Source organism: Epinephelus lanceolatus, chromosome 5 (genome assembly GCF_041903045.1).
Source record: "Epinephelus lanceolatus isolate andai-2023 chromosome 5, ASM4190304v1, whole genome shotgun sequence".
In the NCBI taxonomy this organism is placed as follows: Eukaryota; Metazoa; Chordata; class Actinopteri; order Perciformes; family Serranidae; genus Epinephelus; species Epinephelus lanceolatus.
In genome coordinates this window covers 25390939-25451886 of record NC_135738.1, presented here as the reverse complement: position 1 = coordinate 25451886, position 60948 = coordinate 25390939, and the positions used below count along the sequence as shown (strand labels likewise).

Here is a 60948-nt window from a genome sequence, read left to right as displayed (position 1 = left end):
GCAAAAAAGGTTCTATGTTCCCCGAAACATAGAACCCTGGAAACATAGGGATGACCCCTCGCCCAGCACGTTAGTTCGTTCGTTGTATTGATATCCTGTCATGTCACATCAAATCATATATCATATCACGTCACGTCACGTCACGTCACGTCACGTCACGTCACGTCACATCATGTCATATCATGTCATGTCATCAGCCTGAACTTGGCATACCGGATGAAATTAGCTGGGCTGGGTCTGGTTGCCTGACTCGGCTGAGACTCGGCGTGAATGATGCCCCAGAATTGGACCAAATCAGCTGTCCCGATTCCAACAGCAGACACTGCCATCACTGGGCTATTACCAGAAATGACCTGGCCCAGCATTGGTCCAATCGCGGCATGCCGTATGAAATTAGCCGGGCCACATCAAGTTGCTTTACTCAGCCAAGACTCGGTATGAATGATGCCCCAGAATCAGGCTGAATCAGCTGGCCAGATTCCAGCTGCTGACACTGCCATCACTTGGCCATTATCAAAAATGAGCTGGCCCAGCATCGGCCCAAACTCGGCATGCTGGATGAAATTAGCCGGGCCACATCCTTTTGCCTGACTTGGCTAGAATTCGGTATGAATGACATCCCAGAATCGGGCTGAATCAGCCGGCCCAATTCCGGCTGACACTGCCATCACTGGGCTGTTATTAGAAACGACCTGGCCCAGCACTGGCTCAAACTCAGCATGCCGGATGAAGTTAAGTGGGTTGACTCGGCTAGGACTCTAACTGAATGACGTCCCAGAACTGTGCCAAATCAGCTGTCTGAAGTGGACTGCACAAATGTGTGTGTGCTTGTTCTGTGGTTAGTTCTCTAGTGTAATATATAGCTTACTGTGATTGTATAGTTCTGGTTTCTTATTTGTAATATGTAAACATATTGTTTGTGCCTGATGAATGCTGTAGAGAGGACTGGAGAGTAACTAAATACTGGTCAGACCGGTCAGACTGGTCTTACTTTAGCAGTGTGTCTGCTGAGCGCTTCACTTCCGGATGAGGGCAGCAGATCGCCTGAGCAGCCACAGCGAGCCAACCGAGGACACACAGCCATCAGATGAAGAAGGAGGAGGAGAGGAAGCCTGAAGAGGTATTTGGAAAGAGGGGACAAGTCGATAGTTTTTTTATAACGGGGTCACACTGCTGGCAGAGGACTCGTGCTGTGCTAGCTAACTTTGCACTACAGGGAGGGATGCGCTTTGGTAGAGCCGTGCCTGTACACTAACCAGAGCATCACTGGCACATAACCAAAAGCAGGTCAGTAACGGTTAACTCAACAAGCAGACAGATAACACGGATAAGTTTAAGGCTTAACGGTTATTGCTAACGTTACTAACTGGTTTGACACTGGGGTAAAGTTAAGACAGTTGGCTAACTTAGCTAAAGCTGTGTTTGAGCTCTGCGGAATTAGCGTTGTGTTCGTACGTCATTAACGTTAGAGGACGGTTGACGGTTATTTATCCTGCTAATGCTATGACGAGGGGGGGGTGTAAGTTAGAGGACGCGAAGGGTTAATGCTCCGGTGTAGATTTAGCTTCAAATACAAAGACACATGCAGTGCTTGTGCTTGTTACGTTAATATGTTTAAGTTGTGTAGTTATTTGTAATGTAAGAAGCTTTCTCATTGTCACGTTCTGTCTGTTTCCTCTTTTCTTCTCTAGGCACTGGGCACATCTCCTCCAATGGGAAGCCTGGCCGCAGCCTCAGTTTTGGGCAGGGCAGTCATGAGCAGAGGCGTCACAGCCCACCGCCTCAGCAAGAATGTCACTTTCTACGTTAATGAAGTAGCACCTCCAGTATCAGGATGTCAGAGCAAAGTCTCTGAGGAGCACAAACCCCTCATGCTGATGCTGCCCTGGTTGGGATCGCGCCCTCAGGCTCTGGTGAAGTATTGCGAAATCTACTTCCGCACCGGCTTCGATGTGCTCGTGGTAGAGAGTGAGGTGAGTTAATGACAAGAGGAAGGAATATCAATGAGTAGGAGACAGATTTGACTGCTAAATTACTAGTTAAGATGATAGTGGACGTAATCAATGCTTTGTATCACAGCTACACAGTTAGAGCTGAAAAATTAAACTAACTTCATGATGACTCAGATGCACTATTATGATTTATGATGAAATGTTAACTGCGTATCTGTGGATGCTCACCTACTAAGGAACTTTTTTGGGATACAGGGAACTGCTGTTTTATGTTCATGATCACTTAAAGCAACACTTACCTTTCTGGAAATTTTACGCTTTTTGTTTAGGTTAAAATGCTATTGATAAGCTGATGGCACACTAAAATGTAAGTGAATTCCACCAGAGATACAAACTCATAATTATACCATTCTTATATAGTTCTAAGAAAACTCCAACCAATCATTGCATTCGAGCGTCCTGTCTGTCTTCCCCACATGGAGGCCTCCGACTGACATAACCGCCAGCGTAACATCCCCCTGAGTCTGTGAGACAACAAATAGGCTAGTAACAGGGACGCTTGTGGATATAAACTAGTAACAGGGACACTTGTGGATATAAACTAGTGACAGGGATGCTTGTGGATATAAACTTTTCTCCGTAACAATGGCAGACAAATGCGTACCACCGCAAGCTAACACTAAGAGAATTCGATGCTGCAAGAGCTAAAAGTCGGGTCAACATCGGCTCTGCTTTCGAGCGATGGCGAAGACTGATGCAGCTTCATCCTGAGCTAAAAAGGGACGAGGTGGTCACAGAGTTTCTGCTGGACAGGTATTTTTTAGTTTGCCTCTAATGTAACATAGACTATAACGTTATACAGTACAGGCCAAAAGTTTGGACACACCTTCTCATTCAATGCGTTTTCTTTATTTTCATGACTATTTACATTGTAGATTCTCACTGAAGGCATCAAAACTATGAATGAACACATGTGGAGTTATGTACTTAACAAAAAAAGGTGAAATAACTGAAAACATGTTTTATATTCTAGTTTCTTCAAAATAGCCACCCTTTGCTCTGATTACTGCTTTGCACACTCTTGGCATTCTCTCAATGAGCTTCAAGAGGTAGTCACCTGAAATGGTTTTCCAACAGTCTTGAAGGAGTTTCCAGAGGTGTTTAGCACTTGTTGGCCTCTTTGCCTTCACTCTGCGGTCCAGCTCACCCCAAACCATCTCAATTGGGTTCAGGTCCGGTGACTGTGGAGGCCAGGTCATCTGCCGCAGCACTCCATCACTCTTCTTGGTCAAATAGCCCTTACACAGCCTGGAGGTGTGTTTGGGGTCATTGTCCTGTTGAAAAATAAATGATCGTCCAACTAAACGCAAACCGGATGGGATGGCATGTCGCTGCAGGATGCTGTGGTAGCCATGCTGGTTCAGTGTGCCTTCAATTTTGAATAAATCCCCAACAGTGTCACCAGCAAAACACCCCCACACCATCACACCTCCTCCTCCATGCTTCACAGTGGGAACCAGGCATGTGGAATCCATCCGTTCACCTTTTCTGCGTCTCACAAAGACACGGCGGTTGGAACCAAAGATCTCAAATTTGGACTCATCAGACCAAAGCACAGATTTCCACTGGTCTAATGTCCATTCCTTGTGTTTCTTGGCCCAAACAAATCTCTTCTGCTTGTTGCCTCTCCTTAGCAGTGGTTTCCTAGCAGCTATTTGACCATGAAGGCCTGATTGGCGCAGTCTCCTCTTAACAGTTGTTCTAGAGATGGGTCTGCTGCTAGAACTCTGTGTGGCATTCATCTGGTCTCTGATCTGAGCTGCTGTTAACTTGCGATTTCTGAGGCTGGTGACTCGGATGAACTTATCCTCAGAAGCAGAGGTGACTCTTGGTCTTCCTTTCCTGGGTCGGTCCTCATGTGTGCCAGTTTCGTTGTAGCGCTTGATGGTTTTTGCGACTCCACTTGGGGACACATTTAAAGTTTTTGCAATTTTCCGGACTGGCTGACCTTCATTTCTTAAAGTAATGATGGCCACTCGTTTTTCTTTAGTTAGCTGATTGGTTCTTGCCATAATATGAATTTTAACAGTTGTCCAATAGGGCTGTTGGCTGTGTATTAACCTGACTTCTGCACAACACAACTGATGGTCCCAACCCCATTGATAAAGCAAGAAATTCCACTAATTAACCCTGATAAGGCACACCTGTGAAGTGGAAACCATTTCAGGTGACTACCTCTTGAAGCTCATGGAGAGAATGCCAAGAGTGTGCAAAGCAGTAATCAGAGCAAAGGGTGGCTATTTTGAAGAAACTAGAATATAAAACATGTTTTCAGTTATTTCACCTTTTTTTGTTAAGTACATAACTCCACATGTGTTCATTCATAGTTTTGATGCCTTCAGTGAGAATCTACAATGTAAATAGTCATGAAAATAAAGAAAACGCATTGAATGAGAAGGTGTGTCCAAACTTTTGGCCTGCACTGTATATGACAACACAGCATCCAGTTGCCATCCTACTGTAACGTAGCCTCCGAAACATTAACTTTATCTTCCTTGCGTTTCCACTTACTAATAACGTTAACGCTACTATCTAACGTTAGCACTGTAACCTTATTCTAAAACTCATCAGTCATCACTGACTCCGGTTGAGTTTTAAAACTCCGGGGTTGCGTTTAACTGTCTTGGTTGTAACGTTACACTTGCTCTCCTCTTCCGTGTATGTAACGTTACTTTGCCAACGACTACGTCTGTCATAGACCTAATGAGAACGTAATGGAGGAGGGGGGAGTAGACCTTTGGAGGGAGGTGGATTTGCAGGAGGAGGGGGATGGGACTTTGGAGGGAGGCGGAAGTTGTGGATGTTCACATTTTTTGTGAAGTGCTGTGTGAAATGCAAGAAAGGTAAGAGTAGCTTTAAGTCACGTAAATGTGCCAGATTTAGCACAGAAAAAAGCGGACTGATGGCATGTCCACAGAAGGGCACATTCTGGGCACAAGCATATAACAAAAGACAAAAGCACATAGCAAAGCACAAAAGCAAAAGAGCATTGAAAGTACATATCATTTGCATATTATTTGGTTAATAAAAATATACAGTAGAATACAAAGGCCTATCATCCAAGCATCTAGAGGTTTGTCTCTTGCCTGTCCAATGAGTAAGTTAAAAAAAAAGGTACCATTAAAAGCCCATTTGTGTATAACCAGAAGTGGACAGTAATGGACATTTACTTAAGTTTTGTACTTAAGTAGAGTTCAATCAATCAATCAATCAATCAATTTTATTTATAAAGCCCAATATCACAAATCACAATTTGCCTCACAGGGCTTTACAGCATACGACATCCCTCTGTCCTTCGGACCCTCACAGCAGATAAGGAAAAACTCCCCAAAAAAAAACCCTTTAACGGGGAAAAAAAGTTGTTGAGTGTCTGTACTTAACTTGAGTATTACTCTTTTTTTGTAAGTGTATTACTTTCACTGCACTATATTAAAAGACAATTATTGTGCTTTTGACTCTACGAAATATCAATGAAGGATCTTGTTACTTTGCTTTGAAGTCAGCAGATGATTTTTTTCCTTTTCTAAAAGCCTATAAACTGTGGGTGTGTTCTGCATCGCATGCTTTTTCTTTTCGCTGTCAGTAGGTTCTGCACCTGCCCTTAAAAAGTACACACACAATTGTGACATACTACCTCTTCATAACATTATGCCCTAAACTTTGACCCTCTTACTTTTACATCTGTTACCTTGAAGATAACACAAACGAGATCGACCCGGAGAGCTCTGCGGTTGTTGCTTTGCAATGTATGGAGTTTAACTAGGGTCAAACAGCTGTCGTCTATTTGCAGCTCAGTCGATGTGACGTATCGTCCATTGTGTATAGGATTGTGGGTCATAATAGCCAGAACAGCATGCCAGTTTGCATACTGCAAAATTGGACGGGATGTAGTAGAACGTCCTGGTATTTTTGGCATGCTGCATAATGACTTACTATGTATTGGGACACACTAAATCTCTTTCTGGCATACTGTATAGTGTGGTAGTATGGGGATTGGAATGCACAGTGTGTTCATGCAGCACTGCGCGTGGTGTTCCTATACCTCTACCTTGCACATGTGCTACTCAGATTGGGCAGCTCATCAGAGCGGAGAGAGGAGAGGTCATCAGCAGGTGGTTGTCTTAGGTTATGATGTGTTACTATGAGATGAAGAATGAGTCATATCGTTTTAAATGTTTGCTCTGTTTACCATGCACAAACTTCATAATGGCCTACAAGAATTCGCCATCCAACCTGAGAAAGCATGTCGAGGTCTTTAAACATTTGCTACACAAACAAAACAAAACAAACAAAGAAAGCTGTCTGGGCTTGTAGTAGCTCTAGTTTTTTTGCTGTTTGGTCAAATGACTGTTTAAGGATTTTCCTGCGAAAGTGTATGCTGTAGTATTATCTTATTTGAAAATGACAGACAAAAAAAAAAAAAAAAACTTTTAAAAACTAAGGTTTTTTGTTTAGCGCAAGTACTACAGTACTTTAACTCAACTAACAATTTGACTCAGCCAACTTTCACTCGTGTTGAAGTAATATCTGACCTATATTTGATGATATTTGATCTATACTTTGACTCAAGTTACTGCAGGAAACAAACTAAAAGTCGCTGAGAGGCTGAGGCTGGGCCTGGTTAGCTTGTCTGACACGCCAACAAAAGATTTGCTGAGATTCAAAAATGCGTTCAATAAATGTAATAATGAAAAGGAGTCATCTTATTATGACCTGCACAAACTTGTACTCAAAATGATCACAGAGAATCTTGTGTTGGCGTGTCAGACAAGTTAACCAGGCCCAACCTCCTCCTCTCAGCAACTTTTAGTTTGTTTCCTGCGGTAGTTACATTTTTGGCAACAACAAATACAGCGTCCACCTCACCCTCTCTTTGAGGTGAACAAACGATGCGTACATAGAGTTTGAGTGTCACTACCCAAATTCACATGTCTCGACTCTCCCAAAAACCGCAATAAAAAAAAAAGATAATATCCCAAAAAACATGCAGCAATACAAAAATATAAACCATCCCAAAACTTACAAAATCTTGTCCTTTCTAAATTAATTCATGGCTCCTACAAATAGAGTTGTGTACTTTGTCTACCACAAGATGTGTGGTGTGTGTTAACAGGATAAATAGTTAATTATAAGCCTAAGAGATGGATCGATTAAGCAAGAGCATAATATAAGGAAGGTCAAAAGTCCTCATGCATCTCAATTATCAGATCTTATCTTTCTGTAATGACTATTGACACTCATGTCAACAAATCCCCCATATCCACCCAGTATGAGCAGGCACAACAACCCCCATGCTCACGTTTACAACAACAGATAAGACACATGCCGTCAGTGGTGCACAGGTTCATTTCAAGGATTCTGTGTTGTGGAGGTCGTAAGGCAGTCTGGACTTATTTTGGGCGTACGGCTATGCGGTGCATCCAGGACTGCATGCATGCATTCCAGTCATGTACACAAGTATCCGCTGTGGTGACTTCTCTTGCCTGCTGACAGGTTTCTTCAACAAACCCTGACTTTCTCTCGCCGCCTTCTGCTGAGCCTGAAGGACCGTTCAGACATGCTGTTTAATTTCATCATGCGTACAGTCAATATTAGAGCACGTATGCAAGCCTGCATCGGGATAACAACATCAAAACCCCAGTTGAATAATAACTTGGTAAACAAGGACTATCTAAAGTCACCTCTTTTACGATCAGTTCATCAATGCAAGGACTGAGACAGCGATGTCTGTGACCTCTGTGATCTCTGACCTTTAAATACTCAGTTAAAGGATGGGCCCTTAAGCCACACTGATGTTTCACCAGACTCTGTTTTCCTTTCTGTTTGTTTTACGCAAGGTGCAAGAGTTCCTGTGGCCTCGCTGGGGTCTGGATCATGGAAAGAGGTTGCTGGAGTTGCTCCACACTGAGCGCTTTGTGTCCCGTCCTCTTCTCGTCCATGCCTTCTCTATCGGTGGCTACACATTTGCTCAGCTGCTGGTGCATGTGTCCCAGGACACGCAGAAATATCAGGCACTCACGCAGAGGATCAAAGGCCAAGTCTTTGATAGCCTGGTGGTGGGCTCTGTGGAGCAGATGTCCACAGGTCAGTCAGTATTGATGTGATTTAACACATTTATCAGTTTCATTTATAGTACCCATGGTGCACAATCACACTAACTTGATCCAAAATTGTGTGTTTATACAGGAATGTATGAATAGGAGTGAATGCAAATGAATTAAGTGTGTTTTTTTCTCCCTCCTCTCCACCCAGGTCTTGCTAAGACTTTATCTCCACGTTGGGAAACAGTGATAAAACACGTGAGCCTGCTATACTTTAGCATGTTCAAACGCCAGACGGTGGACTACTTTAACACGAGCATTGATGTGTTTTGGAACAGTCCCGTCACAGCTCCTGGGCTGTTTTTCTTCTGCGAGAATGATCCGTTGAGCAACCCACGAGTCATGGAGGAGCTGATTGATTACTGGCTGAAGCGCGGGGTGGACGTCACAGCAAAGAAGTGGGAAGATTCAACACATGCAGGTCACCTGAAGAGGCACCCGGAGGAGTATCTGACCATCCTAAACACATTCCTGCAGTCACTCCATTTCGCCCCGCTGAAGGCAAAGATGTAAGGTGATTTTGAAAAAAAAAAAAAAAAAAAATGCCTTTTACTTTGCGCGTTTGATGTTTTTCATTTAAAATATTTGCCTACAATGTGTAACTACAGTAGTGATAGTTGACTTAGGGAGAATACATTATTTAAATTTATACTCTTACTGCAGTACTTTATGTCGCATGAACTGTTGTGGCTTGAACCTTTACTTTACTGTGCTCTCATCTCAGGAAATATACTTATTGAATTGCTGAGCTTTAAAGTTGTACAGTTACATTTCTCACATTGGCACTTTGACAGCGAACACAGGGAGATGAGACTTATATATTTACTGGGAGCTTCCTGAAACAGAGAATAATAAAAGCCAGGAGCACAGAACGCCATGTAGGTCGTAACAGTAGTTAGAAATAAGACCTATGGTGCCTTCTCTTTAATACACATCATTTACATCATGAAGGAAAAACTGAAGTTGTTTCCAGAAGCCATTGGACATTGTACTGTTTTCTACTTTCTGTAAGCCAAAACATATTTTCTCTATATCTCTGTACAACCTTTTATATTTACACAAGCAACTCCAGGACTTGATATTTGATGACCACTGTTCAGAAGTATGTGTTCGTTTACAGTGCTGAACTCAACTGAACTGAGGCAGTGATGTCATAATGAGCCTCAGAGGAAAACCTGTAATAACTACGGTGCTTTCACTAACTACCAAAGCAGAGTTGTTTTAATGTTTTACAAATGAATGAATTGTTTGTTGACGGTTGTCGAACATGAAACAGTGCCTCTGATATTGTCAAACTTTGTGTCTCATAACTTGAACTTTTTTACATTTCTGGTTTACGTATTAAAACTATTTTTGTCAACATTTTCTGTTGTCTCTTTTATTTTAATTATTGTAGTACAGTTGTCCTTTCTCTTTGTACTTGTGCCTCACCTGCCTCATTTGTTTTTGTGGTTGGAGATGAGATAAGAAAAATTTGTTTATGCATAGGGAGATTACTGCCCAGCAGTGGCAATACAAAGTAGGTAGTGTTTAGACACATTGAGTGCAAATATACCACAGACTAAAATAACCTAACAGTATGTGCAAAATATATATATATTAAAAGAACAGTTAGGTGCAATACAAATATATACAATGCCAAAATCTAGTTAAATCTTCATTTAACTGGGTGGTAAATAGACCGGGGATGGTTGGATATTAGTTGTAAATAAATTTGGTAATGTGTTGAAATAGTATATGAGTGAAAGAAGAAATGTAAGAAAGACGTAGATACATATAAGTTTTACTTCTACCTGCTCCTTTTCAGACACTGTTATTTTTGTCTTGTTTGATTTTTTAGTATGTTTTTTTTTTTTAATTTTTAATCTTGGTTCAAAATAAAGTCATTCATTCGTTAAAGTATAATTATGGGGGACTTGTACTTTAGTTGAGTATTTACATTTTCTGCTACTTTATACTTCTATTCCACTACATCGCAAACATTTATTTCGTAATTTTAGTTACTAGTTTGCATAGTAAACTTATTAATGCAAAAAATAAATCAGCAAATAAATTATGATGTATTATTACAGCAGTATGTAAAATATTTAAAATGAACTCCACCTGTAACAGCTGCAACATTTAAGTGATGAACACATTCGTACATCAATGATTACAATCCAACAATAAATATTAGCCTGAAATGGGCCATTCTGCATAATGACTACTTTTACTTTTGGTTACTTCAGTATATTTTGATGTACTTTTACTTGAGTATGTTTAAAATATAGGACTTTAACTTGTAACAGAGTATGAATATCTGAGCTCTTTATCGATCACTTACACATAGCTACACAGATAAATTCATAAATACATGAATAAACCTCCTGGACTGTAGGCGGCAGCACGGAACGGCTTTCTGAAATGTAACGCGAGACTTGTGGACCCGAGACTTCAGCACAGTTTCCAAGATGGCTGCCCGCATTTGTAAACATGCGACTTAATCTGAAAGCTAGTGGTGTTCAAAGTTTATAGTTCCCTATCAAGTATTTCTGTCGCTTGTTCGCGTGATATCGAATTATTTGATATTGACACTTAATGCAGAATTGATAATAAAGTAGACATCAGTGTGTTAGTGACTATCGAGCCAGAAAAGCTAACATTAGCGAGCTAACTGGTAACGTTAGCCAGGCAGCGGAGAGCCATGCAAGCGCAGACCATATTCGTTGGTCATCTACCAGCTTCAGCTTCAAATGAACGGCTGACGGAAATATTCTCTGAAATTGGTCCGGTGAAGCAATGCTTCGTGGTCAGAGAGAGAGGTGATGTTGTCACTGTCATTTATTAGGTTTTTTCTGGCGAAATTTAACAAGAAAATGTACCCTAAGTGAAGATATGCTAAATCTTACACACTCATATTTCGGCTTGTAGGTGTAAAGATACCTCACTAAATGTTGGCAGTACAGTTAAAGTAAATATAACCAATAATAACCTGTTTTTATGTACAAACCAGGCACAGACAAATGTCGGGGATTCGGCTATGTCACATACTCCATGCTGGAGGATGCACAGCGAGCTTTGAAAGAAGTCAAAGAATACGATGGACAGAAGCTGGCTTTATCAGTGGCGAAGAGGAAGATAAAAGACAAAAGGAAAACAGGTGTGTGCAAAGGCATGTCCAAAAACAAGCAACTCCAAGAGCTGTCAGGCCATGTCTACTTGATAACCCTGCTCATGTCTTTGATTTAGGACCTAAAAAGCCAGCAGCGGCACCTGAGGAACCAGCTGTAGCAGCCAAAGAACCAGCTGCTGCACCTGAGGAAAATCAGCAGAAATCCAAAGGCCTCAGGAAAAAGTTTCTGAAAGCTAGACTCATCATAAGGAACCTTAGTTTTCAGGTACAGTATGCTACATGGCTGCGAAATGCAGCAACTGACAAGCACACTCTGATCCATCCTCTGAACTCTGTTAGAGTGGTAGAAGAAGTCATTGCTTGACCTGTAACATTTGACATGTCTTGTGTTGCAGTGCTCAGAGGAGGATCTCAAACAAGTCTTTTCCAACTATGGAACAGTTCTTGAGTCCAAAATTCCCCTCAAACCTGGTAAATATGGGTTCTAATTTATACTATATGTACAAATAAGTCAAACAACACCTTTAATTGTCGTGTAATCCTTGAATAGGTTGATTGGTTTTCTTATGTTTGTGCTTGTACAGATGGGAAGATGCGAGGATTTGCCTTTGTCCTTTTTAAAAATGTGTCTGAGGCAGCGAGAGCGCTCAATGCCATGAACATGAAGGCGATAAAAGGTTAGTGAGTCACACACTTAACATTGCTGTTGTGTGAGAAACACTGCTCATTGTTGACATCTCAATTTATTTAGTTTGTATCATGTGTGTTTTTTAAACGTTAATGTTTCATTCACAGGTCGACAGGTAGCAATTGACTGGGCTGTGCCTAAGGACAAGTTTATTGCCACACAGATGTCCGCAGGTGCAGGTAATTGTCCATATTTTTTTTATCTGCAAGGGTAAACAACTGCATGTCATTTTATTATCCACTACACATTAAGCAAGACGAAACATGTTGTGTCTCCTTATAATAAGTAGAAAATACGTCTACATCAGAATAAAGATAATAACCAACACTGTTTTGTTCACCAAACAGGAAATAAGAATACAGAGAAAACACCTACAAAACAGGCAGACTCAGAGAGTGACACTGAAGAAGAGGAGGAAGAAAAGCCACAAGCAGCATCTGGGAAGAAAAAGTGTGAACCTCGTTCATGTACATCTCTGTTAATATGCCACCTGGTGTTAAACACTGGTTAACTTTATTTGTGAAATTTGTTTTTGTTTGTCCACAGAGTCACTTACAAACCAGCTGTGCAGCAGGTGGAAGAATCCCAGTCAGATGATGAGGATGACAGCGAGGATCAGGATGACGAGGATGATGATGATGAGGAAGAAGATGAGGAAGAGGATGATGATGTTTCCCAGGAAGAAGACGACGACGAAGATGAAGATGATAAGAGTAGCCTTGATTCAAATGATGATCAAAATGACAGTCAAGATGAAGAGGATGATGAGGACGACGAAGAAGATAAAACAGGTATCAATTTTTATCTTGAATTTTTTATATTTGAGCATGTAATTACGGATGTCATGATCCAAACTCAAAGATCAGTGTATTAAGGCATTTTTGTAGTTGGGATCGGCTGTATTGAGCCATATAAAGCCCGATCTGATCCTCGTTTTAACTCAACTCAACTTTATTTATATAGCACCTTTCATACAAACATGCAGCCCAAGTGCTTCACATGGCAAAATTGGAATGACACAGACACAAAACAATAAAATCTAAAAAAAAAGCAAACCAACCAAAACTTGCTTTTTGCATTTGCAACTTCGTCAGCAGCTTAATGACAGTTGCGTTTTACGTCAGAGCTATCACAGACGTGCTCTTACTGGTGAAGCTGTCATGCACAGCAATGCAATGAGTGCAGCTGTTGTCAGCTCTACAAACTCTCCACTGTCTGTCTGTATGTGTGTCTGTCTCTTCACTCAGTGTGTAAGAGCAGAGGCTGAGCCCTCCCCGCAGCGACACACCATAAACTGAAACTGTTTATACATGTTATATACCTAATTTATATGCACTAGCTTCATTTCGGCTCAGTGTATCTTGCATTCTGCTTGCTTGTCGTGGTGCTTAGAATTTTACTGCAGACACTCATGACACCACTGCAAAGGCAACAAAAGCCCAGCCAGCAAACAGCAGATGAGAGTAGTTTATCAATGTAATCCGTGAAAAAGATATACAGGCCCTCAACAGAATACAGGTTATTGAGGTAACTCAGGTGAAGACTGCATGGAAGCAGCAAACACTGGAGAACACTCTAAAATCTTAATAACAATTCATCGACTCTAAAATGCAACAAACAAATGTAAACGTAAAATGGGCAAACAAACGTTATCGGGACGTCCTTACATGTGTTGTAAGTAAAAATGTTCATAAAAATGTTTTGACACTGCTTGTCTGCTGCGTTTATCTCTAGCTAAGAAGAAGAAGACCTCAAAGAAACTTCTCCCTTCAGATGTGAACGAGGGCAAGACTGTTTTCATCAGGTTTGAGATTCTTCTCACTACTTGATCTTAAACGTGCCTTCACTTTTCTTACTCTGCTCCATTTGTTTTATTTTCATACTTGCTTATCACATCATCACCAGCTTTGTTCATCTTACTCCTGGCTGATTTAGGAACCTGTCCTTTGACACGGAGGAAGAGGGTCTGGAGGAAGTTCTCCTGAAGTACGGAGAGCTGAACTACATAAAGATTGTTGTCCACCATGACACAGGGCATTCAAAAGGTCAGTCAGCAGTACTTGAATGAAACACTCATCTGTCTGTTGTTTAACAATACTGGTTGATTTAGTCATTTTGGATTTACTGTTTTACCAGGTGTTGCATTTGCGCAGTTTAAGAGCAAAGAGGCTGCAGACAAATGCATGGCTGAAGCACAAGACGAGGCAGAGGTAACAAATTCTGTTTGATTTACTGTAAACATTCCCTTCATCCACATTTTTAAGACGTGGCATTGTATTTTTTACTGTTTTACACCATGAGTTGATATTGCTGCCTTGGTTATAACATTGGGTCATGTGATGCAGAATGGTGGCATCCGTGTAGATGGCAGAAAGCTGTTGATTGTGCCAGCGGTGACCAGAGAGGATGCTGCCAAGCTGAAAGTGGACAAAAAGAAAGTAGAAACGGGCACCAGGAACCTGTACCTGGCCAGAGAGGGGTGTAAGTAAACCCATTTCATGCTTTCCTTTTTTCCTTCTTAGCCGCCTGTCTGTTCTGTCATTCACCTCTTGTAGTTACCACTTCACTTTACACACAGTTATGTGATTCACCATCAGTATTAACTGTATCGCTCATGCAGATTTGATTATATGTCACTCTCCACTCAAAGATGTGTTTCGCTTATGTTTATGTGTCCTAAAATGAATACCCTTGACTATACAGACTTGTAATTGTGCAAAATTGTCAATAGAAAGGTTTTCACATTCCTCTAAGGGAGAGGGCAATGTGTGTACTTCCTTGACAGCAAAAGCGATACTTACCTCAAGCAAATTTCTCAATGAAGGACTAAGAGTAGATTTGCTTTCAACTCCTTTTTTAAACTATAATGTGGGAAAACCCGTGTTAAACTAAATGTTAGCTTTAGTATAAGTAATAATGTGTCAGGAGAGGGACTTTAACATTATAACATTACAATATTACACATGCAAACTGTTACCAAGATTAACAGTGACCTAGGAATGCCATGTCTGTCTTGTGAGGTCCCTATTAAAGTATTGAAATAGATTTAATAGTCACTCTTGCTCTGAATCTGTTTTTGTAATGCATGATATTCACCTCTGACCTCCACACACACAGTGATCCGTGCTGGAACCAAGGCAGCAGAGGGTGTGCCTGAAGCAGACATGGTCAAAAGAGCCAGGGTGAGTTCATTTTCATCAACCATTTTAAATGTTTCTGATTGGAGAATGATTTTAATGCTTATACTTATCATGTCTGCAGTGACGCATATATTTGGTGTGTCTGTTTTCCTCAGTTTGAAGAAATAAAGAGGACCAAGCTTCGGAGCTTAAACGTGTTTGTGTCAAAGACTCGTCTGTGTGTCCACAACCTGCCCAAGTCAGTGGACAATAAAAAACTCAGAGCACTCTGTCTCCAAGCGGTAAAAGGAAGCAAGGGAGCCCGCGTCACAGAGGTGAGAAACAATATGCCACACTGGTGGACACTTCATGAAATATAGCAGTAGTATTATGGTAGTTATCATTTTTTGGCAGCTTTGTCAAAACATCCCTGAAAACAGTGTTGTGTGAGTAACATTTATGAAGGTTAGACTGACACAAAATTGAAAACAGTGTGTCTCTGTGCCCAGTAGGGGGTGCTGTTGTCATTTTTAATCCTGCTGTGTGTGTGTGTGTGTGTGTGTGTGTACCTTCTGTTTCTCCTTCTAGTGTCGGGTGATGTATGACAAGAAGCCAGAGAAGGGTCAGGTGATGGGACAGTCATTAGGTTATGGCTTTGTCCAGTTCCAGGACCATGAACATGCTCTCAGCGCACTGCGTTACCTTAACAACAACCCAGACATCTTTGGCCCCCACAAGGTGCGTTGTTGCAGCGAGGACGTTGTGCTGAAGTCATTATCAGTGTGTTTTAAAAGAGTTTTGTTTTTGCTTTGTTGCCACTGTATTTATTTACTTTCAGACTTCACATTGTGGTGATTGTGTCTTATTTTATGTCATCCTGCAGAGACCTATTGTCGAGTTCTCCCTGGAGGATTCAAGGAAACTCAAGATAAAAGAATTGAGACGACAAAAAAACAAGGTGCGTTTGTACTCATTTGTGTGATAGGTATATCTTAAAATTAAATAATGCTCTTTATCTAAATGGGAGAGTAACCCTGTGTGGTCATCTTTGCAGGAGTTTTTCCAGAATCGGCTTTTTAAAGGAGGAGCGAAACCTCAGTCCCAGACAGCCGGAGCTGGAAGAGAACCCAGGAAAGGTGGAAATAAAGCACAGTCCTCATCAGAGCAGACAGGAGAGAGAGGTATGAAAACTATTTCTCTGTTGATGTTCATTTTGCCCTTTCCCAGTTGAATGAATATATTCGGGTGTTTTACATGAGAGGCTCATGCAGATGGGCTCAAGTAGGTTGCTGTTCTCCTGTCAAAGCACAGATACAGAACAGCACACGAGTGCTGTGGAGAAACCAGTGCTCCAGACTCACTTTTTATTGGGGCTGCTTCCTAATAGTCGACCAAACGTTAGTCGACCAGAAAGGTTATTAGTCGGCAAGATTTCATTGGTTGCTTAGTCACACAAAAAAATGGAAAACAAACGAACATGAAACTCTATTAGGAACTGCACTTCATCAAAATGATGCAAAACCTGTATGACTGGACCATGTGGGAATTTAATTTGAAAGGACAGACACAGGAAGAGGCCGACAGATATCTTTCCCTACTTCCATAAATATTCAGTCTGATAATTACGGAAATAGCTTTACATCTATCCCATGGATGACAGGCGGATTTTGTTTGCATCTGTGGCCAAAATGGTGGCGCTGTGGAGCCCTGGGAGAAACCATATTACATTTGACTGTCTGTGACACTGAATTAAGTTTTGCCCTTTTACTCCACCTGTTAACATTTACATCCTTTTTGATTTTCTCTCCGTCCACTTTCTGTTTTTATCAGCTCTAAGTCAGAGCCAGAAGCAAGGCGGACGCCATATGGGCTTCCAGACCACACCTGAGGTCGAGCACGTAGATTTGGAGAACGGGAAGAAACGAAAGAAGATTCTACCCTTTCCTTCTCATCGGGGACCTAAGAACAGGTACAGTTTTTATCGCCTTTACTACTCAACTGTTAACAATGCGCTATGTGTGTCACACAAGCAGATCTTAGGATATGTGTACAAAAATTCAGAACAATCAGAAAAGGAGGTGCAAATAACTCATGAAGTCATTGACAGTTTGTAATACTGATGACATAACTGTCAATGACTTAACAGTGAGCATCAGGTTTAAGTTATAACTTCTGAACTGTTCTTCCGTTGCAGAATGCGTGACAAAGGGAAGCAACAGGCTCCGCCACCCAAGAAAGCAAGGCCAGGATCCAACAGGAAGGACCGTCAAAGACGACAGATGGAAAAGCCCACACAGCCCAGAAACCAGGTTCATACATATTCTGTTGTGTTTGTGTCTGTTGGTCATGATCACAAAACAAAGTTAGCTGCTGAGGTACTGGTTTAAAAAGCGACTAAAAACAGTGGCTAACACAGAGAAGGTGGGAAAAAAGCACCAGAAAATAAAACCGTTACTTTGCAGGAGGACTGAGAATTTATCTCTGGCATTGTGTTTTTACTTTCTTATCTTAATCCTTGTGTGATCAGCCCTTTTTAAAGAGCAGTTTTTACAAAAACATAAATGAATGATATAAAAAAAAATTATTAAAAATATTGCACATAAACTTCTTTGATTTCATGTCATTACATCACGTCTAAAAAATTTAAAAAAATCAATCTGTCTACACGTTTACAGAAAAAACAAAAATTCCTCTACATTTTATCCTCTCGTCCACTAAACAGAGTTTTAGGTCACTAAAATGGATATTTTTCAGCATGCCCTCTAAGTTGCACTTTTTTGTCTCTCAGGTTACTGTTTGTCTGTGTGGACATGTAAAACGGAGCATTTTGGAAACAATGATTTAAATCTCCTCAATTTGTGCATGCACATTGCAGCATTGTGTAATGAGCAATCTCTAGAAACAACAGCAGTGACGAACTACCGGTTTGCTAAAGTTTTGTCAGTATTGCTTGGTCTAATGACCACACTTAAACTCTGTATTGCTTCACCACTTCATGGATGAACAAGGTATCTGCTGCATCCGGTGCTTTTGCTCTACCTTTGGGTGTCTGCCTGAAATGACAGTTTTGGATCAGACCTGGTTCAGACCTTGAACCAGCAGATGGTGGGACTGTTGTTGATTTAGAGTAGAAGGTAAACTTTCACACGTCCAGAGCATCACTGTGTTCAAGTGAGCTCCTTGATCTTTTTATCGAACGGGGTTCAGCGGTGATACGATCTCCAGTAGGTTTTTTGAAAACGTTAGCCTGTACATACAGCTAACTTTGTGGGCGAGGGGAGATCGCAGTTGTTTTTTGTTCTTGTGTGTACCAACATTTTTTGTAAAACAAAGGCTGTGTGGACAAAATTATGTTCTAAAACGGGGTGGGGGTGGATATCAGTTTTCAAACATCTCTCTATACATATAGACAGGACCTCAAGTGTTACCATCACAATAACACATCTGCCAGCAGTTCTGTTAAGCCCTTTTCAATGGTGATATTTATCTCCATTATGACTGTCTTTTATTTTCGTTGTTTTCCAGAAGATTAATACAGCAAAGACGCATTTCAAAAGAAGGGACGGGGACCGTTTTGACAGCCTGGTGGAGCAGTACAAGAAGAAACTGATGGGGAACAGTGATAGGAACAACACCGGCAAAAGAAACAAGTGGTTTGATAGTTAATGCTGTGTGTGTGTGTGTGTCTGTGTGTGTTGTTGTGTGTGAGTGTGAGAGAGAAAATGTTTGTGAAGTGTATAAGGCTACCACAACAGAAATCCTCTTCATTTGATATCCAGAGGTTTTAAAATAAGTCTCATAAATTAATTTTGTGTCAAACTGTACAGTGTATGACGACCATGTATGAAACTTCACTGTCACTTAACTTCATCCATCTTGCTTCTGCATTTTTGTAATTCATATTGTTTATTTCTCAGTACTAAAACAAGATGAAAAATGTAAGGATAGTTTTTCCCCATGTTCTTGGTTTTTATAAAAATATATGCTTAAAAAACAACTTCCTTGTTAATCTTTACATTTTTATATGAAATCCATATTTTTGTATACACACAGGTCACTTTGTTATACCAGTCTCCATTCCGTTGTTTTTGATACTAGTTTTAAACAGGAGTTAATCATAAGCTGATAGCTCTGGATAAACACTTGCCACTCATGAACCTTGTATACACTTGATAGCAAGAGATGAACACCCACGGATGACATTGTATATTAACCTGGTCTACGTGTCATTATCACATATCATTATCTTTCACTTATTACACAACACTGACAAACTCATATATCATGATAAATATTTATTCATAGTTTCAATTCAATAGTTAAAAAAATACTGTACAAAAATATACAAAATATCATCCACAGCTATAAATAACCACGCCGGAAGAGTTGATGCTATTTCACAAAAATGGAAGTTGCCCCTTGCCCTTCCTGTCCTTGTAGTTGTCATACAAACACACCTGTTTTTCTTGGCAAGTTTCAACCTGTTTTTCAGGAATTTCCAGGAGTGACATCACTGCGCACTGTGACGTTTCCTTTGGCTGCAGCCGGCAGCTGATTCAGCTGCTCGACTGAATTTAACTACGGCTCCATAGTTTCACTGAGAAGCCTGTGTTGCTACAACAGTGGTGTCATAAGACAAAGCTTTGAGCAGCTGATTGATCTCTGTGTATAGACAAGTCTGCATAGACTCCTACACAAACTACACTTATGCTGCAGACATTTGATGAGAAGACAATGTAACAAAATACATATTTTTTAAACAGAATATAAATATATACATGTATAGATAGATAGATATATATAAATAAGTTCAAGAATACATTTCCTTCAGCACACATTGCAAAAGTTTGCCAGCAACTTACAAATACTGGTGCTAATGTCCCATTTTTCAGCAAGTCTCAAGATGGTCCAGATTTTTCAGCAGCAGATTGAGGAACTCCTTCACTCTCATGAGAGCCTCGATGCTAACGGTGTGAATGAACTCCTTCCGACTCTGCAGCTCCTGCAGGGGCCCCGGCACCGAGGGCTTGGGCCGCTGCTCGGTGCAGTGCCCCTGCCTCCACTGACCGATGTAACCCGTCAGAGACGAGATGTCAAACTTGACCTGGGAGACTCCGTTGAAGGTGTCGGAGATTAGGCTGTTATAACCATCCAAGACCGTGACTATGGACGAGGGTCCATCCAGGATGTCAGCAGGCGGACTGAGTGTCAGACCAGGAGGGACCTGCAGCAAGAGAGCATGGATCAGTCAAGAACACAGCAACTTTTGAAAACACTTAAAGAGTCAGTGTCACCACAAACGGAAACATACCTGGAAGTCCTTGTTCAGCCTGACGACCAGCTGCTCAGCCATCCACTTCACTTTTGATTTCATCTTCACCACCTCCACTGGCAGAGGAGCAGCCGTGCCCACACTGAAAACGTGTAGCAGGGAAAACAACAGGGCCAGAGTGTAGTCCATTTTTGTAGTATGTCTCTGGATATACCAAGTTCCAAGTATTTCTGTAATTCCTAAAAGAAAAAGATCATACAGGTTATTATTTCTTCTAATATTTGCAGTTATCCGTCTATCTCTTGCTGTTCCATCAGTGTGTCATCTCATTCAGACGGCAGGCATGAGTTCCTCTCTGCATGGCATCATTTTTATACATAAGCACTTCCTCCTTTTACTCAATATGTTTGATTATGGCAGCAAATATTTGTGATAGAGACACCTGTGAATTTTCTGTGTAACAGGTACAAAGATCACTGACTTTGGCTAATGCTATGACTCTCAGCCCTCGGTTTTCCAAACCTGCGCTACATGCTCTGAAGAACAGACGGAAGAGTAAGCTCGTAAAACCCTCACTTACAAAAACACACAATCTATTAGCACCAAGAATTCCTCTGAAAGAAAAAAAACACCTAAAACTGTCACACTTTTACGAATAAATCCAGCATTCAAAGATACTTCAAAAAGCTGTTAAACAGATGCACTGGTAAAGAGACTGAGTGTGACTGTTAGCACAAGGAGTATGAACACAGACAGAAGAGTTGAATGAATGAAAGGAGATGGTGAATGAAATGCAGAGGAGAGTTGACCTTACCTTGGCTGGATGTCTGTGTGTATGCTACTGTTGGGCTCCATCAGGACATCTTATAGTGGAGGGCTGTTGACTCATCTCTTACTCACCTCTCACCGACCCCCCCGTCCACCCCCCTCTCTTTTACCTCTCCCCATCTCATACCCTGCCTCCCCTGGTGGTGCTGCAGGGGACGGGAGGCAACTTTGAATCTGAAGTACACTGTTGGGGACATATTTGAGTCACCGGGCAAAACATTTACACAACTTTAATCACAAGTAGGATTTGCACAACAAAATACCCCCATGTGTAAACTTTATTTATTTAGTTATTTGACATATCACATTATTATTTACAAATAATAATAATGAAGTTTCTAATTTTGTGACTGCAAAGTAAACTTCTAGCTTGACTGATCAATATGCCATATATGTTATATCCTGTTCTGACACTCACTTATCTTCACCACTGTCTCTCTCTCTAAACATTGCATAATGCTGCCAGTAACATCAGTATTTATTTAGGATGTTCCATCCCACAGTGTGTCTCAGCTGCACCCATGTACAGTAGCACAAAGCAAAACCGAAATGACAAAACACATCAGCAGTGATATGAAAAAGTATGGCAGCTCTTCTCCTGACTGATCTCATGTTTTTTCTTGGAATACATAAAAGTGAAGTTTCATTCGTATCTCCATATCTTTATTACTGGACAGTCTTTCATTCGTCATTTTTTAAATCGTTTTACAGTATTTATCTTCATTTCAGTTTATTCAATTATTTATTTCTTGTACGCACAGATCATTATGATCATATCACTGGGTATCAGATACCAGAGAAATTAAAAAAAGATACAAGGTGAAATAATCAATACACTCTTGGTGACACACGTACAGTATCCGAGTCATCTACTTCCAAATAATTCAGTAATTTCCATTGTATTACATTTTAGCTTTCACAACCCCCAGGGGTAAATTTCCACGAAGCTTGCTCCATCTTAATCATCCTGCATGATCTTTTTTGGTCCACTTTGACTACGGTGGCTGACAAGGGCAAACGCACCACAACAGCCCAAATTAGTTCCATATAGAGAAACCTCCTACAGTTTCAAAAACAAAAACAAAAGTCCAAAACAAAAACATTAACAGGAAACATGCTGCAAATGAAGAAACAATGCAAAGTCAGAAGCACAAATCCCAAAAACAAATGCAGCAGAAAAACATTACATATCCAGTCAATACAAGGCAATTTCCCCAGGCCTCTAGGGGGAGCGCTAAGTGGAACAGCATCATGCTAACGCTAGCTACTTAAATGTGTTTCTGTTTTATAATATTGCAAAAGACTAAAGCCTTAGTTAGTAGACATGAGCTGATGTGGGATCGTGACCAGTGTACTATATCAGGCTTTCCATGTAGGCGCATGGAAGGGCAGGGAGGTTTGCTCTCTCTACCTTAGGCTCTCCACGTAGGCGTGTGGAAGAGACTTTCTGCATAGGCCTGAGGAAAGGCAGAGAGGCCCCAGAAGAAGAGCCATACTGTCAAATGTAATACTGACCTTCTGTGCTGCAGAAGGCCAAAACAAACACAGGAAATACGCTGCAAATACAGAAATGATGCAAATTTAAAAAAAAAACAACACTCAAGCAACCCCCCAAAAATGTAAGAAAAACAACAACAAACAAACAAAACAAACCCAAAACGCTGCGTATGCAGTCCACACAACCACCATTTACATTTCGTCTTATGCTTGATTTGTGCTTGGCGCATCTGCGAGGGTCTTGAGTGTCTGCACGGCCAAAGTGCCATCATTTTTGCCTGTCTGTGCACATCTGACATTCTCTCCGTGGAAGCGGATGGGCAGAGAATCATGCTGTTAACGTAGTTTGGCAGAACATCGGTTCGCTGTGCAGAGAAACCTGCAGGAAATATAAAAGACACAGACATTTCCTCGTTGTGATTCTGCGTCAGCTGATGTCTGTCCGACTGACTGTCCATGCAGAAAACATAGCTGAGACTTTTGTCTTTTATAATATTATAAAAGAGAAACACATTTCCATAGAAAGCATTAGCATGATGTTGTTCCACTTAGCGCTCCCATGAGAGACCTGGGGAATTTGTGTTGAATGGATGTGCAGCCGTTTTCTGTTGCATTTGCTTTTGGGGTCTGTGTATTTTTGACTTTGCATTGTTCCTATATTTGCAGTGTGTTTGCCGTTAATGTGTTTGTTGCGTCCATTTGCAGCTTGTATTTGTTTTGGATTTTGTATTTGTTTTTGAATTGGCATCATTTATAAAGGTGCAGCACGTTTCTTCTAATGGAAATGTTTTGGGCCGTTGTAGTGGTTTTGCCCTTCCAGCCATCGTAGTTTGATAGATTAGAAGTGTGATGTTCTTAACATTGTCCAGACAACTTTAAATTTTCTCCAAACAAATTGATCAAAGCGAAATGGTTGTACATAATCGCACAGTACCTTGTAGGTGATACATATTACTAAACGATTGTGATAAATACTTGGTAATACATTTGTATTATATGACCTAATGTGGGTGGCAATACTCCAAGGATGGTTTCTCCTTTTCACGACACACACAAAGTAATAGCCACACATGCATAGTATGCAGGATTCTGACAATGAATGTCACTGCTCTATTGTCCAGTTTCAGCGGTAATTTCTGCAGCACAGGAACACCGTTGCACCCTCTGTTTCATTTACAAAGAACTGCATGAAATGAGTGTTTTTTCTGTTGAGCAACAACAAGTACCATCACGCGTTACTCAGATGTATGGACAGAAGTTCTGCTGAACTGAGTTAGTCTTCCAGTAAACAACAATTTCACCATTATGTCTTATAATGATAAATGTCAGATGTGTTCAGTGCAGGCCTCCTGTCTTTGTAGGTGCCTCAGCCACATTTCAAGCACACATTTATCTACCATTTCTTAATGCTACATTTGCTCATATTTAGCGTTCTTCTTGGCAAAAGTATTCTGAAATGTGTGTATTTTTCAGACAGAGTGGAGATTTTGGCAGCAGATGGCTATTGTTGCTCCATGCAGGAGAGAAGTGGCTGTGCTGAATAAGTTTCTGTTTCTCTGAAACAAAAAGAGGTCAGAGAGGCCAACACTGTGTGTGCGCATCTGCAGGGAGCATAACCATAATGGTATTTTTCACTTTTCTCTCAAGGTAACTTACAGTAAGTCCTGCAAACTGTTAAATGTCTCATGCAGGGCACACACACACACACACACACACACACACACGCACACACAAACAGAAGTCCTCTAAAACTATTAACACATGGTCATTGCCACACTGTGAGCAGAATAAACACAACTGTGATAGGAACTGAAAATTTTTGGGAAGAAGACGCACTCTAAAGGACATAATTCTGGGAAGGAAAACAAATGGGTGACAGTATCCCACTTGTATTTTCAACAGGAACAGTGTATCAGTCATGAAGAAAAACACAAAGGAATTAGGAGAATGATATAATTGGATGGATAGTTTCCAAATTATGTTTAAAGTTTCTTCAGAGCTGTCCCCTGGGGGCTCAGGGAGCTCTCTTGCCGGCAACAGAGCAGGTTTCATTGCACGCACAAAAAACCCCAAAACATTTTCATCTGACATCTGGCATGAATTAAAACAGCCTGTCGCTAAGACTATTTTTAGATCAGGATTTTGCCTGCCGACATGTGATGTGTGTGTTTCCAGGAAACATTTTACCATGATAGATGGTCAGTCTTGACTCGATTATGACGAGCACTCAATCGTGTTATTCATTCAACCCACAGTAGGATACACATCATTATATCTTGGTTGCTAAACTGTGAACAAATACGGCCGTCATCTGTATATTTTAGATCTGTGGGGTCACCAATTAGACCTCAAAGGTTAATCAAAATGTTATGCCTATTTTCGATTCAGCAAGAATAGCGTATCATAAAAAGGGTGATTCAAAGCTGTTTCCGCTTTGCCAGACAGTTGTTACTTACTGAGTTTATTTAGCCCACTGTTGCTCTAATTAGATCCAAACAGCGAGGATACACATTTGTACTTTTGTGGCTACGGTAGAACCCACAACCGCCGCTAACAGCTTTGTGTTACGTTTGGATGTCTGTGGTCCCTGAGATCATGGAGGATCAATCAGACTGCATCCCTGTCAATTCCATCCTGTCCAATATGGAATAATCCACTGCTAACTGCTGGTGGTAAAACACTGGCAGAGAGAAGTTATTAGAAGAAATGAAGAAATTAGAAGAAGAAATTATACACAGGGCTTATATCACACCATATAAGTTAAAAAAAAAAAAAATAGATCCAAATGCCTCCGAACTGTGTTGGCATGGCTGTGGTAGGCTTGGTACTCTCATACACTTATTGTGGTCCTCCTCAGTGGTTAAACATTTTTGGACTGAGATAATAAATGTTTTAAAGATGATATTGAATGTTCATATTCCGCAATGCCCTGCTCTGTGTATATTGGGAAATAGATTGGAAAATACACACAGTCCAAATACACAACGTATTGTTGCATTAGCTTTTCTTTCTGTAAAGAGGACAATACTTATGAACTGGAAAATCCGTAAACCAGACTGCTATAACATATACAGAACTGGCCAAAGGACTTCCTGGATTTACTTTCGATGGAGAGTGCAGCCTCAACCCCTTAAAGACTATGACAGTGGACTACGTGCCCCATGGACTCTTATTAGACAATACATGAGCAACAGAATAATAATCAGATTTAAAAGAATGGAATGTATGAAATGACGAGTAGGACCTGAATGGATGTATGGGGCAGGGTTATTATGTTTAAATCGCTTTAGTGGTTACTGGAAACTGCCCCAGCATCTTCACCCTCAAATGTTCATCTGTACCAAATCCCACCCCCCCCTTCCTGGATTTACTTTCGATGGAGAGTGCAGCCTCAACACTCAAAGACTATGACAGTGGACTACGTGCCCCATGGACTCTTATTAGACAATACATGAGCAACAGAATAATAATCAGATTTAAAAGAATGGAATGTATGAAATGACGAGTAGGACCTGAATGGATGTATGGGGCAGGGTTATTATGTTTAAATCGCTTTAGTGGTTACTGGAAACTGCCCCAGCATCTTCACCCTCAAATGTTCATCTGTACCATATCCCCCCCCCCCCCCCCCCCCCGACTATTGTCTGTATTGTTAACAGAAGGAGGACGCTGCAAGGCTTCATTAATAATTCATGAGGACTTTGTGTCACATGACTTATGGGAGCATATGAGTCACATCCTCAGAGAAGTCTCTTCTATCAAACTATACACACTTGCACACACAGCAATGCTGCATGGACTGCATCCATTAACCCTTTAAGGTTAGGAGAAGGGCTTTAAGTGCTTTAACAGGGAATGACGTGGAGTAATATACAGGTCTAAAGGTGACCAAGGTGTTACTGGCCTGCTGCCTTATTGGCAACGGCTGAGTCGTGGCAGCGGGCCTTACACAGTATCAGATTACTTGTCCAGATGCAGCATGGAAACCAGGAATTCCACTCAGCGGGACCTGCTTGGATGAGTCACAGGAATGACGGGAATTCAGATTGAGTGATCCTACATGTGCTGCCATTCGGGACGATGTGTTGTTTTCACCCCCAGACGCTCGAGTGACGTTAATGCCATAAAACCAGTCTGAAAAGACCTGAATCAGCTTTTCATTAAGGGGGTGCTTCAGAGTGAGTCGGAGCTCTGTAAAAGTCCAGTCACAGCACGTGGTATCTTTAACAAAATAACATGTTAAGCAATACTGTTTTTTTATTCCAAAGGCAACACACACTAACAAAGGTGACCTCTTACAAAGGATCAAGCAAGTAAATGTGTTTAACACCTGAGTGCATTAATGAAGGCTATATCTAGTGACATGTTATGCAACATCCGAGATGTTTTAGGGTTCATCTGGTTCATGCCCTTTCCTACCATTTCTGTGGATGTTGAATAATACATGCTTACAGTAAATGTGTGTCCAGCCAGCCCAGATCCCAGCAGTGTCAAAGTTTTAGCCAAGTTATTAACAAAGACTTACTGTTAATAAGTACTCCCTATTTTTGGATTTTAATTCTAGAGAAAGAATTGATATATCATCACACAACTAATACACCAAACACATTTGAGAAGAGACCAATATGTATTCTCAAATTTCCAGTGCACAGAAGTACAAAGCAATATTAACAGATTGTTGTTCTGTACCTTTTGTATGCTCTACAATCAGTTCAGTTCACATCTGGAGAGGCACTTGTGCCAAAATGTACAAACAGGCCTGAGGCAAACAAGCATGACTCAGAATGTAAGTAAAGATGTGACATCAAAACCATTATGTAGGCACGTCTGCATATTCACTTGGACTGAACAATGTGTCAAACTGTGAATATATAAATACAAAGAACTCGACCTGACCATGCTGCTGGACGAGTGTATAACAATACAATTCTAAGTTATATTAGCTCTTTATTTCAGAATACAGTGACACACACTTTCATTTTGATGGTGCCTCAGTAGCACTATACTGTGCAGGTGCTCCTCAAAGCAGTTATCCAGAAACACTGGAGAGTTTATCTTTGTTTATTTCTGTTTTGTCATGTTTAACAGTAGGCTAACGATAAAACATTAGCATGTTGAAACGGAGAGTTTGTGTGCAGTGCAGGGGAGTGTAAACATTGTTCCAGCTCTTGTGAGGGTGGGAGGGGACTGCAGGGACACTGAAAAATGAATAACACAGGGGGCTTATTGGAATTATTCTTCTGTTTTTCTTCTGTAATGCTTTGCATGTGTGATGTCTGTTAAACCTGCACTCCTCAAAAAACAAGTGCTCCATCCATCCATCCATCCAACCAACCATCCATCCATCCATCCATCCATCCATCCATCCATCCATCCATCCATCCAACCATCCATCCATCCATCCATCCAACCAGCCATCTATCATTCATTCAACCATCCATCCATCCATCCATTCAGCCATCCAGCCATCTGTCTGTCTTTCTGTCCATCCATCCATCCATCCATCCATCCAACCAGCAAGCTAGCACTTTTAATTTGCCCTCCTGTATTTGTGTAAAATATAATCAGTATTTTTGTATTTTAAATGTATTTTCTGACCATTGTATAAATGTATACCAAGACTCATACATAGAAAATGTGTATTGAAAATTGTGAATGTGTGACCCACTGAAAGAAAATTGTGTTGTGATTTGTTGAAGCAAAATTAGACATGCAGTAGGCTACTTGTAGCATTGAGCTAGTATTTATCTCTCCTCTGGCTTCCACCAATTTGGTTTGGTTGTATTTGGACCATCTTTATTTTTCCACAGACAAACTTTTCTATAGAGACAAAAAACATGGCTGCCCATTCCATGACCTGATATATAGGAGTATAATTTGCCAGATATTCTGTGATTTGCTCATGAGTACGTGCAGGTAGAAGGAGACTGCATCATACAGTCTGTGATAGACACTGACTCTTCAGTATCAGAGTCAGAGCACAGTGAATCATATGACTCATTTTATGTTACACCTGTTTTTGAAAAATGAAACAGGGTGGAGGTATGATGTGATTGTAATGAGACAGGTAGGTCATGTGATGATAGGCTAAAATCAGCAGACCATATATTCCATTTGTAGTTATATTTGAAGTAATATGAATAAGTATAAATAAAATGACTTGTGTAGGATCGATGCCAGAGGTTTCCAAATTTTTTGAATGGGGGCCAGATTAGATAATATGAATATACCTGGGGGCCAGATTAGATAATGTGAATATACCTCGGGGCCAGCTGCTTCTCACGTCATATGGGTCACGAAAAAAAATCACGTACAAATAAGACTGATTCATCCTTAAACGAGAAAGTACTCAACTTTCCGCCCTCGCTGTCAACTTTACGCATCTATGCTGTCGTCATGTCTGCTACCTATCAGGAAATATCTGCTGTTAGGTCACCATGCTGTTTGCTTGAATAGCGTCTGTTCATGAAAACACATTAGTTCCGCCTGCATTGTTTCTACTTGGTGAATATCCACAAACTGTGTCTTAATCCCGTCATCATGAGGTAAACGGAAAAAATGCAAAATGATAATCACTGATTAACTGATATCGTGTGGTGGGCCTCATATGGTATACTTTGAAAGCCAAGCCGTGGGTCTTTTAAATTCAGTCTGCAGGCCGCAATTGGGCCCCAGGCCAGACTTTGGACATCCCTGGTCTATGCTATACTGTAAGAAAACACTGTAAATATACTGTAAATACTGGCAGCCATGTTGCCAACCAGTTACTGATTTGTGTTACAGTTACTCAGTTACAGTTACTTACTGTAATTTCTATCTATCTATCTATCTATCTATCTATCTATCAGACACACACACAAAAATCCAGTAAAATACTGTAATGTCAATAATAAGTAACCCAGCTGTTTTTTAATATAATGCATATGAGTAAATTAAGTTATTTAATTTGACATATATTAATAAATCATTTGCAACATCTTAATCACAGAGAAAGCTTAACGTTTATTCAAAATATAACTGACAATAACAACTGTTCAGCCAAGTCCAAAAAAAGATCATCTTTTTTCACCTCATCTATCACTTTTTACATCTGCCTCAGAAAGTAAGGCCAAGTTTCATTCAAATCTCTGAGTAAATTTGACTGGCTGATTCTTTGGAATCCTTCAAAGAGAGCTTTAAGGGAATCAACAACTTTATCTTCAACTTAAGATAGCACAAGGCTGGCTATTTTGGGAACATTTCTTCATCTGCGTATTCAGGGAAAACATCTGTGTGTCCTACACGTGTCACTTGGAGCAGCAGCCTCATAGAGGATCACAACCTTACTGTAACTTGTTCCCCAAACCAGTGGTTTCCAAATAGTGCAGCCACTGGGTCCAGATTTCTCCTTCGTCATCAGTTCAAGGTCCACACAGTTTAATATATTTAGCATCAAACTTGTGTTTGGCCATTGTCATCAAGCTAGTTTGGTGCCTCTGTTAAGCAGCTGTTATTCACTCACTCTACAGCAGGAAACGGCACTTCAAAATAAAAGCTCTTTGCTGGAAATTCACTGTACTTTAAGTGGTTTTTTTTTACACACTTTTGGATCGTGACCCACCAGTTAGGAACCACTGCCCCAAACAATATTTCTAATTAAACTTAACTCAGTCTTTTCTTCCTGGCATAAATGAGACATGAATGTGGACAATATAGTGAATGTCTTCCTACAATGTTTAAATGTGCAAGTTACAACTGCGGCCAAAAATCCCATGGTGGAGATTCAATATGAAATGTCACTGTGAGAGCAAAATATGATGTCATGAAAGCGACAAGTTTTACAATGGCCTTGCAAGAGTCAAATAGATTCTGTCAGATATGGAAAAGAAACAACCTCATTTTTGTTCCAGTTCCACTATCAGGGTAACAAGGATGTGGATGCAGCCTCGAGTGGTGGTGACAGTAATATAGCTGCCAGCCTTACACATGCATATCCATGTCAGACATTTATCACAAGACCAAATTCTATGCCCTGCCCTGTGAGCTACAGTTAAGTGTCATTGAGATGGCCACACCACAGCTCCATGTTATTCTTTGAATTGGAGACTGAAGAGGCACGAGGTCAATGACATAAAAACAAATCTTAATTTTGTTTTACAGTGTAGGTCAATAGGTCAGTTTTGACCCAGCTCAAAGATCCCCTCATAACAACTGTCTATACCAAAATTTAAGCCACAGATCTATTTAATATACATACATAACCTATCTGACTTTTATAAATGGATGATTAACCCTGATTAATGTTTCAAAGAACAGGAAGAGGGTACTTTTTAGGTTTTACACCACTCGTTTATGGAGACAAAACATCTACTATGATGCAATATCATGTCTTATTTTAGCTACGACATGAAAATATTATTATTGAATTATTTTTATTGTTTTTTTTTTTTTAGAACAACCAAGAAACAAGAAACATGGAGCGTATACACTCTAAACCAACAACATCCAAATCCACCCCACCCCTCCTCAAGGACAAACAAATGAACACTACTAAATACACTTAACACACATGAATATACAAAAAAAACCAGATTCAAGATAGACTGGTGATGATAATCAGTTACTTCAAGAGAGAAGAATATTACATTTCCACACTATAATAGGCACACATAGGCATTATATCACACTCCTTGAAGTATACTCAACTGTATTTATATAGCACCTTTCATACAAACATGCAGACCAAAGTGCTTCACATGGCAAAATTGGAATGACACAAGACAATAAAATATTAAAAAAGCAAACCAACCGAAACAGAACAAACTAGACTAATAGAATAAAAATGAACAAGAGCGATAAAGGAGGGTAAAAACCAATGGTTAAAACTTAAAAATCAAGACTGTGATGTTACTCTACATTAAAAAAGATAGGTATTTAATTTATGTTTAAAAATACAAAGAGAGCTCATTATTCTAATATCCAGAGGTAGAAAATTCCACAGTTTAGCGACAAAACAGAAAGTGCTATCGCCAGTACTTTTACCATAAAATGATAGAAAACCTCTCATGTATGGAGGGGCAAGATCATTTAAAGCTTATAGCTATAAACAAGTCAAATCAATTCTAAAAGACACAGGGAGCCAGTGTAGTGACCTCAGCAGCGGGGTAATGTGATCCATATACACATCATCATAATAGTCCAGAAATGGTTGCCATACTTCATGGAATTCATTGACTGACCATTGAGTGGTATATCTGAGCTCTTCCAAATTCAAGGGAGCCATGACATCACTGACCCAGCATCCAGAAAGAGGGGGCAGGTTAGACTTCCAGTTGGACAGATTGAGACATCTTGCTAGCAATGGTGAAAAGGCCAAAGCACGGGTCTGGGCTCGGGAGACACCCAGATCTCTTCAGGCCACACCAAATATTGTTAACTACGGCTCTATGGTTTTATTACACATGTACGAAAATGTCTCAAAAATCTTGTCCCAACATTGTCCCATCCTTGGGCATGCCCAAAATTACACCGTTGACAGGTTGGATCAAATTCAGAACACAGCTGGACATGTCTGTTCCCCGACAGGTGAAGTCTGTGAAGTATTTTGAATTAAATAACATTATGTCCGACACACATAGAGGCTAAGTGGATCCCATTCAACTGAAATCACCGAATCATCCTCCCATTTCAGATAGTCCGGGGGGGGGGGGGGGTACCGACAGTAGAATATCATCAGTTTGGGATATCGTTTTATACTCAGAGGGGCCCTCATGAATACAATCCTCTAGCCAGCCAGAAGGAGTTTGGGAAGGGAATGTTGCAAAATACTTCTTAATTTGAAGGTACCAAAAGAGGTGAGATTGTGGAATATCGGATTTTCTGGCTGTCTGAGTAAAAGATATAAATATACTATCCTAAACAGATCTGTCACCTTGCTGAGGCTCCGCCTGGACCACTGCTGGAATGATGTGTCTAGCAGTGAGGGCTACATGAAAGCCATATTGATTTAGATATACTTTATTAAAAAGGAAAATGGCAAGAACACTCTGGAAATGTGTGTTTTATTATAACCATAATCATTATAACCATCAAACACTGTCCTCACTCCTCGTAACTACTATCTAGTCTTTGCCTTTAAAGACTAGTTTGTGTTTCTTTATAGTGTCTTTACCCGTCTTTTGATCTCTGTTGGTTGGTTGGTTGGTTGGCGGGAATTAATGGGTTTTATTTATTTTGAGGTTATTTTACGAAATACTGTGGGTGCTTGTCCTTGCAGGTGCAGATCTCATGACAGTGCCAAGTCACCCTATGACCTCTGTTCCTGTGCACCGTGATCATGCTCATGCTGTTTCTAGAGTTTGAGAATCCGTCAATATGCGGTTATTTCACAAGTTAAACTGCTCCTACTTCACTTCAAGTTTCCGCATCACAATTGTTTAAGTTGGGTATTGGATCAAGACTGGATTTCAAAGTAGTTGTGATGTCACAACGCTCGTACAAGCCTTAAACGGACTTTTGAGGTAAGGACAGAACTCTCTCCCCTTTAGCAGATGAATGTGAAAAAGGTCTTCTAGTGTGCAGCTTGGCATGTACATCACCCTGCACAGTGAAGGTCAAACATCCAAGTGAGGTGATAAGAAAAAGTATAGGTAAGAATCCATCCAACAATTTGACCTAAAACCCACCACCATCAGCATCTGGATAAAGAGACCAGTGATTTCTCAAAATGAGGACAGTAGAAAGTGACTCTGGAAGTGGATCAAACAAAACAAGAGCAAGGGTTAAACAGTAAAACTAAGTTATTACCAGACAAAAGAAAGCTGGATGTCTTTCTGAAATCTTTCTGGGATCATTTCGGAGTCACTGGATGAAGAATGGTTTAATAATGTGTTTGTGTGTGTTTAACTGGAAGCAAAGTCGCATCACTGCTCAGCAGAAATGGTGAATCAATTGGCTCACACCTTAGTGTGCTTTTACCCTGTTTACTAGGGAACTTCTGGGCACAGGAAATGCCGATTGGTTCAGAAATGAGTGATAAATAGGAAATGACAAATTTGTGCAGAAATGCTTTATTGAGGCGAGACGAGTTCACAGGAGCTCATAATTCATTTCCTTCCCTAATGCAATAATGCGTAGGCTGCTGAAGTATCAGCGGGGACAACAGCCTCTCATTCACTTTATGGACAAACTTATACTTCCAGATTCTTAAAAAATGTATTACACACTTTTACAGCCAAACATATGTATAAAACTGAACAAATATTACAACTGTGTTACCTTAAAGCAATGTAATCACTAATACATACATTGAACTACTAACTTATAGATGCTACATAAAGGACACAATCATCAAGATCATGGTCATAGTCCTGACTGCTCTGTGCCCATGGATTTGTCATGTGTGGATTCAAGTTTCCTCATAGTGGAGAAACCTGAGCAATGCTGCCACCTTCTGGAGGAAAGTTGTGGTGCCTCAGATGCATTTATAATTGGAGAAAAGGGGTGTGAATTCTGATCCTCAGGGCCCAGCTGTTCAGTGACAAGCTGATCAGATACTGAACATCAGATTGGAGCATATCTCGAAACTACAGTTCTGGTTTTGATCCTGATCAAATCAGCAGTGTGCCATGCCAAAAACTTTTACGTAAGATTGAGATCATTTTGATCCAAGAAATTGGAATCATCCTGATCCAGCAGAAAGGTGGATTAATGATGAATTTCAGGAATAAAATGCGATAAAACTTTAAAATTGGTCAACTTTTCATACATTAATTTGTTTTTTGTTCTTGATTTGTTCAACCGTAACTAGATAAATTTGACATTAGGCTCCTTATTAAGCCTTTCAGTAAATCAAAGATTTGTCGCCTTAAAATAATCCTAGCTGCCAATATAAAACACAAATAACTTATAAATTTTAACTTTATCACTTTATATTACATTATATTACGATGACACAGTCAACAGTGGTTTCTAACAAATGGCTCCTCCGTGTTGTTTTCTGTCTCTCCAAATAAAAACACTTAAGTGACCCCACACTAGCAGTTCTGCCTGTTCTTCTTTACATAGGTAGTAGCCTACATTGGAATATGGCGTCCCATTTAGGGCACTGGTTGTCTGGATTTGGTAATCTTAAAGAGTGTGTGCAAGAGTGTATTTTGTATCTGGATCAGGGGGATTCAATCTAATGTTGCTTTAAAAAAGCGGCACAAAATTAAGATGGATTAGTTGATCCTGGATAGCAAAATGTAGGATTTCCAAATCTAAATGATTCGGATCCAAATTACATCTTCTGAACAGCTGTCCCTCAGCAAACTGAAACCTGCTGGTTTGCAGTGAAACCAACTAAACCAGGGGATGATTTACACATCAGGTAAAAGCTAAACCTCTACAACTTAAACCGCACACACATTTTGTGTTGAATGAGAAAGTCAAACACACCTTTTCTCAAAACTGTATACTCACATTTAGTAGATGCACAAATTGAGAAAACAGGGCTTCACAATACATAAACTGAGCTCTGGGCGTTAAGAGGGAATTCTGGGTAAATCTTCCTTGATGTAAACGTCCCCTGCAGATGCTTTTTGGGGTAAGGGCTTCCTGGATAGTCATTTGACAGCAAGCCCAGACCGCAAAAAGACCTGAAAAGAACGAGATCAGCTCAGCTGATATCACGGTCACGATCATACACAGTTGGCCCGGCATCTGAAACACACAGTTACACGTCCATGAAACTGGATGTAAATTAGAAATAAAAAGAGTCATATATATATATATAAAACAATCCTCATTTGGATTTTATGTTTTTTCTATGTCTTCTGCTGGACTAAAACACCTCAAACAGATTTAACTCCCAAATGTTTAAGCTTAGCAATGACATTCAGCACTGTTGTTCCATTATCCACTGCCTCAGCCAGGTGAGATGGTATAAAACTAAAACTGGACAAACTAAAGGAGACAAAAAACCTATTTACACGTGGGAACACGATCAAGAGTGCAGACATTTTCAGTGTGACCTCTTCCAATAGGCCCCAAACTCATAAACCTCAGTGTCTGTACCATTTGATTTAAGTATAGGACATAAAGGACACAATAGGATGCGTTTAAAAAAGTAATATGAAATCCTCAAGTCCATTTGAATGTATGAATGATCTTTGACTGTCCTTTTTAAAGTAAAAGGTTATTGTTAACAGGTCAGCACCAGCTTGCACATCCTGACATCACCTAAATGTTTGTACAGTTAATAATTGTTGCGTTGCTTCTTGCTTTCCTTGCTTTATCGGATTAGAGAAATTCTACATCTGAAATACACAATGTCAGCTTTATTTTGAGTTGAAAGAGAGAATGCATCGATCATGTATGATTACAGTCTGATGCTGACCTGCATAAATCAGTCACTGATCACTCTGTGTGGACCGATCAGTAGTGATGATCATGAATTTGCACAAAAACACAGCAAAAACTGAATGGGGAAGAGGGAACAAAAGAATGAGCAGGAAGAGACCTCATACGCCAAATCCGATACATAAATGTGTCATCAAGACTCATCAATAGCACAAACCAGGAATCTCTACACACGAGGAATTATAGTTGCAAGATTTGTGAAACACTGGTTCCTACGCAGCTTCCTCTTTGTGGTTTACCCTCATCACGCCTCACACCTTAGAGAGCCAGTCACTTACAGTGGGGTGTAATGTCAATTAACACAATATGAAGTACAAAAGCATTTGAGGTTGACATATTTTGCTACTCCATGAATGAAGGGAATTTAAAGAAACTGGAGCACCTGTGAATAACACTGTAATGTCCCAGAGCATGCTGGAGCTGGAGTTTCTAGACAAGAATGACGTGCTGTTTGTGAATTAGAAAAGGTGAGGGTATGAGTACATTTTATGTGAAATGGTGTCTCAAATTATAATTCAGAACAAAGCCGGAGTAGGAAATGTGGATTCCAGGTGGTCAGATGTTAAATGTGGATCCACAGTACACCTATTACCCAAATAGTGGACAGCTGACATCATTTCACACAGGTGCCAAATAGTAAAAACTTGATGGCAGCAGGAAAAGGTGAAATATGTCATGTGTGGGGCCTATCACTGATCATGAGGTGAAATATCTGTATTATCACTCTAGTAAAATCTGATCCTTTAACAATGAGTGATCTGGGTTTGTTTAATGAAGTGCTATTGCCAAACAAAGATGCTGCAGCCAGTGCGGACACAAGATAGTAGACCACACTGGATCATCTTCATGTGAGCTGTCCATGGTTCTGAGAGCCTCACACCAGCCCTGCCGGTAAACGCCCTAAAATCCCCCCCACCTCCTCTCACGACACTGTGCATGTGTGCAAGTGTGTATGTGTGTCTGTTTGTGCGTCTGTCTGTCTGAATGTGTCCGACAATGTGTGTGTTGAAGCAGGATCTTCTTGCTGCATGCAACATGCATCCCTCTTGGGCTTTTTCTTGTAGCAAGGGGTTGCACTGTCAATTCATCCTGCCTTCACCCACGTCACCTGGCCAGCAGCCTACTTACTACCCACTGACAAAAAAAATAACCCTCCTCTAATGATGGATGTGCTCGCAATCAGTGGGAGATAAACACACACACACACACACACACACACACACACACACATATGACACACTACCAACACCTGACAAACACTTTGAACTTTCACTGTAAAGAGGATGATCCACAGGCGAATTCAAAGTTTTGGAAAAGACGAAATCTCCACGCATCACCAACGTTTTGGCTGTGCGCGTCGGCAGGTCGCCGAGCTGCGAGCAACCATGACGCGCACAATCTTGAGCCACAATAACTGATAGCCGTGTTACTACAATACAAATCCTCATCAGCAGTTTAAAGACAGCAAAAAAAAAAAAAAAGAAAAGGCTGGCACACGAACAACATCACGTAAAATGCAAGAACAAATGGCCAGTAGCTGTATTAATTTATGAGATGTGAGATGAGGGAGAAGGTGCTCGTTACCTCTGTGCGTCTAGATGCGAGCGCTTGGAATAGGTCGGGATTGTGTAAAGCCCTTGGGAGAAGGAAAGAATCAGAAAAAATGCAAATAAAACAAGAGTATAATCACATGTAGCTTATGGCAAAGAGATAGACAGCACATAGCGTTACGCAGGGAATACAACACAATACGTACACACAAAGATCATACGAAGAACACACAGCCGGGGCTGTGCACATCAAATCAAATCAACACAACAACAACAACAACAACAACAAAAATGTTCTCGAAAATGTTATTCCACAAGGCTAGTCACTGGCAGGTATCATCCCACAGATGCGCTGTGGATGAGGAGGAAAAAAAAGCATCCTTATATACACACCTCCCTTACTATCGCTGATGCTCGAAGGGTTGGGGCGACGTGATGCCACTGTGATCATTTTCACTTCTGCATTTTGATTCACCTCTATTTTCGATGCATTTGTGGAGGAAATACACTTCCATTTTGTACTCGTTTCCATCCTTTCTGTAGGAAATACTGCAAAAGCCCCAAATGGAAGCCACTCAATTCCTCCAGTCTGCGATTGACCCGCATTGACGTCATTGCGTCATTAGGTCTCCCCTGGAAACACGGGGCTCCCAAAAATAGCAACACATTAATTCAGCCTGCGCTGGGGTTGGCTTGGCGGGGGTGACTATTTGTATCAATCCATAACCCCTCATCTGATTCTAAGCAATAATACAGTCCTCTCTCTCTCTCCCTCTCTCTCAAGGACGAGCTGATCACGACTCATGGCTATTTTTGGAACGGGAGAGAGAGAGCCGGAGAGAGGGAGAGAGGGAGAAAGAGAGGAGAGGTGGGTGTGATGAGAGACGCCCGCACCTCTGCTCTCCTCTCTGCTGGCTGGCTGAGAAACAGAAACAGCACCACGGGGATAAAAATAGCAAAAGAGCGGTCATCCAGCCCAGCCAGCAGCAGTGGGGGTGTGGGAGGAGAGGCAAGACCCTAAACCTAGTTAACGGCCATCCACTGTGCCAGAGGTGGCCTGTGTAGCCATTCATTCATTGTACAAAAACACACAGCTGCTCATTCACTCACTCACTCATTCATTCATTGCAATCAAGACACAACCCTTCACACCACAGAAGCTGGTTTCCACTGCAAGGCCATGTCAGCCTCCAGCATGGCCACACTGAGTTGCCAGCTGGCCACTGAAGCTGCATCATCTTGTTTAGCCCCAGATTATTCACTCCCAAAACTGAAGTGACACTTCAGCTGCTTTAATCTATTTATTAATTTGCCTCTGGTGTCATAATATGTCTCTGCAGTGAGACAGGTGCTTGTTTTCAGGCTAATGTGCAACTGCAATTTCCATTAAATACAATTCATAAATTAATTCTACTATCAACTTTTCTCGCAGCCATTAATGCTCAAAATGGCACCCAGGCGGATATCACTGTTTTAGTTTTGATGTTGCAGCCTCTAACAATGGCCATGTCTAATCTAACAGCTATTATTATACTCTATGTTGATAGTGAGCTTTGTGCCTGCAAGTGTTAATCTTAAACTGCTGATGCCATCTACTGGTTATTTAAGAGACCTGCATATAATAGAAAGTCTGTTGCATCATCCTCTGGAGCAGCAGGTAGAAGAAAGGTCTTTGTCACTCCCTAACCTGGTGGTGCAGTTTGGTATTATGTTGGAGCAGTTGGAAAATGATGGGGTGGAGACATGATGTGCTTTTCTTTCTCTCTGCTGTCACACTGAAAATTAGGAATTGATTAATGGACACTGTGACCTTTTTCCTTTTTTTTTTTTTTTTTAAATTTACATGTATTATCCTCCACTGTAGATAGATGAATGCTGGATTTCTTCTGACAAGCAAAGATCTGCACACAATGAGAGCAGGGGGGTGAGAGCTGAGCCCAGGCTGACATCCAGGAAGCTGCAATGGGCCCCACAAACAGCAGGTGGCAGGAGGGAACACTATCTGGAGGCAAACCTGTTGCAGCACATCCATAAAGTATAGTGCAGCTTATGTAAGCCTTTTTTTCTGATGAGCTGCCAAAGCATGAGCCTCTGCAAGTTGTAAATAACTCGTGTTCGTGAATATGCATGCTCACTGAAGCACTGATACTTTAGACATTCGCATATCTTAACCACGAGCCACCAGAGGACGTCCAACACAAAAAGAAAGCTAATTGTGTGGAAACAGGGAGGGAGGATTTTCCTTACTCATTTACTCTGCATATCTGTATGCACATTTGAGAGCCCGCATCTTTTATCCCAACACACTAATTACAACTTCCATCATTAATACCAGATCTATTTTTTTCCTACCCCAAATTATCCAGCTCATCTCATACTAATGTGTCTCTATCTTCTTATCTCGGCTCTCGGGACTCATCATGAGATCCACAGTAGGAGAAACAGTAGACATTTTGTGTATTGCTCTGCTCATTGAAACCAAAATTGCTCGTCTTAGTGATCAATTTCAGAGGCTTTCAGCGTGTTTTTAATTGCACCATTTTGTGCCCATATGGTTCAAATATAACACAGTAGGGTACCTTGGGAGACATCAGTGAAATCGCCTTGGGAGAAAATAACAGCAGCAATATCTATCCCCAGCCACAGAAATTAAGAGCAAACGCTGGCATCCATTACAGCTCCTGACGGTAAGCAGTTTAGCTCAGCCTGCTGTAAATCACTGCCACTGGAGACGTGAGCTCTGCACTGGCTTTATGTGTGGTTTTATCTCCACATATTCCTGATTTATCAGCTGTTCCATTTTGGCGAGGAATAAAAGTACTACAGCTTCACCTGGTGTAGCGCCTCTGCACTAAAGAATTTATTGATTTATTCGCCAGAGCAAGCTATTCTTTGCATACAGTAGGAGGTTTCTGATGTTTGTCCTGCATCAGAAGGGTGTGTGTGTCTCTTTAACAGCTTTATAAAGGCACTGCAGGGAGACATAGACTAGTTCATTTTCAATTAGCCAGAGACTCGCATTAACTGAAGATATTAAAGAGGAGAGTAATGCTGTTGTACAAGCCAATAGTCTGTGAAGGCTGGAATCTGCTGAGCCTGCACTGTGTACACGCAACACACTGACGCTAACACACACAAACCCACAAACACACTTGCCTAATTTGAAGCTCAAAAACACCAGTCCCCGATGTATGTTCTTATAGGGACACACTTGTCATGCAGTCAGAGCCATTTATGGGTGAAACGGCTTCACAGTTGCATTTGGTGTTACGTGTTTTGCTCACTGGGTTGCTCCCTGCAGATTTCCAGGCAGCACGCTTCAGATTCCATGGGGAGCACCATCAAACCCCCACAGCATACATAGAGGAGCACCCAGCAGATTCATATATGATATTCTGAATACATTAAATTGTACAGACAGTCCTGTAGAGCCCGACAATGAATAACAAGTTGGACTGGTGGACGGAGAACAGCAGCACAGCACGGCAGCTGCAGGGGACAGTGAGAAGATGGCAATTTAAATGAGGCACCTTGCTGAATTGTTATGCACGTGGTGCGCATTTGGTCAGAGATCAGCTGATACCTTGAACATAACTCACACGTCCAGCCTGAGCTTCACTAAGTGGATTAAAACATTTCGAGGCACACTTTCCTACATATGCCCCACATGCGCTGTGTATAATTCATGCATCTTTAATGCATAATTCATGCATCTTAAATTATCTATACGATCCTTAGTAATCCCTCATAGTATCTTATTTCATGTATCATACTTGTGCATGTGTAACTACTGTAGCTCTGTCGTCCGGATGGGAATGCCACTGGGCCTTATAAAGAATTGAATGTCCCTGTGGTCAAGTAGATAGGAAATGGAGACACCCACTGAGACACTGTTAATGCAGTTTTACTCCTTGTTCCTCAAAGCTAACCCCATAAACAAAGAATGAGCCTCTGCAGCATTGAAACTAGCAGTCAAGAGACAGACAGTTTGTGCAGATTTACATGTGCATGTGTGTGCTTTGCCATACTGGCTGCTTGGCTCTTTGGTAGGCAATGTCAGTCCATCACTTTGGTCCAGACTGAAATATCTCTACAACTATTTGATGGATTGATTTTGTTCAAATATCCATTTTGCTCAATGATGAATCCTAATCACTTTGGAAATTCCCTTACATTTCCTGTAGTGCCACCAGCAGGTCAAAGGTTTTATGATTTTCCTGAAACATCTGAATGTGTGCTAGATGGATTGGCACCAAAAGTGGTACACTAATGGCACCAAAGTCATGACACTCATAATCTTTTACCAGATTCTGAAGGTGATGGAACAAGATTTTGATATCAGAAATGTTCTGGTTTCTGTTTGTAGTTTGTTTGTAGTCTGAGTAGTATTGAGCAACCATGCAGGTAAACAGTCTGTGCGGAGAGGCCAAATGGAAGACGAAATCTTGGCTCAGACATTTGTTGGCTACACCAGATCAGCCCTTGAGGCTTTAATGTTGTTAGACTGAAAGCCGATGGATTCCGATATTGTGATACTCATGGTCCCTTGAAGATAAAGCCTAAAGGGCCTGTACACATGTCCTGTTTTTTTGGGTGCTCAAATCCATTGCTGTCAATGTAGACATGTGGAAGACGCACTCAAAAGTGAGAGCGAAGCCGTCATGGTACACCAGTGTTCCCAAGTGCCTATTTTTCACATGTCAATGATGAGGAACCACCAATCACAGCTAGCAGATATCTTTCCTTTCTTCTGTAAATATCATTCTACATGGAGTTGTATATGGAGAGGCTGATCATTTTAGTACAGGGCTATTCAGAGCTTTACATGTGTCCCACGGACAATATTCTAGACCTAATACACACTAACAATGCTTGGAAGAAGGTCTGCTCCGAAGTTGGGATTTCTGGTAATAGGATGTGATTCAGTGCTTGTTATGGCTGCAAACCAATGTCTAGCGTGCAAATTTGTGTTTCCTAGGATATCAAAGCCATGACGTGCATTACTCTACCTCTGACTGGCTAGTAGCCTACTCATTGTCTTTGTTGGTTAGGTTGGTTAGGTTTAGGCAAGAGGAGTGAGATTAGATTAGTTAGGGTAAAAATGTCAGGGTAAGCCAATCAGAGGCAGAGTAAGGTAGAGTAGGGTGGGTAATCCGAAGAACTGCAAATTCAAGTCTGGTGCAACATGCCTTCACGGCTTTGTCACGGCATATGTCACAGCACTGATGATTTTGGTGATCTCCTGACTGTGCCACCATGGGATTTTGTGTGAAATGTCTTGACTACTATTAGATGGATTGCCATGAAACCTAGTACATGCATTCACATCCCTATCAAGATGAAAAATAACTTAAGTGATCACCTGACTTTTCATCAAACGCCATCATCAGGTAAATGAGTAATTAGTCTAATACGTTGGCCAGTACTTTGTGTTTAGTGCTAATTAGCAAATGTTAGCATGCTAAAATGCTAACCTGAGGTGGTGAACATGGCATCTTTTTTATATGCTTTTTTTAATATATATACAAGTGCCAATGTTATGTTTATTTTTTTTGCTTTGTTTTCATTTTGTTTTGTTTGTTTATTTAGTTCTACATAGTCATTTCACTTGTTTTTATATGTTTTATTTGTTGTGTTATTTGTAATTTGCTTATGGGTTTTTTATGTACAGCCCATTGAGGCATTTTTTTGTGATTTTGGACTATAATAAATTTTGACTTGACTTGACTTGAAGGTGTAGCTGACATTAGCATTTAGCTCAAAGCACCACTGTGCCTCACAGAGATGCTAGCATGGCTGTAAATTTGTAATCTTAGTTTTGTAATCTTATAATTTGTGTGTGTAACTTAATTTTTCACTTTTGTGTTTGTCAGAATTTGTAAAATCTGGTGATTTTACATCTTCAAAGTCAAAGACTGCATGTAAAAATGGATGACATGAAAGCTCCAAAAAAGTGAAGCCAAAACATCTTGAGTGCCCCCGGTGGCTGGCTGCGGTATAGGTCATAAACCCTACCGACTCCATGTTAGCGGATGGGACATGATCCAAACTAAAAACTCAAAGTGCACATCAAATAAAATTTTCCCAAAGATGGTTTCTGTCATTTTAGTTACATGATACTACTTGATAATGGTGGAGATTGTGATTGTGCAGACGCTGGCTTCAAATGACATCACCAGTGCAAGATGGCAGCAGCTGTATCCAGGGTATTTTGGCTTCATTTTTTTACAGTGGGGGTAAGTGGGGACGCACCATCCATCTTCATATACAGTCTATGTGTGTGACACACTGTTGCAACATACTGCACCTATGAAGCAGCTATGAGCGGGTCAGCCCAGGAGAATCCATATCAGCGGCAAGTTCCATTAATTACCTTGAGAGAGGAGTCTAAATGAGTTGATTGTTCTGGAAGTGAATTAGCAGAAAAGCTATTGACTGGTGCAGAATGTGGACATCTAACAGGATCACTCCAGTAATTACTAGACACGAGCTACAGGATGGTAAAACTGAGAGAAAGCTACAGTCAGAGTTTGTCTCCAGAGTTCCACCTGACTTATCTGCATTGCTTACCTGCTGAGTAGGACGAGAAAACAGGCCCCACTGTGGGAGCGTAATTCACTTCTCAGCAATATTAAAGCAATATCATATATCATCACTTGTATAAGCATTCAGCGTCCCGCTGTTCAGCAAATATTGATAAAGTTGCATCATTCAGAGGAAAAAGAATGAAGCTCTTTGTCAAGCAGCGGATGGAATGATTTTATACTCTGCCTTGCAGTGTGATGGATGATGAAATGCTGGCCTAAAAACCAAGAGTGAACAAACAAAACAAAACAGCAAACTCGGCTGGAATACCCAAAGGACAGTCACTGGAGAAGGAAAAAGGAGATTGATATTCTATCAACAGAGTTTGTTTGTTTTTCTGTGAATCTATTGAGAATATGCCCACACATATTAATAGAGGAAAAACTCTATATGAGCTATTTTTTTCTTGAAGACATCTGTCAGCAGTATTGCTCCCCAGAAACCATTCCTGTGTGTTTTATTTATGTGAGGATCAAATATTTGTACGCATTTGTTCTTGCTTTGGTGTATGTAATAGTACTATCAATATGTTAGAGTGAGCACATCATACATACCACTCCAGTCTGTGAGGAATATGTCCCATATCAAGTTGCAAGGTTGGCAGAGCTGCAAGTCTGGGAAGTATTTCTGCCCAGCTGTAAATTCATGTTTAGATGTATAGTTTTGACGAATACCTCAGTGTTTCTATACCCAGAAACACTCACGTCTTCTATGTAATTCAAAGGAATACATCAGTGTGTGTCAGTTATAGCTCTTTACAAATTATGTTGATTTAACATTTTTGCATACATATATTTTTTTCGGAGTAAATACAGTCTATGTTTTCTGTTTCAAGCAGCCATTGGTTTCAGTTCATTTCCATATGGTATAAAAATCCATTTAAAACAGTGTCATTAAACTTGCTTTAGCTCTGTAGTCTGTCACAAACAACACTGAGTCTGCAATCATTTTTAATAGAAACAGTTTCTGTGCAGATTAATGTGAAAAGTCTGCACTACATCACTTCACAACTGTAATGCAACTTTGAAAGAAAGAAAAAGTGCAGGCTTGATTGTCAGCGTGATGGATTACACAACTCGGGAAAGTTTCAAGAGTCAGCTAACTGATTTTGATACCTTATGGTAATGAATGGAAAGAGTAGAGGAAGCGTATCAAAATTCTAAAACACAATAGTATAATTTGCAAAGTGGTTCTGATAGTAGATATTTAAACTCACAAAGCAGGACAGAGCAGGTGAGGTTACAATGACAATGACGAAGGCAGACAAATCCATAAAGAAGAACAGGCAGGCCAGTGAGAGAAGAGGCTGGAACAATATGGCTGCAGTAGACACTCTGGCTGAGAACTGGGGTTTGACACAGAAAATGTTGTGGCGTGGGTTGGGGTGCTATACAACACAGCTGCCACACAAAGAACTTTTTAAGCCCATGTGTTGTTCTTTAGAGGTTCTGTACTATGGGGGAAAGAATAAAAACACTATATTAAAGGTCCAGTGTGCAGGATTTAGTGGCTGGTGGATTTAGTGAGGTTGCAGAACTGAAACTTCTCATGTGTGCCAAGTGTGTGGGAAAACACACATGGCTGAATCTAGAGCCAGGGATTTGATCATCTGTTCTGGGCTACTGTAGAAACAATGTGACGGACTTCGTGGAGAAGGACCCACTCTGTATGAAAATGTATACGGCTCATTCTAATGTCTCATTTCCACTTACGTATGTGTACGGAGACGAGGCAACGGGAAGTCCATTCATTCGTATGGGAATCTCCATGATATCCGATTTGCCTGCGAAACTTCTCCCCTCCGTAATATTTCAGTCTAGAATTTGCCTTGAGTATGTTAAAAAAAAAGTTAATTGTTATGGATTTTGGAGAGACAGTAAGACAGTGTGCTAGCTTAGCTAACAGGCTGCTAACTGGCTAACAAGCTATTTCCTTCAATTCAGTTGCCTGTGTTGAATGTCAAGTAAGTTTGTCTGATTAAAAATAACTTGTTTATCTAGTTTTAACACATTGTGAATCTGAGTAATGTTGTTCTGCTAAATATGGTTATACATTATCTACAGTCTATTTATCATTATGACTCGTTCAGCCGTTCATTCGTCTTTTTAATTAAAGATTTCACAAAACATGCCACATACCTGGCAGGTCCCGTTTTGGTCCCAGTAATGTTCCAAGCACATACTCTAGACTACTGGATGGCGAAAAATGGACAAAATTAGCCTCTTCTGACAACTACAGGTAGTTTCTATCAGGTTTCTATCCATCCATAAAGAAATGCACTTCCCTATGCTGGACACCAGAGAAATCATCTGCATATTTTCAGATCCATGGACACCAGTCACATATATAAGTGGAAATGATTCTTATTTTCAAGTGATTATAAATGGATGAAAACATAGTTATGAATATTATACCATTTTAGCCAGTAAAGGCCCCTCAATCCTACACACTGGACCTTGAAAATAGCCCACAAACAGTGTATTTCAATAGGCTGACACATCAAAGCCATGCTCTGAACCTTTTTCCCCATGTGCATGGAAATATTCCAGGATTGACAAGGTAAAACATTGTGCTCCTCGGTAAGCATTTAGTACAGGATTCTGAATCTTTTAAGCCAGCATTTTGTAAGAAATGATTTATAATCATTCATACTTCAGATAAAAGTGTCATTTAGAAGTGTACTGACTCATCCGTGATATTATCTGTCATCATTCAATGGCACCCAGGCTCAAAATTTTAAAAACAATATAGAGCTATATGCCACCTCTAATGGTTCTATATAGCACTGTTCTGCCCTGGGTGTACCCTGCCTTTCACCAAACGTCAGCTGGGGTAGGCTCCAGCTCCCCTGCAACCCCAACGGGATAAGCTATAATGGAAAATAACTGAATAAATAAGTTGAAAGACTGAACTTTGTTGAATAGTGAAAGATCCCTGAGGCACAAATTGGTTTAGTCTGCCTCTGCAAAAATGCATCTAGAGCCAAGTGAGTGACTGCTTCTCCTGCTGGAGCACCAACATACACATCTTACCCCAAGACACCCCTGACTGTTTAGCATCCATTAGTTCCTACCATGACGAGGTAAACATTCTGCTGTGAAAAATAGGCCTATTGAATGGAATTATTTAACTTAATTTTGAGAAATAGTGCTTTTTCCATCAGTTTAATATGCTGAATGGCTCTAAACACTTCCTGAGTCATTGAGCTGGAGAAGAGACCAGCTAGAAGCCCAGGACTGCAGTGTATTCCAACCCTCTCGTGGTTGCAATGAGCAAGAAAACATAACAGCATAGCACCTTGTTGAATAGATCCCAAACTGGTTCAGGATTCCAAATTGATTTGAGCTGCTGAATGTATTTATTAACGTAGAAAGCTCAACCTCTGCTGCTAGGTCACCACTAGCTGCATGGGCAATAGAATTTTAAGCCTGGTGATTGGACGTTTCTTACCGCAGTACTCCTTGGGACGCAAAGTTGTCTTCCCTCCTTAAGATTTTATCTGCGGGCATTTTTACCCATGACGCTTTATCAATAAAACCAGACTTTTTTAACACAGTTGTTCATGGACTGCAAGAGAGTTTCACGTCCATCCAAGAGTTGAAAATCCACCTTATATAACCCTGCTCCACTTGCTGCTTTATTCCGTTGTATATACCTTTCTTAGTCTTTTCTTCCTTTTTACTTAGCTTTTAGCTTTTCTTTCTCTTCATCCACACAAACACACGCGCGTGCGCACACACACACACACACACACACACACACACACACACACACACAAAACAATACAGCAGTCACCTGGCTGGGACTGCCTGGAGAGAAAATGTCAGTGTGATCCACTCGTTCTCCACCTTCTCAGCAGGGAGTCTGAGGGCTATGTATGTGTGTGTGTGTCGTGTGTGTGTGTGTGTGCACGGATGGGTACCTCTCTGAGTGTTCATGCATGGCGCGCGTAAGTGAAGAAGCAGCTGGAGTCTTACCACTGTTATCAGCCCTCCTGAGGGACGGGGGAAGGACACTGGAGAACTGCTTGTGTAAGATTCATTCTACATGTTGTTAGAGATGTGATGGAGGACACGAGCCCGCCTGCAGTTGCAGCCTTTCTCCTGCGTGAGGCAGCAGAGATACAGCCCTCCGTTCCTCCATGATAGCACGGTGATGACTGGCACTGCCGCAGCACTGACACACATAATGAAAGCATGCACACACACACATATGTGCACACACTGAGACGCTCAGTGGGGCCAACATGCCGGACACAGATTTAGACTGGACACAGTACATCACTGGCTAGTCAAGTCCCTTCATTCCAAAGTGACACAGATGGCGATGGTGTATAAAGTATGTGGACAGGGAGGAGGAGTAGGTGGTGACGGACTAGGAATTGTTATAAATCTTTGTCTTGTGTGGAACAAAGAGATTCCATCCCACACCAACCGACGAAAGCTGTTTGTGACACCTTTGTAAAGACAGCGGGGACAGATGTGTGTGCGGTTGATTGATGGTAATATTTTGCTTGAAGAATTGGAAATAGGGTTAGGAATGCATTGAAGCAAGACCGAGTGGGCATGAAACACTCTCCTTCCTGAAACTACGCTTAAAGGATAAATATGATTCTGTCCTTGAGGAGGAAAGGGAAAGAGCCGCAGAATATGATAGTGTCCTCGTGTAATGGGGAGAATGGAAGCCGTTGTGTGAAATCATTCACACGCCGAGCAATCCTTCAAGCCCTTATCACAGGATGATTGACTTTCGAGACATTTCCTCTTTATTTTAGAGCCGTTCTCTTCGGCCAAGCAGCCCCCGGGATGAGTGACAGGCCACACGTTACTACCTCTTGCCCCAACAGGTGGTGCATAATGATGTGTTTTGGCCACGCACACACACACACGCGTACACACAAATTGAGGGCATGTAATCAAGAACACCTGCAGCCTTGACAGTTGACACTAAAATTATAAATATTAAATGGTAATTTGGATATGCTAAATATGCGGCATGCTAATTAACCAAAGCGGAAGCGGCAAATGTTTTAACAGTGAAACTCATTGGGCTGCTGGCTCAGTATTCTCATAAATAGATTCATGAGGCAACATTAAGTGGTCCACTCAAGGTCCGCTGAAAATTCACTCAATGGCCAAGGTGGTGTGTGGAAAATAATGAGATGTGTATACATACTTTTTATATTTACCTCTGCCCTCTGCGTCCCCGTCCCCCACTGTCCGAGATGCTGACTAATGCTTTATGTGTTTGTGAAGGGGCTTGGGGAGGTCAGAGGCTGAAATAGAACGGAACCGAGTGGTGTGTTTTTGCGCATGTGTGTGTGTGTGCATGGCTTGAATGCCCATGTGTGTGCAGTGTGTAAATCTCACAGCACAGCTCAATAATGAGTGGCTGATTAATGACTCCAGTGCGCAGAGGGCATCTTGTTGTCCCGTGGCTTACTGCAGGGGCTCGACCCGGGCCGACACACGATGCACGCACATCTATACTCACCATGTTGTCTCCTTACTAGCTGTTTCATCACCTCTATTAGCTTTCAGTAGGTTGACTCAGAACATATAGACCATTTCAGTGGTAGGCTGTTCCCTTTGATAAGGAACAAAAATGAAAGTCTACAGCAAAGCAAAGCATGGATAGCAGCATTCAAAAGAAAGAAATGGACACCGTCAGAAAACTCAGAGGTCTGTACTACTTGTTTCATTACACAAGTAAGCTAAGTAAGAGGAGCATTTGTTTGTGTGTGCTGTATGTCTGCCTTATCATCTACACTAATCCATGTAAAAACAAGATGGCAGCCATCTCTGCCGAATCAGTCTACAGCTGATCCTGACAAAAATGTGGACAAGGTACAAAACCTGACACATTGTTGTGCTTTAAACTTGTTTATTTATGCTTAAAATGTTTGTAGTTTAATACTGCACACACATTTGACCAGTTCTAGCAAAAGTAACAAGTCCGAAATACTCATTTGAGGACATTGGGACTTTTGTTTAAGGACAGTTTAAAGTGTGAAGGGGGACGAGAAGGGTCACAACATGCAGCAAAGGGCCACGAGCTGGAATCAAGCCTGTAGCAGCTGCAGCAAGGACACTGCCTTTGTACATGAGACACCCGCTCTACCCACTGACCCCCTGGGCACCCTGACATTGGGACTTTTTTTTACTGTTGTATTGCAGTATTTCACACAGGTGAGAGCAAGGATCATTCACACAGAGCTACAAAACAAACAAATCACAAGGCCTTTAGATTTGTTGCATCATTTGAAATTTTGCTTTTGCACAACAACTTTCTGGCACTGAAATTTCGCAACCATTTCAAACTATTTTAGACTTGAACAGTGACTCACAGGGTTACGAAACACTGACCAAATATTGCATCATTTGCAATTCTATTTTTGCACAATAATGATCAGACATAGAAACTGTTTTAGATTTTATTACACACTTGTGACTATTAAAAATAAACCCATTGTCCCATTTTTCAAAACTACTCACTGTTCATATACTTTTTTCAAGTATATTTATTATTTATAAGCACTTTCTTGAGTGCCGGAGGAGATAAAGATGAGGAGAATAAATAAATAAATAATTAAAATAAAATAATATGAGATATATAAAATAAAAATAAATAAATAAATAACATTTTAAAATAAAGACAAGGGGGTAAAAGGAGTTATTGAGCAAATGAGAATGGGTCCCAAGTCTCGTGGAATCCTCTCACAGATCCTCTAACTGCGTACTTAGATTTTTTCTGGGTGGAGAAAAGACATTAAATCCTGTAACCAAGAAGTTGTGCCAGGATGGTTAGGGCTCTTCCACTGTAACAATGTGCACCCTTTGGTTATGAGGGTAGCAAATGCAACAAAGTCAGCTTGATATTTAGTTAACTTGCCTTCAAAAGAAATGCTTAGTTTTTTTATACGAATCAGGTCCTACTAGTGTCAAAAAGAAATTAAAAATGCACCCTAAACAAAAGCTCGGGTCCCAGGAGGTTACAGAAGCGGTAGAATTTTATTCTTGACATCAAGTTTGTGGAACGGAATGGAACAACCTACGGCTGAGCAGCAAGGTCCTAAAACTAATTTAGCTGTTTTCCACAGTGTGTATTTCAGTTCAGGAGGACTAAAGTGTAATATTTCATATGCTGTTTTAGTGCAGCAGGACCAGAGGTCTAAGCGGAACAACAATGTCAATTCCTTGCAACCAAAAGATGTCTTGAACGGTCTGTAGTCCCTTTTTTTACCCTCAAAGTGACATTTTGACATTTGTCATTTTTGTCACAGTGGGGAAAGCGCAGGTGTTACTAATAACATTACTGATGCCTCCCTTTCCCAGTGTCACAGAAAGTCATGAGCCAGCATGCATAATGCCAAGACCCTGAAACTACAGCGGCTAAATGGAATTCAGCTATTATAAATTTCATTATTTACACCTGTGCTTCTCCTCTCCTGCTGTCACATGTGAGATGGCTTCGGTGAAAACGTGCTATTGTCGCAGAGAGAACTGACCACAGACCATTATAGTTTGTTTATGAAGCTGCCTTTCTTTTGTTCTGTGTCCTTCAAATGAAGCAACCCACTGCAATACTGACAAGATTCTTGAAGTAAACATAAACAGGATTACATTGGATTTCAATAGGCTGCTGCATCGCTACATATTTACTCCCAGAGAAACCTTTGCTAACCACTGTGACAGCCCATAAACACAAAAAGGAAAAAACATCCAGTTGGCTTGCATGATGCAAAAGTCACATAACTGTGTGATTACATTGTGGAAGTGGAAGTTTGCCAGATGGTTTGTATTTGTTTGTTTCTGTATGTGTGTGTGTGTGTGTGTGTGTGTGTGTGTGTTTCACATATGTGTATATAGCACTTTTAAACTGTAATGTGTGACACCACACAGCTCAGCAATCAGCTCTTGGAAATCTAAACGGTGAGCCACTGGCAGCCTGCCTCATGTTCTGACTTGTGGGATGTTAAGTGGCTTACCAGCTTCCCCTTAAAATCCCAGTCCCTGTCATCAGCAGTCTAACTTGCGCTTAGAGCCTTGGGATTCAAGATGGCAACCCATTATTGTAGACAGCAAGAGACTTAACTGTGAGGGATTACTAAGAAGAACACTCCGAAGGGATAGCATCTTCATCAAATATAATTAACATGATTCCTACTTTTGCCAAGTTGAAGATAAGAGCCGTGATTAAAGGAAGCTGTGTCAAATGTGCAATGGATGCTTTAGCCCTGGAAACACATAGATTAATTCACCGTGGCATTTTAATTTCCACAGCTCCAATCCCCATTTTACACACACGTGGAGTGACACTCAGTGTCATGATTCATGTATGGAGAATTAACCTCTCACTTACAGTTTGTGAGAAATGTATGCACTAGCTCTACTTAGCAGAAATACAAACAGTATCAGTGTCATTTCCTCTCAAAAGAGACCTTTAGAGAAACTGCCAGTGTGTTGCAGTCAGTGCACCTTTACAGAACCAGGGGTAGGTTTACTCTGAGTGGTAAATATGTTAAGTGGTAATACATGGCACGGTGGTGCAGTGATTAGCATTGTCACCTCACAGCAAGAGGGTTTCTGGTTCGAACCCCAGGGTCGGGGAGCCCTTATGTGCAGAGTTTGCACGTTCTCCCCATGTCAGCATGGGTTTTCTCTGGGTACTCCGGCTTCCTCCCACATTCCAAAGACATGCAGGTTAAAGGGCCAGTGTGTAATATTTGGCATGGTTTATTGTCAATCTGAATCTGAATCTGAATATTCTACCCATTAATATGTTTATACAAGTGTATGATCGCTATAAAATAAAATTTGTTTGGTTTTCGTAGCCTTATAATTATGCTTTTATATATATATATATAGCAAGGGCCTTCCTCTAGAGAGGTCGCCATCTTGCGCTGCCATGTATGTAAGGCGGCCTGAGCGGACAATCCAGCCAGCCAGAGAACGCGTTTCGCGTGTATAAATAAACCAACGAAGACAGCGGAAGGAAGGAAGAAGGAGGAGGAAACAGCAGAGAGTGTTCGTAGTTTGTCGATAGAGAGTAGTGAAAAGTTTTTTTAGTTATAAAGTTTGCGAATGGACCACACTTACCACGCAACAGGAGAGAATGAACCCGAACCGTCATCTGCGAGGAAAAGAAGACGCAACTTCACTCCTTGTGATGCTCTCTCTGCGGCGCTTTTCCTCCTGATGATATATCTCCCCAACGATGGTAGCAGTAGCACCGAATCCCATTCTGTGCAGCAAAATGGGAGCAGAGGATTCAGCCTCTCTTCTCGCCCGCTCAGTGTACTCCGGCTCTCATCTGTATGCTCCGGCTCAAACAGGTATGGCTCTTGATCTGTGTCCGCTACAAGAAACTCTTCAAAATCGCGTTCAGAGTCGTCCATTGCAGCTACTATAGTCTGGAGGTATTGCTAGGCTAAATAAACAGCTGAGCTCTGTTACCGGCTACGCTGTCAGTCAGTGTGCGGGCTGGAGATTGGTGGAGCAGAGACGGGAGGGGGTCCCCACTTAGTATGGTAAACGAGTATGTGTGTAAAGTTATGAAGTGTGTCTGTTACGCTAGAAGAGTCAGAGTTTGGGACGGAGTGGAGTGTTACTGGAGTTTTTGGAGTGCTCAAATAAACGGGCCTTTTTCCCGAACGCTCCTCTGGTCTCCTGCTTGTGAGTGATTCATTACAATATTGTAACATGGCTTAGATTTCTAAATAAACATTCACCTCGTTGCTAGATAGACCTACTCCTGAAAAAGTCGTGTGTAAGGCTTTTTGTCCCTACGAGGCCACCGTCATTTACCCGATGGGAGGGGTGAGCGAGTGAGCCCTGCAATCTAGAATTTGACCACTGATGTCACTGTTTTCAACCCATTTTACACACTGGCCCTTTAATTGGTGACGTACATATGTTACATGAGATTGGTCATAAACGTAAGCTGCTTATTTTAAACCAAACCATGATGTTGTTTTTTTTTCAAACCTAACCACATTTTTGTTGCCTAACTTAAACAAAGTGTCTTACCTATGTTCTAAGTTTATGTTGAAAACAAACTGGATGCATTCAAAAAGCAGAAACTGAACTTTTCCTGTGAAAATGGAAGTTTAGAAGACACAATGCATGGCCACACAGTGTTTTAGTGGTTAGCATTGTCACCTCATAGCAAGAGAGTTTCTGGTTCAAACCCGAGGTGGGGGTGCCCCTCATGTTTTCCCTGTGTCGGCGTGAGTTTTCTCCGGGTACTCCAGTTTCCTCCGACAGCCAAAAGCCATGCAGGTTAGGTTAACTGGTGACTCTAAATTGGCCGCAGGTGTGAATGTGAGTGTGAATGGTTGTCTGTCTCTATGTGTCAGCCCTGTGATAATCTGGTGACCTGTCCAGGGCGTACCTTGCCTCTCGCCCAATGTCAGCTGGGATAGGCTCCAGTGCCCCCACGACCCCTAACAGGATTAGCGGTTACGGAAAATGAATGAATAAATTAATGAAAGAACAATGCATGTACCAGCACAGACTGTATATAAACAATAAATGGACAACATGACATCTCCCACAAAGTGAAGCGAGAACATTTCAATCATCCCCTGGTGGCTGGCTGCAGTATAATTCATAAACCCCGCCCCTTCAGTGTTGGCCGATGGGACCAGGACCAAACTAAGACATCAAATACATTTTTCCCAAAGATGGTTTCTGATATCTTAGGTAGCTTTTTTAACTCTGCTACATATTCATATTCGTTTTGTTTTAACTTGTTATTTGATGCTATAAAAAGAGGTGCTTGACCTCAGGACTGACAGCTGCGTGTGCCAGTTTGTGTGCTCACCATCAATGGTGCTGCTGATGATTAGTTGGACAGGTGTACAGGCGGGATCTCATCGCCTGTGCAAGATGGCAGCGGTTGTTTCTGGGATATTTTGGCTTCATTTATTTAAAGTGGGAGTAAGTGGAAACCTGTTGTCCATCTTATAAACAGTCTATGGTTACAAGCGTAAATTCACACGCCGTCTCCAAATGTTCAAAACTGATGCTGGAGGAATACCAGACTGTCATAGTTTGACGTGTAGGTCCACTGACCAAGCACTGATATCTGACAAGTTAGGAGTGAGAATGTGTAGGTGGAACAGCTGCTGTGTTTTTCCAGTGTGACAACTGGATTTGATGTCTGAGTGAAGCAGGTTACTGTCAGTCATCTATTATACAGCTGCTTCACCGGACTAAAATAGCCTGAATAAAGCCAAACTTGTTATCAGTGCGTACCTGTAACATGCGCCTTATGAACTTCAAAGCTGTGAGATATAACAATTCTATAGCTGAAGCTATCACTCCAAATGTCTGTGACTGCTGAGAGTCTTCATCATCTGCTACTGCAGTAAAAAACTTTCCCGATCCAGTGAATGTGACTCTCTCAATTGTCTGTCCAAGGGAAATGCCTGTTGAGTGTTGCCAGAGCACAATGATTGAAGCAAGTGGTCTGGCTTTGCGAGGCCAATAAAATGTATCTCATGTCATAAAAAAGTATCGCTAAGGATGACTTCTTTATGGGCGGGTGATTGATGTCAAGGTTAAAAAAACTCAACATACTGTCTGTCTCAGCCCTTGCCCCATTTCAACTGTTACAGCCACTGATATTAAGATTTTATTTTCCAGGCAGGTCACAAAAGTTTAAAAAAATCATATTTACAAGGACAGTCTGGCAAGAGGTTAGCAACTTAGGGAGAAAGGTGAATGGATAAGTTATTTACAGACTGGCTCAAAAATCGTAATTCAAGGATAGGTCGCTGAAATATTTATGTATACATTAAAATACGAATGTCTCTGGAGCAATGAATCCATCTGCTTATGGCTGCTGTTGACAGATGCAAAATTAGATTTTCTGGGTGGCAGGCTGAGGTAAGTGGTGCTTGTGCTTGTACAACAAGAGGTAGGAGAGGTCAAAGAGAACAGGCTGCGTGTTCACTTTACACTTTAAACATGGCTGCAATCCATCATCCACTCAGGTACAGATGAGTGAATGTGAATTGTGTGTGATGTGCCTTTGTTTTTATGGGATAATGATGGAGACAGACTACAGGAGGCTGTCAGAACTAGTCCCTGACAGGGAGATCTGTGCACAATGAAAAACATGAAAGCGCGCACACACATGCACAACAAGCAAGTACAGTAATACAAGCACACACAAAGACTCACATACACACACAGACACCAGACACACACACTCACTCACACACTGATCTGCAGTGTCACAGGCAAGTGATCAAAAGGAAATTGCAGTGTGCTTTGGGAACCCTGATGGGAAGGGGATGAAATTAAAGAAGGTGCTTAATTCAATGCGACACATCCATTTACACAAAGTAAATGGCTATTACTCACGTGTACATAGATTTTAAAACTCACCACAGGATATACGCAGAATCTGGTGGGTCGAGATAACATGGACATGTGATGTGTAGCATGTAGTCCAGGTTACAGTCTATTCAATCCCAGAGTTATCGAGGACAGTCGAGGAAGTCTCACTTGATTAAATTCAATCCCCAGTCTGGCTGCGAAACATGCTTTCATAAAAAAAAAGGCCACATTTATATTCAGCTACTCTGCACATATACAACTCTCTGTGAGAATGCTTTCCCATCTCAGTGTCTGCTAATGTGTTGTGATCCCTGGCGTTTTCCAATGCAAATATGAATCAAGAGCAATAAGCTCCTGGGCAGGTGATGCTAAATTCTCTGTCTTCCCACATAAGACTCCATGTGCAGAGTGAAATAGATTAAACACACAAATTACACAGTAAGCCTACTCTTTTCCCAATATATGCCAAAACTAGAGCAATGAGGTGGAAGAAAATGTTAGTGCAGGTGTGCCAAATATCCCTGGAGTTAAAGAGAAGCTTTGGTGAGGCATTGTTGTGAAGCAGTCATTTGAGGTCTGATTTACAGCCGCCCCATGTTCCAGTTTCCTATAGATGGCCTATGGCTCTACAGCCTCCCAATTCCTTGAGGAGCCTGAACATCTGTCAGCACGGACAGAGTTATATGAAACACATAGAAGTTCCCAGGGAAGGACGAGTTACTGTTTGGGATGGAGGTCAAATTATGATGACTGAGAATACAGGATCTGTAGTGGTGGAAGAATAATGTTCCTTTATTTAAGTACCAATACATTCATGTAAAAATACTCAATGACGATTAAAAGTCCTGCAATATCCAACTCAAATAAATTCAAGTAAAAGCAGAGAAAGACCAAAAAAATTCCCCTGTGATTGCTATATCATTATAAATGGCATCATTAGACACTTATGCATCAATGGCTGAGCAGGATTTAACTGTTGAAGTATACTGAGGTGAAACTAGCTTAAACTTCTGTATACAGTGGATATTTTTGTCCAGTGGTTCCCAACCTAGAGGCCAAACACATGTAGTGGAGTAAGAAGAACAATATTCGGCTCTGAAATGTAGAAGCATTAGTATAAAATGGAGCAATGCCTGCAAGCTAGTTCAGGACTGATTCATACACACACACACACACACACACACACACACCATACATCACTCTCCATATGTCATCTACAAACACACTCTCCCAATTTGGCAGTCTATTTAAGCCGCACAATCTTCCCAGCTCTCCCTTTGCCTTGTCCATGCCGCTCCCCTGCATCTGCTGCTTGCTCTTTCAGCCCCAGCATCCACCTGCAGGCTCCGGCTGACTGCTTATCCTGTTGGGGGTCACGGGAGACATTGGGCGAGAGGCAGGGTACACCCTGGACAGGTCACCAGACTGTCACAGGGCTGACACATAGAGACAGACAACCATTCACACCAACAGGCAATTTAGAGTCATCAATTAACCTGCATGTCTTTGGGTTGTGGGAGGAAGCTGGAGCTGCTGGAGAACCCCCCCCCCGGGTTTCTCACCAGGAGCCCTCTTGCTGTGAGGTGACAATGCGAACCATTCCACCACCGTGCCGCAATCACTTGTCAATATCTCACGTAAACATATCTGCAGGGAGCGATGAGACCGGAGTCTAGATGCCAAACTTCAACTATGTTCTGCTGTTGAAATAAACATTTACAATCTGAGTTCCTTGAGAAGTACCTCAAATTTTAGGTAAGTACAGAACTGTATGTGAATGTCATCATGTTTAACAATGACTGTATGGAGGTGTATGATTCATCCATGGTAATGGTTTGTATATTTTCAGAGTCCTTCACTGTCTTCATGCCGGCATATGAGGAGACTCCTGGGTGTCTGAAGGTTAAGATGCTGTACGATTAAGACCTTGTGGATGTTCAGACTCTGGTGGTGAACCCATTGGACCAAGGCTTACACAATGCTGTTATGGTTTCTCTAAGGTGGTCTGATTACACAGGCTTCTGTATGACATGGAAAGTATATGACTGCATGATTGTTTTGTTAACTCTTAGTTTTTTTTGGTACGTCTCTGTACACGCACAAGTGTGCTGCAATATATGCCAGTGAGATCAACTGGGGTTCATGGAGTTTATTCTATTATTCATCAAAATGAAGACTGGCCAGGAGTACAAGATTTTCTACATCAGCTAGTTACTTTCCACCACTGTCTAGAACACTACAGTGTGTATGAGAGAAAGAAAAAGGAAAAGAGAGACAAACTGGATGCTGGAACTCAGATTTAAAGGTGAAAACAGCAATTCTCAAGACAAATTGGAGATATTTGAACTCCGAATCCAGAGAGATATCCCCCTCCTGTCAGTGCTTCTGCAGAAGCTCTCACTGCCTTGCTCTTTATACGTCCATGGCCTTTCTTCTGTCCTGTGCACGAGCACAAATGTTGTTGTGTTGCATAGTTCAAGCCATTTGTTTTATTCCCATCTACAGAGCCAGGGCTGTGTATGAACACTGGATTTTTTTTCAGTGCACACAGAAAGAACAGCTAGTGGACCATGAGGAGATATTTGTGAATTTGACAAGAGTGTATTGGATTAGAACCGATGACTGCACCTTAAAGTGACTTCTACCTACGGTGTTTCCTGCCAGTGGAGGCAGCACCAGCCAACTGCATGAACACAACACAATGATTTGGATTTTGTTACTGGAACGATCACCAACATCTATGCAATTCCATGATGGAAAATGTACTGTAATGGACAGTAATGCTTTTATTGGTAAGCTTAGTTTATTATTAGACATTACCAGAAGGAGGACATCTGTGGACGCCCCTGGGGCATGGATGTTTTCTGTTTTTTAAGGATTACTTTTGTGTTCCCTCACAACAACTATTAAGTTACCTCACAGTATATTTCTGACCATCCCCTGATCCATAGAAACAGTCCAACATGTGTTGGTCCAGTCCTTGAGAGGTATAATACACTGCCAGTTTAGGGTTATGCTCTGCAGAGGAGAAATGATCTGACACTATTATACATTATGCATTTATTGCTCATTACTCCTTTCTAAAGGCCGAGCTCTGACAGTACAGAGTCACTGTGACTGTGAGCACACTTGCAGCGGCTCTGCCAAACTGTCGGATGAGCTAAGGCTGAAGCTGCTGTGGACTTGATTAGTGCTAGGGCCACAGCTGCATTCATGGTTGTTTCTATGGTGCTATGGATATGGCAATGGTAGGTAAACTGTTTCTATGGGGACTGCCCATTGTTACGATGACTCAAAATTCCAAAGCTTGTTAGTATATAAAATTACCTGTTAGACAGAAAGCCCATTTTTCAGACAGCTTATTATGCCCAAAACATATTACACACACCCTGCAGTAAGACAACCCAGTCACAAGAAAAAATGTTTGCATTGTACGTTCGTTAAACCATAGATATGTTACATTTGTCAATAACACTGTGGTGAATGTGTGATTAGGTTTCGGCACAAAAACCACTTGGTTATGGTAAGGAAACAATTATGTATTGGTTTAAAACACCCATGTCTGGTGGGACGAAAGTCACTGGAAAAACAGGGACGGGTAGGCGATAAACTCCCAGATTTAGTGGCTCAAATGTCACTGGGAAACACCCCAAAGGGTTGGTAAAAACACCCAGGGTCAGTGGCTCAAACGCTGCTGGAATACACTGCGAAGGGTTAGTAAAATTACCCGTGATCAGTGGCTCAAAGGTCACTGGGAAATGCCACAAAGTTTCAGTAAAAACACCCAAGATTAGTGGCTCAAACACCACTTGAAATCAGTGCGAAGGGTTGGTAAAAACACCCAGGATCAGTGACTCAAACACCACTTGCAAACTGATACTAACTGCAGACAAAATGGACTTTGAAGCAATCGCTATTTGTTTTTGGGATAATGGGCTTTTGGAGAAATGGTCCTTTGTTCCAATGGGACATTATTCGGACTAATGAAGCTTCAGAATTTTGGGTCATCGGAACAATGGCATGGCACCATGTCTCCTCCTTACTGCTCCAATTTGACAATAGCCAAGAAATCATTGTTAAGCAAGGGGTTTGAACATGATGCTTCTATCAGATATATCAGATGTGTTACCAATAAACACCACAAGAGTTCAAGAATGGCTTCATCACAATGCTCAGCCAGCATGACAATGCGTATAGCTAGTGTTACACCTTGAGGCGACAGGATGCTGACTGAAAAATCCCACCATGACCTTTTGAAGACACTGACTCGCACACAGCTATGAAAAAATGTGAAGTATAAAGATATTTCCACTCTTGTTCTTTGATGTAACAGTGGCAAAACCGCAGGTGTCCAGGTGACCAGGTGACATCATACTAACAAGGCCAGCAAGCTAACACTTCCAAGTTCCCCATTAGGGTGAGCGTCTGCGACAGAACAGCTGTTGCTCTTCCTTTAA

General features: G+C 41.2%; 3 protein-coding genes across 5 annotated transcripts; 2 read left to right on the top strand and 1 right to left on the bottom strand.

Annotated features, from left to right (window-relative positions):
• The first annotated feature begins 1015 nt into the window (after positions 1-1015).
• LOC117261893 (transmembrane protein 53) lies at positions 1016-9475 on the top strand. 2 transcript variants are annotated; one of them, XM_033634456.2, is made up of 4 exons: positions 1016-1120; positions 1692-1973; positions 7850-8096; positions 8265-9475. In XM_033634456.2, exons 1-4 carry the CDS (start codon positions 1088-1090, stop codon positions 8624-8626), a joined length of 924 nt encoding a protein of 307 aa, XP_033490347.1. In that variant the 5' UTR covers positions 1016-1087; the 3' UTR covers positions 8627-9475. The 2 variants fall into 2 exon arrangements, with proteins under 2 accessions (XP_033490347.1, XP_033490348.1); XM_033634457.2 differs by having other exon boundaries at positions 1067-1287.
• Positions 9476-10555: 1080 nt separating this feature from the next.
• Positions 10556-19029, top strand: rbm28 (RNA binding motif protein 28). Of its 2 annotated transcripts, none has more exons than XM_033634162.2 (20): positions 10556-10914; positions 11106-11252; positions 11342-11490; positions 11621-11696; positions 11810-11902; positions 12021-12092; positions 12261-12363; positions 12460-12704; positions 13648-13717; positions 13849-13958; positions 14050-14123; positions 14259-14394; positions 15031-15095; positions 15209-15367; positions 15621-15770; positions 15916-15990; positions 16087-16213; positions 16863-17001; positions 17227-17341; positions 18561-19029. In XM_033634162.2, the coding sequence occupies exons 1-20, from the start codon at positions 10797-10799 to the stop codon at positions 18696-18698; spliced, it is 2361 nt and encodes a 786-aa protein (XP_033490053.2). In that variant the 5' UTR covers positions 10556-10796; the 3' UTR covers positions 18699-19029. The 2 variants fall into 2 exon arrangements, with proteins under 2 accessions (XP_033490053.2, XP_033490052.2); XM_033634161.2 differs by having other exon boundaries at positions 18558-19029.
• Positions 19030-19313: 284 nt separating this feature from the next.
• Positions 19314-21245, bottom strand: lepa (leptin a). The gene is made up of 3 exons (XM_033634553.2): positions 21119-21245; positions 20344-20543; positions 19314-20256 (listed from the first exon to the last, which is right to left on the bottom strand). The coding sequence occupies exons 2-3, from the start codon at positions 20491-20493 to the stop codon at positions 19921-19923; spliced, it is 486 nt and encodes a 161-aa protein (XP_033490444.1). The 5' UTR covers positions 20494-20543; positions 21119-21245; the 3' UTR covers positions 19314-19920.
• Positions 21246-60948: the final 39703 nt, after the last annotated feature.

Excerpts from the sequence above, each read along its gene's own strand:
- LOC117261893 (XM_033634456.2), top strand. The coding sequence starts at position 1,088 with ATGAAGAAGGAGGAGGAGAGGAAGCCTGAAGAG. Across the intron at positions 1,121-1,691 it reads AGGAGAGGAAGCCTGAAGAG|GCACTGGGCACATCTCCTCC; the intron begins GTATTTGGAAAG and ends TTTCTTCTCTAG. Across the intron at positions 8,097-8,264 it reads TGTGGAGCAGATGTCCACAG|GTCTTGCTAAGACTTTATCT; the intron begins GTCAGTCAGTAT and ends CTCTCCACCCAG.
- rbm28 (XM_033634161.2), top strand. The coding sequence starts at position 10,797 with ATGCAAGCGCAGACCATATTCGTTGGTCATCTACCAGCTTCAGCTTCA. Across the intron at positions 11,903-12,020 it reads GAACATGAAGGCGATAAAAG|GTCGACAGGTAGCAATTGAC; the intron begins GTTAGTGAGTCA and ends TTTCATTCACAG. Across the intron at positions 12,093-12,260 it reads ACAGATGTCCGCAGGTGCAG|GAAATAAGAATACAGAGAAA; the intron begins GTAATTGTCCAT and ends TTCACCAAACAG.
- lepa (XM_033634553.2), bottom strand. The coding sequence starts at position 20,493 with ATGGACTACACTCTGGCCCTGTTGTTTTCCCTGCTACACGTTTTCAGT. Across the intron at positions 20,257-20,343 it reads GGCTGAACAAGGACTTCCAG|GTCCCTCCTGGTCTGACACT; the intron begins GTATGTTTCCGT and ends CTCTTGCTGCAG.